Source organism: Myxine glutinosa, chromosome 4, assembly GCF_964187855.1.
Source record: "Myxine glutinosa chromosome 4, kmMyxGlut1.1, whole genome shotgun sequence".
Taxonomy (NCBI): domain Eukaryota; kingdom Metazoa; phylum Chordata; class Myxini; order Myxiniformes; family Myxinidae; genus Myxine; species Myxine glutinosa.
This window is the reverse complement of record NC_136264.1, coordinates 122768806-122840894: the sequence shown is the minus strand read 5'-3', so window position 1 is coordinate 122840894 and position 72089 is coordinate 122768806. Positions and strand designations below refer to the sequence as shown.

Sequence of the window (72089 nt, the reverse complement as noted above, 5' to 3'; positions counted from 1 at the left end):
ACTTGGACACAGGAGGCGGCCATTTGGACCATCATGCCTGTCTGTGCTCCATCAACACCACATAATTAAATCTGTCAGTTCAGCGACGAGAATTTCACTGGGAGAGGGGGGTAGGAGGATGGTGGGGTAGGCAGGCAACATGGACATCACCAGGCCGGTCAGGTTGGTTTGTGGTTTGTTTGTTTTTATATATATTGGGAAAGAGGTGCATAGTAACCATTAGAGTTGCATATTTTACTAAAAGGAAATATAATAACACTCGATGGAACTTTTTGGGGTTTCAGCGGGTGTCCTAAGGTTGGTAGGAGGTTTCAGGAATTCCTTGCTCCAGAATCCGGAAGTGAACAGATGACGGGTTGCTGGTTTGATATCTCAATACAATCGTGATTTAACATTATATTTTGATATATTAATATTATAGTATTAATTTGTGATTGGAATGATGAATGATGCTGTTTGGAATAAAAAAAATATAGAGAATGTGCTGTCAATGCCTGACGTTTGATTGAAGGTGGCACAGGAATATGGAATTTGTTGGTTAATCGTTTGCCATTACCCGTTTTTTTTTACCCAAATCATTCACGAACTGGCTGTCCATGGCTGAAGTCCAAAAAATGTAATACATTATTTGCTAACTTTTATATCCCCACCCAGGTCATACTATCCTCTTCAACCAAAGTATCAAACAAGCCTGGCTATGCCGTTGTTATGATTGGAATGTAGTTTTTGTGCAGGTATGTATAATGACCAAGACTATTGGTCTTCTTAGGTTAATTTAGCCGAAATAACCTCATTGAGTGGGTCCCGGTGTCTGTCTGTCCGTTAACATTTGACTAAAACATCTCAAAAATTACATGACCGATATGGAAGAATTTGGTACGATAGCACTTTTGGTCTTTTCCATGCACCCATTGCTTCAAGACTAGACAAGTCAAACAATCTAAACTGCAGTTTCTGAGAGCTATCAGAAAGAGGAAGCAACAATGTCGACCATCAATTATGGAGGGGAATAATCATGCCTAGAGTATTGCGATTTATCCAAAGACTCATTATCTGCCACATTTTTTATGTATTAGTGGGTCCGTTGGCCCAAATTTTTATTGGTCCTCATACCTTGTAGCATACCTGCCTGCTGTACTCGGGGATTATTTTGGGTCTTCAGGGACTTTTGGGTCATCTGGGTCTTTTTGGTCTTTGGGGGTCTTCAAATGTCAAAGGGGTCTCAGCAGTTTAAAGGGCTAAAAGGTACGTTACAACAGTACGTAATTAATTAAAAGACACAAAAAACATGCCTCACACACACACTCACATACATGCACTCACTACGCCCACGCATTCAATGAATTTACCCAAGGGGATCAGGAAATGGGTGAATGGTTCACAGAAGGTAACACCTTTCTCATCCCAAAATCTGAAGAGACCCAAATACCCCACAAATACCAGCCAATAACCTGTCTACCAACAACATGCAAACTTTTAACAGGAATCATCACAGAAACAATGTACCACCACCTAACACAACAAGGAGGGCAAGAGGATGTTACGGAGCAATAGACCACTTACTACAAAACAAGGCCATACTCGAAAATTGCAATACGAGAAGAATCAAATTGTCCACAGCATGGATAGACTATAAAAAGCTTTTGACAGTGTCCCACATTCATGGATGATAAAGGGCATGCAAATGTAAAAGATACATCCCCAAATAAATCAAGCTGATTGAGAAAGCCATGGATCTATGGACTACTACACTAATCCTGCAGCACTCAGAAGGGAAGATTGAAATATCAAAAGTAAAGATACGACCCCAGATCTTCCAAGGAGACAGCCTTTCTCCTCTCCTGTTTTTCCTGGCCCTGGACCAACTAAGTAACCTCATTAATGAGCAAGGACACGGACACACCCTAACATCCAATAAAAGAACGCCCAAAGAAACAAGAAATGTGAGGCATCCACTGTATATGGATGATTTAAACCTCTTTGCACTGAACAACGAAAAATTGGCAGAACAAGTGAAATTAATGAAACGGTTCTCTGACGACATCCAAATGGAATTTCGCCTAGATAAGTGTGCGAAGTGCACATTCATGCAAGGTAGACCAACAAAAACGGACAACATAAAATCGCCCTAAATACAACAATACAGGAGCTAGACAACGAAGAATCTTACAAATACCTTGGAGTAGAAGAGGGCCACCAAATTTGTCATGAAAATGTGCAAAACAATACCAAAGAATACCTGTGTATAACGAGGCTGATCCTGAAAACATATCTCACCCAAGAAACAAAATCAAAGCCATAAACCAACTAGATGGTATTCATAGAATACTTACCCTGCGCAGTCAACTTGTTATGAGCCAACTCTTCTGTTTTTGAACATTTTAAAATTTGATCCAATATGGCTGCCAGACCACGTGAGCGATGACATCATAAATTTATATTCTCTCATATAATTGTTGCATAGATCAGACCCAATACATTTCAAACTGATCAGACTAAGCGTTGTCCCTGTCGAATTATGACGTCATAATTATGGCACCAATGATGTCATCATTAACAACACCTATTCCCAATATGGAGTTCTTTACATTGAGCCATGTTCATTTTTTTCCATGCAGCGGTTTTGGAGATATAGAGGTGCAACATTTTTAGGTTTTTCCAAGATGGTGCCTGTACCACATGACCCATGACGTCATCATTATCATTAAAATATTCTACATGAGGAGGCGCTCCTATGGTGAAAATGTCGTGCCCATCAGACCAACAGTTGCTGAGAAAAAAAATTCACAATGATTGGATACGTGTTGTACTTGTCGAATTATGACGTCATAACGAAGGCACAGATGACATCATCATTAACAAATCTTATTCCCCAAGGGGAGTACTTGACAATGAGCCATGTTTCAATTTTTTCCATGGAGTGGTTTTAGAGATATAGAGGTGCAACTTTTTTCGATTTTTTCCAAGATGGCGTCTGTACCACGTAACCCATGACATATTATCATTTAAAAATTCTACAGGAGCCGCACATATTCTGAAAAATTTGTGTCCATCGGTCTAACAGTTGCCGAGGAATTTTGGTTTTATTCATACTGATCAGATCAAGCATTGTACTTGTCGAATTATGACGTCATAATTAAGGCACCGATGACATCACCATCAACATATCTTATTCCCCATGATGAGTACTTGACAATGAGCCATGTTTCAATTTTTTTCCATCGAGCAGTTTTCGAGATATAGAGGTGTAACGTTTTTCCCAGATGGCGCCTGTACCACGTGACCTATGACGTCATAATAATCATAAAAATATTATACCGGAGGAGGCACTCCTATGGTGAACATTTTATGTCAATCGGACCAACTGTTGCCGAGAAAATGAATTTTTAAAATGCAGACATGTATGGCACACGTACGACACAAGTACGTACCTACCTGAATGATTAACCCCGCTTTTCGCTTCGCGAGCGCAGGGTAACTAGCAGTACCAGTGTTCCAGTACAGCTGCGGAATAGTAAACTGGCCACAAGTGGATATCAAAAAAACTAGAAAAACTAAAAACTAGTATAAAAACAAGGAAACTCCTCACGATCCACAAAATATTCTACAAAAATCAGTGCATCCCAAGAATGTACCTACGGAGGAAAGGAGGAGGAGGCAGCCTGATGGAACTCAATCACGAGCACAGAGCAAAGACTAAGATTAGCAGAGTACATGAAAAGCTCAACAGACTACCGAATACAATTTGTGCACAACCACAAGCATGAACACAACAAACCAGAAAAGGTATCTCACTCACCTTGCAAAAAAACTTCCAAAAACAGCCGTGATTGGAAGATGTCATACACCAAACCAAACAAGCAATGAATACAGCCCCAACAATTGCAGAAAAGACAAAAGAAAAATACAAGATTAAATAATAGGTTCTGCAATGTAGAAACAAAAAACATGACTCACCTCCAATCTGGATGTAAAAAAAAAAAACTCATGTCAGAGCAGCTGTACACCCAAAGGCACAACAAGGTATTAGTGGGGGGCCGTGCATGGGTAATTTTTTCTTTTCATTTCAAATTGATGCAAAAGTTTCGTTTTCAGTACCAATTTGAAGGTAAGGGCCTATAGAACAATTTTGGTTTGAGTGTCAAGCACTCAGATCAAAAATGGGGCTTCTGGGGACGTGTGGGGTTCCCGACACCCCACCGGCCTTTGCGAAATATGGAAACTGTTATAACTTTTGATTGGATGATCCGATCTGAACATATGAGGTATGTATGGATTCAGGATCAGGAGTAGCAACTTGTATTTTAAGCATATTGCCCATAGAAGCAATAATTTTGCCGGTATCAGCGCATATCCACAAAAAAGACCAAGAGTCATAGGCCCGGTAAGCTGAAACATGTTTTCAAAAAATTAACTGGACAATTATACTCGGACCCAATGATATAGTGACATTTTTATTTATCTTTTAACTGTGCTACAATATGGTGGTGAGTAACTGCTTAGACAATTGCTTGAATAACTCCTTGATCAATAGTTTTAATAAGAAAGTGGCTAACAAATCGACCATATATACATGTCAGTATTGGAAATTGTTCTGGTCCAGCTACTTCTCGCATTTGCACTTGCACAGACGTGTGCACTTCAACTTTGCCCTCATGCACTTGCACAGAGCGCAGGTACTTGTGCAAGTGCACTTCACATCCAGGTGGAATACATCCTTGGCGAGGGGCAGCGAGGTCCAAATGGGAAGCAGCTTGCCGTCCTCTTCCTTCCACCCATGATTAGTGGGGTTGTTGACAGGCATCATGGACCTTTGGGCTGTTGTCCAGATGCTCGCTTGGAAGACGCTCCTTTTGAGATGTTGATCCAAAGCATCACTCGTTGGGGGAATTCTCTCCACGTCCCTAGTCATCTGTGAGAACACCTTCATTCGGACGAGGTCACCGTCATTGTCCTCGTTTGACTCATTGGAGTGCAGCCTACAGACAAAGTTCGTTGCCACTCCTTTCAGCCTTGGCGATGTTTGGAATGGAGTGTCGACGATAGTTGCAAATTCCTCCATGAGGGATGGCACTTCATGCATCAACTTGCAGCAGTATCGCTTACCTTTAAACTTGAAGGAAGACGTGCTATCTGATCCAGTGAATGCGTGGAAGAGGGCCATAGCCTTGCCCGTTGTCGTGCCCAGGTTTGTGGCGATAGTGTTCAGGGAGATCATTCTGGTTGGCTTTCCCGCTTTGAAGGAGATCCAGATTTCTGCGGCCGGATTCAGAGCCTTGATGTGATGGAAATTACTCAGAAGGATTACGACAACATCTGTGTCTCCAGTATGAACCATCCCAAGTGACGATGTTTGGAGGGTGTGGAGGAGATGTACTAGTGTCAGCTTCCTCATGGTTGCATTGATCCATTGGTGGACTGTTTCCAACATCGTGGACTTGATCACCTGCAGTGATGTAGACATCCTTGTCATCTGGGAACTGTCCTTCTGTTATCTTTTTTGACAGGAATGAGAACAGTTCCTTCTTGTTATCAACGTTCGCCAGAAACTTCTGCCAATTTCCTGGGATTTTGGCAGTACCAGATACGCGTTGTCGGGTGCCTGTTCCTCGATTTTCCCTTGTGCCTCCTTTAATTGTCAGTGTACGATACTGGTCCCAGACAATGTCTACTCTTGTCGATCTTTTCAAGCCGTGGCGAACTCTTGGGCAGAATACCTTGTCGAAATATGAATCAAAGGTGTTTCCTTGGACAGTTGTACCAGGAAGTGAGTGTATCAGTACTCCACCGTCAATAACAATGAAGTCGTAAACATCTGGTGCAACTAGCTCCTCGTCGACAGAAATGGCGCTACTCAAAATGGCTTCCACGATGTAAACCAACAAATCGGAATTGGTACGAGAGTTGAGGGACCCTTCGGATGACAACGCAGGTGAGTATGGGGAAGATCCGTGACGAAAAAAATCCTCCAAATCCACCCCCCCCCCACCCCCCAAAAAAAAATTATATGAGTGCTTGCCACTCGAACCAAAATTGTTCTATAGGCTCTTACCTTCAAATTGGTACTGAAAACGAAACTTTTGCATCAATTTGAAATGACTGAGTGTCCGGGCACCCCACTATATGTCGAGTAATCCACTGGCACATCTGCAGAAATTTTAATATCCTAATTCCACAAAACTCGTGGAAACATGAACGAAAAGCGGTCATTGAAAACAAGGACATAATGCTCACGTATGACCTGATGATCCCCTCCAGTGTGAAAATAGAAGACAAAGCATTTCAACCGTACATAGTACTCAGGAACAAAAAGGAAAATACAGCATTGCTGATTGAGATATCAGTACTTAGCGATTGTGGCCTAAATAATGCAGAAATCGAGAAAATGACCAAATAAGGCCTCAAGAATGAAGTGAAAAGATCCTGGAAGCTGAAGAGCGTCGAAATTGTACCAGTGATCAATTGGGGGCAATGGGAATGATAAAGAAGAACCTCACAAACATCTTAAAAACCATCCCTGGGAACATTACCACAAACGAACTACAGATGGAAGCTCTATGGTGCGCAGTGACGATCCTGAAAATAACCCTTGGAACAAAACTCTAAGAACAAAACTTCACAACTTAGCCAATTAATCGCAATCCTTCACCAAAGCAGGGGTGGATACTTTGAGTCCAGGGAGGACTCCATTCCACATTCGAAAACCCAAATTATGGAGACTAGCAACGGTACCCGCCCTATGGGCGGGGCTTCAATTGGGAGGCCCAAATGAAAAGGCAAAACATCAGAAATTGAAGGCTTTTTAAATTTTAAACGATTTATATAAACATCCGTTGAATCATACCACACGCAAATCATCAAAATCTAAACAGTACATGGCGCCCATTTTGAAAAAAGATTGAATTCTGCAAAACGGAAGCGGCCGCTACACGTCTTTCTCAGTCGCACGTTTATGTGTGAAGAGTGCGCGCCGAATCTGTAACACAGAAGCGGCCGCTACATCTGTTTCTCAGTTTGCACACGCTGCCATGTTACTTCGGAGCTGCACGTTTATATCGGAAGAGTTCGTCAGGATTCGATCTATTCTCTCCTGGTACGTAGAATAAACAGTATTTGTAGAATTTAAACAAAAGCCACGTCACTGTTCATATCGGTAAATATTATTCCATCGTGTTTGGAAAATTGGAAAACTTGGAAAATTGGGAAAAATTTGGAAAAACAATATAACCTATTTTACTCCAAGGGGTCCCAGGAATACCCACCCAAAATATCGTTTCCATCGGTTCAGCCGTTTTTGCGGTACCGTACCTTCGAACGGACAGACGGACGTTTGGTGAATTATTGTGAGATAACAACCAACGACACACATACATACACATACACACACACACATACACACACACACACACATATATATATATATACACACACACACACACACATACACACACACACACACACACACACACACACACACACACACACACACACACACACACACACACACATACACACATACACACACACACACACACACACACACACATATATATATTGTTACAGTACGCGGTTAAAGATGGTATGTTTGCCGAGCGGAGGCTCCGCGACCGAACAGTGCTTCCCTGACTAAAACCCGATTCACCCCAAACTTTGGCCGTATCGCGCCGCAGCTCCTCAATATGGAAACCTCTAAAGCGACCGAACGAGAATGAAGAAGAAGAAGAAGTACGGAGGAATAACAGGATTTATTAAGTATTTTCACAAGCCAAAGCAACGAGAGCAGTCGGTTATATACAGAAAATGGAAGGAGCAGACACACAGTGAAATCATTAGCTTACCTATTCAAGCTTAATTAATAAACCCCAGGACAACATTAAAGACAGACGGACGATCACACTTACACGGGGAAATGCAGGCAGGAAGGAATGGCTTGGAGATGGGTGGCTTTAGAGGCAAGGAAGGTTCAGCGGGTGCTGGGCACGGTCAGGCCAGAAGGCACCCCGTCAAGAAGCCGAGCTTTGGTCCCAAACTGCGCGGGCGAAGTTCCTTTCTCCGTACTGCCTCGTGCGCTCCTTGCGTTGCCCCGGTCCGTTTCTCCTGCAGCGCGGCACGTTTCACGGCGGCTCGGTCACACCTGCTCGTCTCCAGCGCATCTCCTGGACCCAGAACTCATCCCTCCTCTCAGCTCACCTCAACTCCTTTTGGGAGCATCCAGCAGCGGGTTATATAGGCCCCGCCCTTCACCCTTTTCGAACCTTCCCCAAACGTTCTCTCTCCGCCCTCTCAAGCCAAACCCCTCGTTCTGGGTTGGATGAGCGGGGCCGACTTACTCCTCCCATCTATGACGAGGTGGAGACCCGCCTTTCTTCTTCGGCGTTACCTCGTGCGTAATGGAGTCAACTGCTGCAAAGTGGACGGCAGATGGAAATGCAGCAAAGTGCCTAAAGAGGAACTTGCAGCAAAGTGGCGAACCTGGCACTTGGAAGCTGCCATGGGGCGTCAGAGGGCCTACTCTTATTTAATTCGGTGCAATGAAGAGTCAAATTAGTGGGAAACACATCCTTAGCCTACACAGAGAATAAGGGACTAACTATTTAAAAGGATATATCGTGTCCTGTGTGTAGGTTTATGGAATTAACTAAGAGGACGAGCTGCGACCATTCTTTACATTACGAGGGTGTTACACACAACAAAACCATACTTTTCACATTCGTTACACTTTCTCAAAATTGTTACACTTCTCAAATCCGTTACAATATATATATACATATATATATATATATATACACACACACACACACACACTCACACACACTCACACATACAACTCATCCATCCAATTATAGCCGGCGAAGCCGGTGTTGTCAATAAACGCGTACGTATTATGTCGAAAACCAGATTATGCTGTATCCCTTGGCTTGAGAATTCTGAAGCGCAATGGAGGCCGCCATCTTGCGGATGCGGAAGTATGCATAACAAATTGAAAAACGTTCAATAGGAGTTTCTTTCACCCGTCGTTGTTTGATTCACAATTTTAGGCACCTCTAATTTGTAATTAAAATACTTTAAGACCAACCTCGGCCCGCACGGGCCTGGTTTATATCTTCAACGAAAATCGTCACCAAACACCGGAACCAATGACATTCGAGCATTTGAAAAAATATTTCTAAAACCAAATCACGCAATGGAGGCCGCCATCGACCGGATGCGGAAGTTTGCATAAAACAATTGCGAAAAAGTTCAATAGGAGTTTGTGTCACCCGTCGTTGTTTGATTCACAATCTAATGCACCTCTAATTTGTAATTAAAATACGTTAAGACCAACCTCGTTATCTTCAACGAAAATCGTCACCAAACACCGGAACCAATGAGATTCGAGCATTTGAAAAATATTTTTTTAAAGCTTATTACGCATTTCGGACGCTGAAAACGGCGTCAAATATTCTAAAATTGACGAAGAATGCTTTTTTAGAAATCTGACGGCCGTAGGGGATAGTTTTTCACGGCCGGAAATATCCGAAGTTGAGACGGAATTCACCGAATTAATCAAGAAGTAAATTTTATCAATTTTAATCTCATCCAGAATGCAAATGGTACCTACTACACCTACTACACCGACGGTACCTACTACACCTACCTACTACCAACTACCTAACCTACTGATGCCATAGTGATGGGTAAAATAGTGGCAAGAGGCTTTGGCTTCGCCGGCTCATTGCGGCTTTGCAGTCGGGTACTAGTAATAGATATTCACGGTACTTATCCCACCGAATCTGTGTCAAGGTAAGAATATCTTGACATCGTCGCAATTCACCCCATTCATAGAAGACGCCATTGCTGGATAAATATAGTACTTGTTGTGACAATACTGGCTGATGATTGGCTCAGTATAAATACTACTACGCCGTGCGACCAACTCACTGCACCGCGAGCGGTTACACTATAATAAAATAGTGCTGATTATTAACGGAAATTACTTAGTGTTGGACGAAATTCACGATTCGAACTTTTTATATTGATGAGAAAATAAGTTTATGAAATTTATTCAAGCGAAGATAAGTTGCACTCTTTCAATGGAATGAAAGTGAACGGAATGTCAGACCTGCTTATGGCTGAAGAGTAAGAGCATCCTGAGGAATTTTCCGGTTTATCACTCTTGACCAGGCAAAAGGGCGCTTAACTCAGCAAGGTAAATTGCAAGATACGTATTACTATTAATATTAGCCAATAATGTTAATGTTCTTTATTAGTTTACCATCACCGTCTTCACATACTGAAGGTTTTGTTTGATCAGTGAATGAGGGAACTTTGATCTCCGTAAATCATAACATTTTTTTTCGTGCCCTGCTCAGTTTACCATGTTTGATTCAGGTCCATCAATAACTCAGGATCGATTTTCACCAAGTTAAAAATAATTCAATTATTGTTATCATTATTCATAAAATATTATTCAGGGTTCGTACGTCCAGGACTGTGTTCGTACGTCTGGGACTGTGTTCATACATCTGGGACTGTGTTCGTACGTCTGGGACTGTGTTCGTACATTGTTTTGGATTTTCATACACAACGTTTGTGCGTTGTGTTCTTGTTCTTGCTACTGAACCTCCTATCGCTGGCACATGGTCGAACTCTCGGTACCTTGAAATGTAATAATTAATTTATTCACAATCGACTCAGGTCTACAGACCCACTTGTAATTCCACAAAATAGTTACTTACTTTTTTGCAATGTCTGAAGATTATAATATTTCAATAATATCATTACGGAAGACTATCTCGCCATCTCTCCCTCTCTTTCTGTGTGTTTGGCAATATCAGTGAAAATCACAGGTTATTCGAGTTCATGATGACAATGATATCAAGTGTCATTCTGAAAGATGCAGTTGCTTACAGTAAGTTGTAATTAATATACACTTACATATGAAATCAAATACATCTGGCACCATTCATCACGTATCAATGTATGGCAATCCGATGGCACACAGGTACTTGGTGAAGGAACACACAGGTACTTGGTGAAGGAACACACTGCTACTTGATAAAGGAACACACTGCTACTTGGTGAAGGAACACACAAGTACATGATTGATTAGCACACAGGTACTTGGTGAAGGAACACAATTCACAAAGGTACTTGTTTGATGAGCACACCGGTACGATCGAAAAATGTGCAGGCACAGAGTCATGAGCATCCAAGAGTGCACAGGATATTCGTGCTTCGCTACTGCAATACCTGTAGGCCTACGTTACAGAGATTACCTGTTGGTAAAGTTTTACACCGCTGAAGCCGCTTCCTGGACAAATTAAGCTGATGCTCGGTCGGTTGTTACTTGTACGTTGTACGAACAATTATCACACAAGTTGCATCGTTTATAATTCAAAGTGAAACATATTAATGAATCGTGGTACGGTAATCCCAATGACTGCACGCTTAGTTTAATTCGATGTCATCCTTTTGATGAAAACGTCTAAAGCACTTTTCGGCTGCCAGGGTGGCATGACCCATATAGCCAGAGATACCACACTTCCCGGTGAGCAGTCTATTTGAGGTTAGATTCCCAACCCGTCTTTTCAACTGTCGGGCTGGTGTTTCACAGGCAGGGCGTTGCGTCACAATGGGCGAATTAAGCCGGCTGTCCCGTCTGCTGACATAACCTGGCACGGAAGTTGACGACCCCCGACGATGTTCTCAATGAAGGGTAGGTGATCGATATGTGTTGCTCACACAAATGGCGACACGGCTGCCCTAACCTATAGAGGGCACTGCATCAGTGGCACAGCGGCGTCCTACATGATGGACACGCTTGGAGGGGGGGGAAGCCACAAATAATGAATGCAAAACAGTTTTCATACATTTGGTAGTTTATTTGTTCGATGAGCAATCACAGATTATGTCATGAGCATTACATGTGAAGTCGTACATTTTAAGGAAAATGGGGGTTGTTGGTTCGAGTTTTGACGTGAGAAGTTTATGAACAAGAGCAAAACTTCATCCAAAAGAAAACCAAAGTTTTTATCATCAATCACAACCAGCCCGAAGGAAACGTTTGTCAAATTCCCAAGAGTATGTGTCACCATCAAGTTTCACTCTTTTCTAGACAAATAGACAATTTTGCTTCCTCTTATTTTGTAGGCAAAATCTACAAACAACTTGTCGCTTGAAACTTTTCCCGAGTCGTCCAGCTCCAGGTCTTGTTGGGCTTGTTCAAAATGCACCGTCTGAGTTCATAAAGTCTGTCAATCACGTGTGTCGTGCCACGTGATTCGCCTACATGATAGAGTCTCTACACCTGGTTATTTTAATGTTCCCAATTATTGCCACATTCTTGTGCAATCGGCCGGGGAACCGTTTTTTATTCGAGTCTTTCACGAACCGGCTGGCAAGGCTTGCCGGTTCACTGAAAGTGGCAAGAATTTGGAATTTGTTCAAAGTGCCGGCGATACCTCAACTACCTCTTCGTGAAAACGCTGTGATCTGTGACGTCCACCAATGACCAGCACTGGCAGATTGTTCCTCCCGCTTAACATCCATGTGAGACACCAGGGTGGAAGTTTATGGCTGGGCTGACATTGGAACCCAGGCTGGACAGTTCAAACATTCATTCATGAGTAGGTTGTAAAAATGGCCGAGTTTACACATCGATGGGTTTGGATCATTATTAAGTTGCAATATACGGGCGGGTTCATTTTGGCGCGTTTCCACTGTGTATCCCCAGCAGAACAACTAGGACATTTAGAAACTAGAACAGCACTCAGTAGAGAGCGTACCTCCGCCTGTTTGGCCATATCACTCAATGGTGAAGAATCACTTAAAAATTATACTATCTGGATCTGGATCTTCAACAAAATTGAATCGATTCTTCCTTGTCACACACACAACCTGTCCAACAAGTTTCGTCCAAATCCGTCCATAACTTTTTGAGATATCCTGCTATGTATCGTTTTTGGCCCTATCTCCCATTGGTGAAGAATCACTTAAAAAGTTAAATAATTATTATATCCGAATCCATATGCAGATCTTCACCAAAATCTAATCTATTTGTCCTTGTCACACACCCAGCCGGTCCACCAAGTTTCGTCTAAATCCGTCCATAACTTTTTGAGATATCCTGCTACGTATCGTTTTTGACCCAATCGCCCAATGCAGAAGAATCACTGAAAAAAAAAAATAATTCTCATATCCGAATCCATATTCAGATCACCAAAATCGAATCTATTTGTCCTTGTCCCACACCCAGCCGGTCCACCAAGTTTCGTCTAAATCCGTCCATAACTTTTTGAGATATCCTGCTATGTATCGTTTTTGACCCAATCGCCCAATGCAGAAGAATCACTGAAAAAAAAAAATAATTCTCATATCCGAATCCATATTCAGATCACCAAAATCGAATCTATTTGTCCTTGTCCCACACCCAGCCGGTCCACCAAGTTTCGTCTAAATCCGTCCATAACCTTTTGAGATATCCCACTATGTATCGTTTTTGACCCGATCTCCCAATGGTGAAGAATCACATAAAAAAATTCTAGTAGCCGGATCCGAATCTTCACCAAAATCTAATAATTTCGTTGTTGTCACATACGCTACATCTCTGCCAAATTTCATCCCAATCCGTCCACAACTTTTTGAGATATCTTGTTCACAGACAAACGGAAAGACAAACACACAGGGGTGAAAACATAACCTCCATCCACCTTTGGTGGCGGAGGTAACAATCGGTAAATAAAAATCAACACCCAATAAAAGATTCGAATCTGCGTTGTCATCAGCTGCATGTTTGTATGGAAACTCCAAACAAGCTAAGATGACCTTTTTGAAATAGGAACGTCACGGAACACACAGCTCTTGTCCAGAATAAACCTCGCAGTTTGCCTCCCAGCATTTACAGGTGAAATCATCTCGCATTCTCACGGAATCTTCTTTCAACAAGCAACCGACCACCTTTGGTTTCTCTCCGACCACGTTGGAGGGTGTAACGGTAAAAGATTTCGGAAGGTGCAGGTAGGTACGTGAAGTATGGGCCTTGCGCACGCACCGCCCTTTCCCACCGCACAGAATCTTGCTGCACAGCAATGCAGAGGTCGTAAGATTGGCCAGGTACGGTTGCAGAACATTGTCCATGTAGTCCCTCATAGCAATACAAGAGCTCTGTGGAAGAATCAAGAACAATTATAAATTTACTTAGATATGGTGGAGTTACAAGTATAATCTCAATCGAAATTGCACAGTAAGGAGCGGTAATCGAAACTTTATAAACTTTCAAGGAAGAAAACGACATAACTTAGGTGAGGAACAAACGTGAAGCAAAGAAAAACAGAAAACATCATGAGATGAGACCGTGGAAGAAATCAAATACTGTATTTGTGTAATTTGTTTGTCATTTGAGAGCAGAAAAATGGGGTTTGTCAGTCCCTTGTTAGTCCGCTACTTGGAGGGGACTATAGGTTTGCTCCCCATCCGTCTGTTCCTCCCACCTGTGGTTGTCTGCACTTTCACCCCCATACCCTTTATCATATTCAACTGAAACTTGGTCCATGGCGTTATCATAAGTTGCAGAACAAGTTTGAATTTCGGGGCTTTTCAACAATTTTTCACAGAGTTGTGCCCTTTTTTAACTTAGAAAATATCTCATATTACACATGGTGTTTCCACACGACAGTACATATTATATATGTTACATATTACATATTATACAATGTTTTCCAGACTTTTTCCCTTACCCCTTAACATATTGAACTGAAACTTGATAGAACATGTATTGCAAAGCAATTTCCCCTCTTGTTTTCATATTACCCAATCTTACTTCGAAGAAAAAAAAATTCTTTCTCTTTTCTTGAAATTCAATGTATTTTTAATGTTTATATCCATAGGAATAGCAAGTGTGTGTCCATTCTCAGGAGAGCCAGAAAATAAAACCTGGCCAACCTCAAGGCTGAACTCTCAAACCTGGGTCCTTCCTGAAAGACCTGGTGGCACCTTGTTAAGTCTGTGTCTGGAGTATACTCCCCTCCATCCCTTCCCTCACTTCAAACGGCACCACAGCCAGTTCTGCCAATGAGAAGGCCGAATGCCTCGATTCTGTGTTTGCTTCCAAATATTGTGTCCCCAACGCCTCGCTCCTTGTATACCCAACTACCCAGTAGTACGCAACTGCTCCTGGATTCTGCGTCTTTTAAATTGGGAGTCCTGTCTAACGGCATTAGTTGGTGGACATAAAGGATCCCACGGTGTCCTTTGTGGAGAGTACGTGAGCTATCGCCGGCATCCTGAACAAATTACAAATTCCTGCGTGGCACAACCCGCTCCTGGCAGTGATGCATCCAGCAGCCACAGGCTGCATACAGAATGAATGAATGATCCCCCATCCATACCCATCACCTTTTTTACCCTCATTAACCCTCCCCAAATCCAAACGCACCTTTTCCTTGTTTTCAGGTTATCAGGTTCCCCCATCACCCACTTCCACACCCACCTCTTCAAAAAAATTGCTCCATTTCTGGTTCTTCCACAGTTTTCCCTTCCACTTCTGTAATTGAGAACTTGTGCCTATGTCCAGGCTATCCAGCTTGTTCACCCCGTGCCCTCTTCCCCACACCTTGCTCTTGTTTTTCAACTTTCTTCCTCAAGCCCTCATTCTATTTTGTCCCACTGCCCCACTGTCGGTGTGTGTTCCCCATCCTCTCCCCAAAAATAATTCCACTGTTCTTTGCATCCTGTTGTCCCGATATGTTCTGTGTTCTAGCTCATCCACAAGCCTCGAGTCTATATATAAAATTGAACGTTGCGACCGTTCACAAGTGACATGTGAACAACCTGGGAATGTGAATTTATAGTACTGGTGCTGCTGAACCAGACACCAACCACATACTGAAATAGCAAGACATGTAACCTCATGTCAAGGAGTGTCCAAGAGGATCAGAACACTCGCTACACGAAGCTTCGGAAGGTATTTGGGATTTAGCCAGGGTTCCGGTATAAACTCGCCTACATCTTCACAAAATACTTCATGGGACCTTTAACGTCCACCATCAACCAGTACTGGCTGATGGGTTCACCAGCTTGACATCATTCCGAATGCCAGAACATTGACACCTCGCCATGGATGCGGAACACCAGGATGACAGTTTATAGCTGGGCCGACATTCGAACCCAGGTTAGACAGCCCAGAAACAAGTACACATCTCTCTGGGGTCTAGCTTATCCTGCCAACCTGTGAATGACAAGACTATTCAATTAAATTACCTTTTTAACTGTTATGTCACTGCTGGTCCAGAAGATGCATCCATCTATTCCGAGAGCCACAGGTTCTCCCACCATCGCGATGAGGTCTGACTGCATGGAAAATGGGAGAAAGAAAGAGGAAATGATCCTGTTGTCAACATGAAATACCAAAAGTGGACACAAAAGTGTACCAAAACACCAAAAGTGGTGTTTAAATTTGCCAAATTCATGTTTGTAAAATATTAGATCTTACCTTATTCTAATGCCTTTCTTTAATAGAGTTTGAAGCTCACATAATAGCTGCATAAGGTGCTTGTATGACATCATAACAACATATCAGCAGGATTAGAAAACAGCAAAAGCTCATGCAGGCAAACAAGGTTAGCGATGTAATGGACAAATCTGCAGTTGGGGTGTTTAAGGTGAGCGAGAATAGTGAAGCTCTTAGATGGGTATGAAAGGGTTAATATTGAGCATGTGATCTCTGCAGCACCAAAATGGTGCGTTATAGACTGGGAGCAGGATGACTAAGATTATTCAAAGACATCTTGGACACCAGGTTGCAAGGAGCGCTTTGCTTTGGATGCATTCTCTGATAGGCTCAAAGGCCTGAATTGGCAACGGTTCTCATTAAACGTGATGCTAAGGGAGCTTTCAATACAAAAGAGAAACTGCTGCCTGCTCATAAAAAAAAAAAATAGAACAAACTCATCGGTGGCAACAACGCCACCACATTGCTTGGAATTTTATAACTGGCACCTAACCACCTCTCTGGGATTTTATCAAGGATATGTTGTTTTATCATCATTTCCCTCAAAAACATTGCATTTGATCGCTTTGGTCGCCTTCTTATTTGTTTCATTTTATTGCTTTTTTCACTGACAGTGCTATGCCCAAAAATCCGTCAACGGAATGCCATCAAATTGCATAGGCCTTACTGAGACTGTCTCAATCCTCACGTGACGCACAAATGCCAAAATTCCTGAACCCACTGAATGCCCATTCCAGCAATGTCTATCTAACCAGATCTGCCATTGTCGGAACAATATGGACTGACAGGATTCTCATTGGCTAAAAAAACCCCCAAAAACATGCAACTGTGTGTTCATCATCGTGTCATGTCAGGTCTACTGGAGCTGTCATTATCATGTCGAAAGACTTGTCGTAAGCATGCTTGAAAATGATGCAATAGCAAACTCAAGTCGGCCATCTTGTTCCCAGTCTACACTCAGGTTAAGACCATGGCAAGCAGCACCTGGAGTCAGAAAAATAAAGAAAAAGATCAAACACATTCCGTAAGAATCGTTAATCACTTAACATTGGACAGTTGGTTTGGACATTGGACATCACGTAACATTGAATAGATACATCAACAAATTGCTGAGGAGGTTTGTCCAGCCCAATCAAAATCGACTCGCATGAGATTGCTCAAGTTGAACCGAAACGTTTCTTATCATTACCATGCAAAAGAAACTTGGTTTTAAAAACATTTATCAGCAGAAATACTGTATCATACCAGTCAGAAATATTGGATTAAACATCTATGTCTTTTTTATGGAATTCTCATGACAATCATAACTCGAAAGCATCAACAAATGCAAAACCCGTCTACATCAGCTTTGTACCCAAATTAAACTTACCAAAGAAAAACAACTAAAAGAGGCAAAATGTATTAATTAGAATTCTTCATATTCTCATAATGAAGGTTTGTTGAAATCTTGATGACAAAAGCTCTATTTGTAGATCATCTCGTGCTGCGCGGCTGACGAGCTAATAAGGCCTACTATTTGTACTCACCTGACATGGCTTCTTGACATTTTGACCCAATTATTAATTAATCTTCTCAATATTCTCATGATAATGCTTTGTAGAAGATTTGATGATAAAAGCTCAAAAAAAAAAGTTATGGCCTGGACAGACACCGACACACACATGATTGCAAAATCCCGTCCACAGTGCAATAACGTACGAAATGAAACCAGTGATTTTTTCAGGTTCCACTGAACCTAAATTTTGACTGACATTCATCACTGCACATCACATGCATCTCACCTTTGTCAGAAACACATCAGTTGCGGTGTAGACTGGCATGACGTATGGGAATATGTACTTCATCTTATTGGTCAATGGTGGTGAGGCAACCCGTATGCTTTCGTCCAAGCGATAACGGACATAAGGAACGGTTTTGGGACTGTCTTTCAGCATTAACTCCACATAGATCGAGGGAAACAATGCATCGGATGCCTGCCACATCCAGCGGAGCATGTCGTTTCGTGAAGGCTCGATTTTTGGACAACGGCCTGTGTATGGGTAATCTTTCCTTTTGTACTCATAGTTGTAGCAATTGGGGAACAAGTAGAAACCCCAAAGGCATTTGGGTTTCAGTTTTTGCCCGAGCTTCAATGTCCGGAGCATAAAATTTTTCGCAGCATTCTCATATTGATTCTCAGCTGTCTTCCTGATTTTCCAGATGGGAAAAATATAAGTGAGGTTCTCCTGTACAAACTTCTCCGAAAATTGTTTGTAAACAGATAGTGAGCCCCAGTTACGTCGCCACAGCGGACGCCATGCTTCCCAGTCAATGATGCAGAGCCTTGAAGAATCTGAAGGAATGAGTTTCTGAATGTCTTTTTCAGCTTTCTTCAAGTGAGTCCGCAGGTCACCGAGCTGTGGAACACCCCCATGATGGGTCTTCCCGTTGGCATCAATGTGTGGATAGGTACCCAGTTGACTTTCGTAGAAGAGCATAATATCTTGATTTTTCAGATGTCCAGATGGAAAGCCCACATAATCGAAGATGCTCACATCCACTTTGATGTTAAAAGAAATGTCGCAGAGGTGAGACGGTGCATTCCAGGCAGTGATCAGTAGTTTGCCAGGGATAAATGGTGGTTCGATGGTCTGTGTTGAGGTCAAAGAAAGGGATGAAATGAAGGCTGTGACCAACAGCAAGAGTTCCATCATCAATGAAAGACCCAAGTCGAGATTAACAAACAAAAATATTCTTCTGAGAAAAGAATTGTCTTCGGCTGAGCAACAGTGAACCTTTTATATAAAGCTTGTCTTTTTTGAGGTTACAATGTAACTCAAATATTGCAGCTACCCGCAACTCGGTCAATGCCGATTAGACTGAAATGCGATTATTCATCCACATTCTCAGGTGATAAAGTACATTGTTTAAAATATCCAGATTGAGGCTTTTTTCCTAACTCTTCAAACATACTTTTGATATTTGTATCGATTTGTGATTTTTTATTTATTTTTTAATACATGGTCTAGGCTCGTGGAAGAGCTAGGACAGAACAGATCAGGAGACAACATAACAAAGGGAATAGCAGGAAAAATAGGGAACACATAACGCAGGGCAGAGGGAGAAGGTAGATGGAGATGGACAAACAAGGGATGCAGGTAAAGATGAGGGTTAGGGGAGAACACAAGAGGCGGACAAGATGGATACGTAAGCAAAGTTTTTCGGAGTTGGGGTGGTTTAATGGGTGGAGAAAAAATCATGGCTTTCAATGGGGGATGACTTGAGATGCTGGTAAACAGCTGTGTTGAAAACCGGGAGGGATTAAGAAGATTGAAGAGAGAGAGGGAAAGGTGGTTCCACAAGTGGTTAAAAAAAGAGGAATAAATGAGTGGAGGTGAGCAGTGGTTCTAGGTTTAGGAATTGAGCTGCCTATTACAGCAATATTATAGGAAAACTTTTGAAATAGGATGGGAAGATTATAAAAAGCAAAGATTTCTTCCCAATACATTCTTCCTTTATTCACAACAATCAGGATATATTATCGTGAGACTACCACTCACTTTGAACTCATTCAAACTGTGGTCTCCTTGTGTCCCACTGTGGTCCCATTGCCCCCCCTTTGTCTCCTTTATCTCCCACGGCCTACGATCTTGTATACAAAATCCTACCCCACCAGCAGAAACTCCACTAGTCTATTTTACATCATCTGTTGCTAATGGCAATTGATAATTTTCTCAATCACTTGAACACATTTCTTGAAACTAGTACAGCACTTGGTAGAGAGCATACCTCTACCAGGCTGAACAGTTTATGTTTTGTATTCCACTTATAGGCCGGATCTGGATTCGGACCTGAACCAAAATCAAACCAGCTTGTTCTTGTCGCCGATCCCAACTCATCCACCAAGTTTATTCATAAATCATCCATAACTTTTTAAAGTATCATGATATATATCACTTTTGGCCCGATCTTTCAATGGTGAAGAATCAATTAAAATTAAATAATTATCGTATCCGAATTCATATTCAGATCTTCACCAAAATCGAATCAATTCATCCCTGTCACACACCCTCATACAACCCTCATACATGAGAACACCTCCATCAAGTTTTGTCCAAATCCGTCCACAACCTTTTGAGATATTCTGCTATATATAGTTTTTGGCCTTATCCCCAATGGTGAAGAATCACTTAAAAAATTCAACTAGCCGGATCCGAATCCGGATCTTCACCAAAATCGAATCATTTAGTCCTTGTCATATACGCTATATCTTTGCCAAATTTAGTCTGAAATCATCCACAACTTTTTGAGATATCTTGTTCACAGACAGACAAAAAAGACAGGGGTGAAAACATAACCTCCACCCACCTTTGGTGGAGATAATAATATCCTACATTACCAAAACAGTTAACACACTAATCAAAATGGGCTTGTGAATTGCAAAACTTAAAAAATACTTTTCAAAATGCAATAATGCTATCAAATGTCATAATACACATGTCAAAATCAAATATTCGCATCAAAATACAACTTTTTTTTCCAGTAGACTTAGCCACAGATGACCCGGACTTGTACAGTCACTGAAAACTTGTACATGAAATCATAGTTTGCTATAATTACAACGCAAACAAACGTTTTGAACAAAAAAGGGGTTGTACAGATATTCAACATCCAGCCTCTGATTTCTGTTGGGCCACGTGTTCTCATCAACATCACAAGGAGAATGGTTTCTCTGACCACACATGTCGAAAAAAAGCACCTTGCATGGTGGAGTGACCTTGGACATGCATCTCCAGTGATATATTGACATGCCTCCTCAATGGCCTGCAGAAGTGTTCCCTGCTCATGGGGATTATGATCATTCACTTTCCAGCAACAAGTGGGAAAAAACTCCTCCGTGGGGTTCAGTAAGGGAGAGTAGGAAGGGAGGAACACCATTGGGAAGCATGCATGAGCTTCAAACCATCCTAGGATACGCGCAGAGTGGTGGAAGCTGACATTCTCCCATACAATGACAACGTTTGTCAACTCTGGCTTGGGGGAATGTGATTTTCATATATTGAATCGAGGAACACTACCAGCCGTGCTGTGTTATATGGGCCGATGGTGGCATTACGGGAGATTACACCATTTCTAGGCATGGCAGCACACACATGGTTATAATTCCTCAATGCTGACCTGGGACATCAACTGTGAAATGATGACCAATGAGATTTTGGCCACGTCTCCTTTTTTTGCTCAAATTGAAACCAGCCTCATCCACAAATGCAGCCTTCTGTCGTTCTGTGAAGAGTCGTCCTCTGCCACCAGAAGGAGGTTTTCTTGCAATTCTAAATATGGATGGAATGTTGACAGATGGGAATACAATATGCAATTGAATGAATGGCAAAACTACACCTACAAATATAGCTTACAGTACAACACATTACAGAGTACAGACAGTTACAGAGGTGTACACTTTGCAAAGGTTACTTACCTATTCTCATTCCTGAAGATATGAATGACTGAAGCAACTGTACATCTGGTGAGATTGCATGGGTTGCACCCACTGATCAGCTTCTCTCATGGTCAGCCCATGTTTGATTACATGATCAACGATGGTTGCTCATATTTTATTTGATTGATTGTGTTCGTCTTCTTCCCCCTTTCCTTTCCTCTTCGAGCTCCAGCTTGCCTTTCCTCTCTTACCTGCTCCATTTCTCTCCCACAACTCAGAGCTCACCTGTGGCTGTGGCCCCTTTTATTCATTCATTCATTCAAAGTCTGATAGATGATTGAAAAATTAAGCAATTTCCATTTGCACATGTGAAGTATCAATGAAAGCAATATTGGAATGTATTGCTTTCAGTTGCAAACATGTGAATGCAATGTGAAAACCAGGAAACTCTCACATGAATGTTGTGTAGAGGTTTGTAACCTCCACCTAAACGTAGAGGTTTGTGTTCAGTGTTTTTAGTTTTGCAATCTTTGTGAAACCAAGTATAACTAGAACGGCACTCTTCGACCTCACAACGTCGACTGATATGCCCCCGCCCACATTATTACATCATTATAATACTTGTACCAAGTTTGATTTAAATCCATTCAGCTGTTCCCAAGTTATCACATTTTACCTGACATGACCTCTGACCTTTGACCTATTGACCCCAAAAATTTATCAGTTCATGTTTGCATCATTCTACATACCGGTGCGAAGTTTTAATTTAAATCCCTTCAGATGTTCACAAGTTAGCACATTTTTTCCTGACATGACCTCTGACCTCTGACCTCTTGACCCCAAAATTTAAACAGTTAATCTTTACATCATTATACACATGTGTACCAAGTTTGAATTAGATCACTTCAGCCATTCTCAAGTTAAACACCTATTACAAACTTTAACCTTTGACCTTTGAACTTTGCCCACAAATTCTAATCAGTTCATCTTTACATCACTATACATACCTGTACCAAGTTTGAATTAGATCACTTCAGCCATTCTCAAGTTATAGACCTATTACAGACTTTGACCTTTCACCTTTGACCTATTGACCCCAAAATCTAATCAGTTCATCTTTACATCATTCCACATAAGTGTACCAAATTTGGTCAGAATCCCATCACTGGTTCGCAAGTTATCGCGGTAACAGGATTTTTACCTAACATGACTTCTGACCTTTGGCCTTTGACCCCGTGACCCCAAAATCGAATCAATTAATCTTTACCTCATTATACATATCTGTACCAAGTTTGACCAACGTGTTTTTGATCCCTTCAGCCGTTCTCAAGTTATCGCGGTAACGAAAACCTATCACGGACGGACGGACAGATGGACGGACAACCTGAAAACATAATACCTCCAGCGACTTCGTCGACAGAGGCATAAAAACACTAATGGTGTGAAATTACTGGTTTAGTGTCTTTGATCACAATTTCATTCACATTGATTTAGCAATCTAGAAAAACTGTAATATGTGCATTAAAATTGAAAACAAAGAAATTCAAATTGTCAAATAATTGGAAAGCGTAGAATTCATTATGAAAATGGCAAATTTAATGAAAATAAGCCGTATTGTTTGGCAAGAGACTTATCCTATGAAGATGTGGATTTGGAGATCTCACCTGTTAGGGTTACCATGACAACCACCATCATCATGACACCACCAACATCATGCCAACCTGTGGGCAAAGTGAGAGTTGTCATCATCTGCATTAAGTTGAACTATGGTCAACAACCCAGAACCAGACATTTCAGGAAGTGGGCACACCACTAACAGAGATATATTTCTGACAAATGCCCAAATATCAAAGATTCCCTTCCTGGCAATCACTCAAGATGTTTCCCTCCAGAGATATCCCATTATCATCTCGAGTCAGAGTAAGTCGTGACAAAGCTGGCAGTATGCCCGCACAAGGTATTCATCGGTCTCGTATCGTTAAAAGTCTACTCAAAGACAAACTACTACTTCCTGTTCCATAAAACTATACTTGCTCCCTGCCCAATGCAGACGTCTTGCAAAACACAAGGAATGTATCTCACGTAACATTCCTTGCGCTGAGTAAGCAAGTCGTTATACAGAAACAACCTCGCATTCTGTTCCTCGTTGTATCGAAAATGTACTCGCCATGTCGACCAAGGTAAAAAAATAAAATAAAATAAAAGAGACAAAAATGGTGAGATATTTAACATTGTAGACGTCAGCAACCTGAAACTTTGTAGATCGTTCTGTTCTGCGTTAGCATTGAACATTCTGTTTATGAAATCTCAATTTACTGTTGTCGCTTACAGGAACAAAATTGTTCATTTTGGAGCAGCAATATGATCAAATGTGGTATGTATGATGGACTGACTATTAATTAGACTTTTCCATCACTTTTCATTTGTATTCAGGTAGTTTAAAATGGTCTTACACATTTGTTGGATCTCTGCAAATGACAGTTAATATTTGACATTTCGTAATGAATAATCGTTCATTATTTGACACATCTACAGACTTGGCATTTAATATGGAATATTTTTTTGTGGGGGTGAACTTACTTTTCAAGATGTCGTAGAACCAAAAGTTCATTGGAATTGTGTTGAAATTATTCTAGATTTTGTTAATGTGACCTTAAAAAGAAACAAAAACCACATTTGACATTTCGAAACAAATAAATTGATGCTTGAAAGTGATGTAAACTGATATCGAACTCAATTCATGGACAGTACTGTGTTAAACTTCTGTACGTTTTCCAGAAGTATCTCTTTATTTTGCACATTAGCCAAAAATTTTCATTTAACAAAAACAAAAGTTAAATTACGACTGGGATTACGGACAGTAAAATTACAGTTCAGTACTTCGTGTAACCCCCACGAGCATTCAGGAGAGCACGTACACGTTGAGGTATGCTGTTCACGAGATTTGCCAAGGTTTGGACAGGAATCGCTTGCCATGCAGTGACAATAGCCTGCTGCAATTCACGCACAGAGGTCGGCTGCTGGTCCAAGTGGTCGATTTGACGCGTTAATTCTGCCCACAAGTTCTCTATCGGATTCATATCTGGGGACATGGCAGGCCACTTCATATGCTCTACACCACGGTCAGCAAGAAAGTGTTGGATCATGCGAGCACGATGAGGCCGTGCATTGTCATCTTGGAAGAAAAGTTTCCTCGAAAGGCTGCACGAGCAAATGGAAGCAATGTTTCTTCCAGAATGGCCCTGTACTTGAACTGGTTCAGGTTTCCATTCAGAACAACCAGGTCAGTTTTGCCCCCTGCATGAAAAGCAGCCCAAACGGTCACCCCACCACCTCCAGCATGGACTCTTGGCACTATACAATCTTTGTTGTAGGCTTCATGCACTTGTCTGCGCACTCGGACGCGGCCATCTTGACGATAGACCAGAAATCTAGACTCGTCACTGAAGATCACGTGATTCCAGTGTCCTGGCTGCCATTGACGGTGCTCTCTGGCCCACTGCAATCGGCGCTGGTGGTGTTGTCTGGTCAGGCGTGGCTTTCTCAGGGGACGCCTGGCACGATAGCCTGCTTGAACCAGTCATTGGTTGACTAGCCTTCTGGATACAGGCACATTTGTCAGTTGCTGCCACTCAGCCCTAAGCCGATTAGCTGACTTGGTACGGCCATTGCGGACTAACCGGTGCAGCTGGCGATCATCCCTCCTTGTGGTTCTGCGGGGACGTCCTGGCCTCGGTATTGGAGTAGGGACACCCCTCTGAGCATTTCGTTTCAGGATCTTTGACACCTGACCTTGAGTGATGCCATACTGCCGAGCAATAGCACGCTGTTTCATGCCGTAATTTCGTAAAGCCACCACTCCATGACAAACAGTATTGTCGAGTTGACGGACCATCTCCAGAGGAAGCGGCAATAACTTTTGGAGACGTGCAGCAGTTGTTTTCCACTAATACAGAACGCAACAACCCTTGTATACCCGACTGTGAAGCCAATCATCAAATGCACCTGTCCGTACATTTTGCCACGCCACCTGTGATATAATCCTGTTGTTGACTTCTTGCTGCGACAGACAATCAGTGACATGGTTCTTTTAACAAATAAATCACCAAAGTGTAAAAGAAACTCACCAGATTGATATACTGAGTTAAGAAAGTAAACCCAAGTCAAGAAAAAAAAAAAATTCCATATTAAATGCCAAGTCTGTATATATAAGATTTACGGAACCGTCACCAAACATGCACTTTGTGACGTTTCATCCTTATACTTTCAACAAGTGAATCCTCTTGGATTGCGCTGAGGTTCGGGCATGGAATTTCTAGGAGGAAGTATAATTTGTATGCAATGAAAGTACATGTAATATGGGATCGAGTAAGATTTGACATATCCACTTTTGTTATTCCCGATTCCTCATTATTTCAGAGTACATAGGCATAATGAAGAATATGACAATAAAAATCAGTATACAGAATTATTTTATTTAATTAATGCATTTAAATGTGAACCACATTTTATCCATAGCAAGTCATATGAGATCAATCTCAGGCCTGTCCCCATGTAATGGGTGAGTTTTCATATACACATGTAGGTGAAAACATTTTCCAAAATTATTCAAATACATATGTGATACCCAGTCCCGGATTAAGAAATTAAGCATGCCACTCAACCACATAACAGAGCATTAAGCCTTCAAGTGAAAAACCTACCGGCGAATAAAATGCGACAGTGATATGACTAAAAATGTAGGAAAAAACCTCAAAGGGACCCCTTGCGCCTCCCAAGCGAGCCAGAGCTTTTAACAAAAAGCTCTCTTAATGCAATGAGTGGTTGAACACCAATATTCATGTACAAGTTTTGTGGTTGGATCACTGTAGATATTGAGACATTCATGAAGGTAATCAATAGGATACAGCAATGTCAAGGTCAAGTGCTTTAATTTGACATTTGCCTCTCTGTCTTTTGTATCCAGAGTCCAACTACTTCATTTGCACTGTCCAGCAGGAGCACTAGATTAATAACTAGACAGATGGACACATCGGTTTCTCTGAAGGCAGGCAGGCTGTGTACAATGTGTCCGGGATGGCGATCTCCTGTGTGTTTGGCATTCCAGCGGTTGCCGTTGAGGGCAGGCAGGCTGTGTAGGGGCGGTACGACTGGATCAAATTGTTCAATCCACAGAAAGGCCATCTTATTCAGCCTATGGACAACATAATGAACAGATTTAACACAAAAGAAAATAAAATAATCCTGCATATTAACTGCTGTTCCAGTGTGGACAAATGTGACAACTCATTAGGAATATCAATGAGATTCACCTGATTCATACAGCACTGTGATGGCATACGTTTGCGTTTCAGTGCTCTGTTACAGGTAACACACATCCATTGATTTTCATTCAAGCCATTGTCTGCAGACTTAATATGAGAAAAGAAGGTATCTAACATGCCTCTCATGTTTGTAGTCAAACTGAATTCACCAGACACGGAATCCAGCCTAACAGGCTCTTTTTCCTGTGAGGCGAGTTTCTGTCGCTTATTCTGGATATAGTCTTTATCCTTTTGTTGTCTCTGTTTCTCTCTATATTTTGCAACTCTTTGCCTACCTAATTGTCTGACTCTCTCTTGTTTCTGTTCTTGACGTTCCCATTCTCTGTTCTCTTCCTCTGTTGTTTTCTGCCCCTGTTTTGCAGCGCATTCTCTGTCCTGTTCCTGTCTCTGTTTATGTCTATGTTCCGCACGTCGTTGCCTATTGTATTCTCTGAGTTTCTCTTTTTTCTCATCTGGAGTTTTGCAACCTTTGGCATGTTCCTGAACTTCCTCTCTCTTTTGCTGCCTATATCGCGCATTGCTTTGCCTCTTTGATTCCCTGCGTTTATCTTTTTGTGAATTCTGGTCTGGGACCAAAATAGTTGTATTGTTACAACTGACACTAGAAGGAAGTGCATTGCATGGTATGACAAGCGTCGGAACCAATTCAAACATTGCATCTTGCCTACCCAATCCTAATGAAATGGCCAAATTTTGAATGTTGTGTACCAATTCTCCAACAGTGTGACAGGATAACATAAATGATGTCCCATGAGCACCGCTCAAACCCACACTGGTGCGACTGTGTGAATCAAAGAAATGGAACGCGTTATTTTGGCTGGAAATAGCCATGGTGTATCCACAATCATGTTTCCCAATACTGGCTACAGTGAACAGAGCATTAGGTGACTGTTGCATTGCAGAAATAATAGCATCTGTCAATGCATAGATACTGTTGTCATGACTAGTAGCTTGAGAAAACACTTGGCCAAAAAATGGTTCCATGAAAACTGTTTGATACACAACACCTGAGAATGTTACCATACTTGGCAACTCTTTGATCAGCAAATAGATTTTCTGCTTTTCTGCAGATCTCCACTGATACATGTCATCACCAGCCATCAAGATTTGATCCAGATCGTCACTGGACCAAGTACTGTATGGCTTACATGTCGACCATATGATAGACATGAGCGCATTGCAAGTACACTGTCTACCAGCAGTAGTAGGAAATAAGTCAGTGTTTCCCTGACAAAAAGAACCTCGCAGAATCCTAGACACATTTCTTATTAAATACGCCATCTCTAATTGACATAAACCATAAATGGGAAAAACTTTCTACCAATATTGCATAAAATACTTATCCGGTCTGATTTCATCAGCAAGCCGCCATGTTGTTTTCATCAGCAAGCCGCCATGTTGTTGGTTGAACACCACTAAAAGAATATACCATACATTTCAATAATATAACAAAATATTTTTTTGGCAGTTACTTAAAACATTAAACCCCAACAATCCACACCACCAGGTGTGTGCTAACAGTCATGTTTCAGGAAATTGTATATCCACAGCTCCACATGCATTGCAAACAAACAGTCAGATATGTTAAGCAAGGCAGGGGGAAAGGTGTTGAGTACATTAATTGGAAGCCACTCCAGGCAGGTGGTGTTAAGCCTGCCCAGCTGTTAATTCTGCCCAGGTTGTGCAATGGGTGTGAGAAGTGATGAGCACATATTGAATACATTGTGGCCCACAATGTGAAGGCAAATTGTGCATTTAAATGAAAGTTTAGTACCATCAAAATGTTGAAAAACAGCCAAAATTGCAATCTTTTAGCCCATATATCTATAGGTCAAAGTGACCTAAAGTGACCTAGTTTTCTGCATGCAATTTGAGGCATCCCATACCAATAACCAGCAACCGGCTGCGGGACACAGCACTGGACAGACCGCAATCAAGCGCCATTACCAGCACCAAGCGCAAATCAAACTTCTTCTTCCTCTTCACGCAATTACAGTTCCACGTTTTTCAACACGTTTCTGTTTCGTTACTCCTAAAATCAACTTTTAAAAAAGCGTTACCGGATTAACACCTTAATGTTTGTTTATAATTGCAGATCGTTCAAAGGGAGATGACTGGGACTTGGAGAGCATCAGCCGAGCTAACTTTCATTGTGATACACCATAAACTTCGCTCTACTTTCATAGACGACCTGGACTTTTCTTTTTTGTTTTATATACATATATATATGGGTATACAAAGTCGAGGCTCGTGTAAGAGCTAACACATAAAACGCAAAAGCATAAACAGAAACACACATGAAACATAATAATAACGTCACGTCGTGCGACCTCCCTAAAACAAAGTAATTCTTACCTGATTGTCTGACTCTATCTTGTCCCCGAACGTCCCTGGCTTAATACTCGGCAGGCCGGCAGAAGCACTTGTGGACCAACAACTCTCTCCCTGCACGTCCGGCAGAACTGCACGTTCTCGGCAGGCTAGTATAGCTCACGTAGTTAGCGCAGGCCGGCAGAAGCACATGTTGACCAACTTCATGGCGAGCAGGAACAGAACCTTGGGCCGAATCTCGCGCTTCACCAGTGCGCGTGCGCGAATTTACGTCACGTCGGCAGCGAGAAGGGGTTCCCCAACACGAACCAATCAGGAACTGCCACGTCACACTTATATGATCTCAGAATTCCTGTGACAGGAATTCGCGTTACACTGGCTGGAAGTCATTCGCTAGAGGCGCTTCCTCAGCGCTAAAAAGTTTCAAATGAAATTGAAGGGTAAATTGAGCTGATGGCTCATCAGATGATTTGATTACATCAGATCTCATCTTATAAATATTTTTGTGCATTTGTATGTTATTCTTTCATGGCCGAACTGTAAAACCAAATTTCACGTTATTTCACAGCCGAATTAATATTAGAGACCCCAAAGTTTGGGTGTAGTTACTTCAGAATCTGGGCATGGTTTAAGTGACCACATGTTGGCCTTGATGTCCCCTTTGAGGCCACCAAAAGCCGCTATAAAGTGTATATTGGAATGTGGGCCAGGTAGAGCTGCCGTCGACGCGCAGGCAAAAGGTAACCATCATGAGCCCAATAATTCCATTTAATAGATTTTCAATGTCCAACACGTCCCGAAACCACCGCCGGGGAGTGGGAGTGCCTATCCTCCTACAAACTCCAGCCCTCCTCCCACTCTCTTCCCTCACGGGCAGCACCAGGTAGCCTCTGCTAGTAAGCTAGAAAACGAAGTTGATAATATCACTTACCAGTGATGTAGAACTCGAGTCCACTTTTTGGAGGACTCAGAATCTTCAGGACTTGGACTCTGAATGTCAACAACTCGGACTCGGCTTGAGTCTGGCAAAATTTAGTGTACCGTAAAACTTTAATGGTACAGTAGGAAAAAAAAGTGTACAGTAAAACTTTTATGGTACAGTAGAAATAAAAAGTGTACAGTAAAACTTTTATGGTACAGTAGAAATAAAAAGTGTACCGTAAAACTTTTATGGTACAGTAGAAATAAAAAGCGCACAGTAAAACTTTTATTGTACAGTAGAAATAAAAAGTGTACAGTAATACTTTTATGGTACAGTAGAAATAAAAAGTGTACAGTAAAACTTTTATGGTGCAGTAGAAATAAAAAGTGCACAGTAAAACTTTTATTATACAGTAGAAAAAAAAAGTGTAGGCAGACCGTAAAACTTTTATGGTACAGTAGAAATAAAAAGTGTACCTACAGTAAAACTTTTATTGTATTGCAGCAAGAACCCGCAAATACACTAACCGGGTCTAATTTGTTTCCACCAAAACGCTCGTGCTGTGCAACCGTGAAGCAGGTGATTATATTGAAGGAGCAGGGGCTCCCACGTCGATCGGAAGAATGGACGCGACAAAAAGCTAGAATTCATCCGAGTTGCTTTAATGAAATCAAACACTCAGGCACTCTGAAAACCCGTTTATCGGTCAGCAATATATATCTATTCTCCCAGGGGGTTTGCCCAGGCCCGGCGCCAGGGGGCGTGGCCCAGCGTCCTGGCTGCGGCCTGGCAAGTTGAGGGCGAGCCTGCCCGGGCATGCCCGGGCATGCCCGGGCGTCCCGACCGAGGCCTGGCAAGTTGAGCGCGGGCCTGCCCGGGCGTCCTGGACGAGCCCGGCATGGTGATCGCTCCGCGTCCTTGATAGGTGCAAGGCGATTGTGAAAACCCAGCGGCAGCCGCTACACACGTCCCCCCAGAATCGACTTGCACCGGCAGGGTCAATTTGAGGGGGGTCCTGATGACCCGGCCGAAGCGACCCCTGGCGGGTCGTGGGAGGGGGTCCGGTGAGGTGGTGGGCGGTCGAGTGGGGGGCACCGTGGACGGGGGGCGGCCTCGCCGCGGCGGAAGGGCCACCCGTGGTGGGTGGTCGACGTCCACGTGCGCCGGCTTGAGGCGGTCCACTGCAATCCGGTCCGACCTGCCGCCGATGTCGATGACGAACGACTTGTCGTCCCGTCGCAGCACCCGGAAGGGCCCGTCGTACGGCGGCTGGAGTGGCCACCGATGTGCGTCGTGACGCACAAAAACATACTCCGCTGTGCGGAGTGCTGGGGGGACGTAGGACTGGGGGTCACCGTGGTGGGATGTTGGCACGGGGGCAAACCGTCGGGCGGCCTCCTGGAGGTCCGAGCGCTGGTGAGCTGCGGGCCAGGGACTGGTAGCGTCGGGCACGAATTCGCCCGGGACGCGTAGCACCTGGCCATAGACAAGCTCGGCGGTGGATGCCTGGAGGTCCTCCTTTGGGGCCGTGCGAAGGCCCAAAAGGACCCACGGCAGCCGGTCGGCCCAACCGCCGTCTTGAAGGCCGGCCATGAGCGCGGCCTTCATGGAGCGGTGGAATCGCTCGCACAACCCGTTTGCTTGGGGGTGGTAGGCCGTAGTACGGTGGAGCTTGACCCCCAGGTTGCGGGCGACCGCGCCCCACAGCTCGGAGGTGAACTGTGGTCCGCGGTCTGACGAGATGTCCGCCGGTGCGCCGAAGCGGGCGACCCAGGTGGCGATGAAAGCCTGCGCCACGTCGGCGGTGGTGGTGGAGACGAGGGGAACGGCCTCCGGCCACCTGGTGGTCCTGTCCACCATGGTGAGCAGGTGTGTGAACCCCCGTGACGGGGGGAGGGGGCCCACCAGATCCACGTTGACGTGGTCGAAACGTCGTTCGGGCACGGTGAAAGGTGCCAGCGGGGCCTGGGTGTGTCGGTGGACCTTGGCCCGTTGGCAGGCCGTGCAGGTGCTGGTCCAATCGCGGACGTCCCGACGAAGGCCGTGCCAGACGAAACGCGCCGACACCAGCTTCTGGGAAGCTTTCCGGCCCGGGTGGGAAAGGCCGTGGAGGGAGGCGAAGATGCGGCGTTGCCAGGTGACGGGCACGATGGGGCGAGGCTGGCCTTGGGAGACGTCGCAGAGCAGGACAGTGTCCGCGCAGGGGATGTCGGCCAGGCGGAGGCCCGTGTCCACCGCCCGGAGGGCTTGCACCGTGGTGTCGGTGGTTTGGTCCGCCGCCATAAGCGCAAAATCCACGCCCAGGTGGACCGCGTTCGCGCTGGCCCGGGAAAGACAGTCGGCCACGGCGTTGTTTTTGCCGGCGACGTGCCGGATGTCCGTGGTAAACTCCGACACGGCGGAGAGGTGGCGCTGTTGGCGGGCCGACCATGGCTCCGTGACCTTGGCCATGGCGTAAACCAACGGCTTGTGGTCGACGAACGCCGTGAAAGGTCGGCCCTCCAGGAGGTGGCGGAAATGGCGGACGGCCAGGTGTAGACCGAGGAGTTCCCGGTCAAACGTGCTGTATTTGAGCTCGTTCGGCCGGAGCTGCCGGCTGAAAAAAGCGAGTGGCTGCCAAACCCCGTTCACCCATTGCTCATGTACGGCGCCCACCGCGTAGTCGGAGGCATCCGTGGTGAGGGCGATGGGAGCGTTGAGCACCGGGTGAGCGAGCAGTGTTGCGTCGGCGAGGGCCCGCTTTGAGCGTTGGAAGGCCGCATCCATTGCTGCGGACCAGGCGATGTCGTGCTTGGCCGGCTTGCCCCGGAGGGCTTCGTAGAGGGGCCGCATGAGTTGAGCAGCGCGGGGCACGAAGCGGTGATAAAAATTCACCATTCCCAGGAATTCCTGCAGGGCCTTTATGGTGCGGGGACGCGGGAACGTGGTGATGGCCTCGACCTTGGTTGGCAGCGGCACGGCCCCGTTCTTGGTGATGTGGTGGCCCAAAAAATCAATGGCCGTCGTGCCGAAGTGGCATTTGGCCGGGTTGACGATGAGGCCGTGCTCGCTGAGGCGCCCGAACAGTGTTCGGAGGTGGAGGAGGTGCTCGGCCCGGGACGTGCTGGCGACGAGGATGTCGTCCAGGTAAACGAAAAGGAACGGCAGGTCACGCAGCACGCCGTCCATCAAGCGCTGGAACGCCTGAGCCGCGTTCTTGAGACCAAACGGCATCCGCAAGAATTCGAATAAGCCGAACGGCGTGATGACTGCCGTTTTAGGGACGTCGGCCGCCCTGACAGGTACCTGGTGATATCCCCGTATGAGATCAATTTTCGAAAAAATGACCCGTCCCGCCAGACGGGCGGAAAAGTCTTGGATATGCGGGATCGGGTACCTGTCGGGGGTGGTAGCGTCATTGAGACGGCGGTAGTCGCCACACGGGCGCCATCCACCCCCCGGCTTTGGCACGATGTGCAGTGGCGAGGCCCACGCGCTATCGGAGCGCCGCACGATGCCGAGGTGCTCCAACGCGTCAAATTCGGCCTTCGCTACGGCGAGCTTGGCTGGGTCGAGGTGGCGGGCCCTGGCGTAGACCGGCGGGCCCGTGGTTGGTATGTGGTGCTCGATCCCATGCCGTACTGCGACGGCCGAAAACGTCGGCCGCGTGAGGGCCGGGAACTCCGTGAGCAGGCGAGCAAACTCGTTCGCCGCCGGGACGGTGCATGCCAGCTCGGTCGGCGCGGAGCTGCTCAATGTGCATACCAGGGAGCTGAAGGTTTCAGCGTTGATTAAACGACGCCGTTGGACGTCCACCAGCAGTCCGTGTGCGCAGAGGAAGTCGGCGCCTAGCAGAGCCATGGGCACGTTGGCGGTTACAAACGTCCAAGCAAAGCGTTGGCCGCCGAAGCAGAGGGTGACGTTGCGCGGGCCGAAGGTGCGGATAGTCGATCCGTTGGCCGCAACCAAGGAGGGGCCGCAAACCGCGGATTGCCTGTCCTGGTCAGAGGCGGGTATGACGCTCAGTTGGGTGCCGGTGTCGCACAGGAAGCGCCGTCCGGACGCTTTATCCGTGATGAACAGTAAGTTGCCCGTGTGGCCGGCGCTCATGGCTGGTAATGAACGCCGGCCCGGCCGTTTCCCGGCCTGCCGAAGGTGCACGGGGGTCGGCATGTCCGGGCCTTCTGTCCGAACCTGGCATGATAGTAACACCACGCTTGGTCAGGTGTAGGCCTCGGTCGTCGTGCTGGAGGTGGTCGGCTCGGTAGAGCGGCCGCCAATTGCGTCGGCAGTTCGGCCGTCGACCGTGCCGGGTGCTCGGGCGCCATGGGTGTTGCGTCGGACGGCGGTGGGTCCCATGTCGCCGCTGCGATGCGCTGTCCTGCGGCGGAGATCTTGTCGGCTTCTCTGGCAAGGGCCCGGGGATCTGTGATCGTCGTGCTTGCCAGGGCGAGGCGTACCGGGTTAGGCAGCTGACGGAGGAACAGCTCCCGGAACAGGAATGCCGGAGAGTGCTCGCCGAGCAGTGAAAGCATGTAGTCCATTCGCTCGGAAGGGCGCGTGTCGCCGAGCTCAGGCAGTTCGAGCAGGCGCCGTGCGCGTTCCGCCGATGGGAGGGCGAAAGCATCGAGGAGCAGCTTCTTAATCGCGCCGTATTTGTCAGCGGCTGGCGGGCTTTCGAGGAGGCTCAGGGCGCGGGCCGCGGTAGCCGACCCGAGCGCAGCTACCACATGGTGGAAGCGGGTGTCGTCGGCCGTGACGCCTCGCAGGGCGAACAGGGACTCCGCCTGCGCGAACCAAACCGCCGCGTGAGCCTCCCAGAAGGTAGGCAGTTTAAGGGCGACTGCCGTGTCCATGTCGATAGGTCACCAATGAAGGAGCAGGGGCTCCCACGTCGATCGGAAGAATGGACGCGACAAAAAGCTAGAATTCATCCGAGTTGCTTTAATGAAATCAAACACTCAGGCACTCTGAAAACCCGTTTATCGGTCAGCAATATATATCTATTCTCCCAGGGGGTTTGCCCAGGCCCGGCGCCAGGGGGCGTGGCCCAGCGTCCTGGCTGCGGCCTGGCAAGTTGAGGGCGAGCCTGCCCGGGCGTCCTGGACGAGCCCGGCATGGTGATCGCTCCGCGTCCTTGATAGGTGCAAGGCGATTGTGAAAACCCAGCGGCAGCCGCTACAATATGAGATTAAACAGACAGGATTAAACAATCCTGCAAGGGAAAATGAAAATAACCTTGACCGATGTTTAAGATTTTCAGAGATAACGCGAACGTCGTACTTTCGTGTAATGGCGTGCGATCCAAAAAACATAAGAATGATGTTTTGGAATGTAAAAAGAAACTGGGAACGAGTCATCTATTTATACACTGCCTTAAGCGATATTTCTTCAAATATGTCGAAGAAAATGTTTCATAAACAAATAAAAAATGTTTTAAAAATGTTTAATAAACAAATAAAATATGTTTAATAAACAAATAAAATAAGATTTTTTAAATGTTAAATAGACAAATAAAATGTTTAATAAACAAATAAAAATGTTCCATAAACAAATAAAAAATGTTTTAAAAATATTTCATAAACAAATAAAAAATGTTTAATAAACAAATATAATAAAGCGCGGCGTTACGCGCGCTGCTTGTGAGCAAGGAGGAAGCGGACAAGCGGTAACATATAAACGTCTTTATTGTAAGACTACACTGTAACACTGAAATGCTCCGGGCTGGTCGCCCGGTGTATATCATGAGGCCACGCCTACCCCTCGGGCGTGGCCACCGCCCACTTGGTGCGTGGAATGATGTCACCACGCCAGTGGACTTTTGTGTCCGCCACACGCGCCCCCCCAGAATTCCCGCGCACCTGGAGGGCCAGTTTGCGGGGCAGACGAATGACCCGGCCGAAGCGCCCCCTGGCGATCGGCGGCGTCCGGGGTGCAGGGATGCCAGGTGGGATGCCCCTGGCTGCCCCTGGGATGGGTGCAGGACCGGGGGGCGGCGTGGCGGCGGGGCTGGGCGGTGCCGGGGGTCCGCCCGCAGGAGGGCGGCCCCGACGTGGGGGTCGAGCCACTGGCGGTGGATGGTCCACATCGAGGTGGGCCGGCTTGAGGCGGTCTACCGAAACGCGGTCAGGAGTACCGCCGATGTCCAGGGTGAAGTGCTTCGCCCCGGTCTCCAGCACGCGGAAAGGCCCGTCGTACGGGGGCCGCAGTGGTGTCCGATGGGCATCGTGGCGGACGAAGACGTACTCCGCTGTGCGAAGCTCCGGGGCGACGTGCGTCGGTGGGTGCCCGTGGCATGCCGTTGGCACCGGGGCGAACCTCTGGGCGGTCTCTTGCAGAGCAGAGCGCTGCTGTGCCGCGGACCATGGTGCTGTGGAGTCGGGGAGGAACTCGCCCGGCACCCGCAGCGGTTGCCCGAAGACCAACTCCGCCGCGGATGCGCGCAGGTCCTCCTTGGGCGCCGTCCGGAGGCCCAGCAGGACCCAGGGGAGCCTGTCGACCCAGCCGCCGTCGCGGAGGGTGGCCCGGAGCGCGGCCTTCAATGCGCGGTGAAATCGCTCACACAGGCCGTTAGCCTGGGGGTGGTAGGCCGTGGTTCGGTGCAGCCGGACCCCGAGCCCCTGCGCAACCGCCCCCCAGAGCTCCGAGGTGAACTGGGGGCCGCGGTCGGATGAGATGTCTGAGGGGGCGCCGAACCGGGCGACCCAGGTGGCGATGAAAGCCTGCGCGACATCGGCCGCCGTTGTCGACGCCAAGGGCACGGCCTCCGGCCACCGGGTGGTGCGGTCCACCATGGTGAGGACATAGGTGAAACCCCGCGAGGGGGGCAGAGGTCCCACCAGGTCCACGTGGACGTGGTCAAACCGGCGTTCCGGCACCGTGAACGGGGCCAACGGGGCCTGGGTGTGCCGGTGCACCTTGGCGCGCTGGCACGCGAGGCACGTCCTGGCCCAGCCGCGGACGGCCTTCCGGAGGCCATGCCAGATGAACTTGTCGGCGATCAGCCTTTGGGAGGCCCTCGCGCCCGGGTGGGACAGGCCGTGGATGGCGTCAAACACCTGGCGCTGCCAGCCCGCGGGCACGATGGGGCGAGGACGCCCGAGGGAGACGTCGCACAAGAGGGCCACGCCCGCGCCGTCGAACGGCACCTCGGTGACGCGGAGGCCCGTGACGGCGGTCCGCAAGGCCTGGACGTCGGGGTCAGCGGCCTGGTCCGCTGCCATCCGGGCATAGTCGATGCCGAGGTGGACTGCGTGGGCGACGGCCCGGGAAAGGCAATCCGCCACCGGGTTGTCCTTCCCCGCGACGTGCTGGATGTCCGTCATGTACTCGGACACGGCCGAGAGGTGACGCTGCTGCCGGGCCGACCACGGCTCGGTGACCTTGCCCATCGCGAAGATCAGCGGCTTGTGGTCGACGAAGGCAGTGAACGCCCGGCCCTCGAGCAGATGGCGGAAGTGCCTGACCGCCAAGTGAAGTCCGAGCAACTCGCGGTCGAAGGTACTGTAACGGCGTTCAGGCGGGCGAAGCTGCCGGCTAAAGAACGCCAGCGGTTGCCAAGCTCCACGCACCCATTGCTCGTGCACCGCGCCCACCGCGTAGTCCGAGGCATCGGTGGTGAGGGCGATCGGTGCATCGGGCGCCGGGTGCGCGAGCATGGTGGCGTTAGCCAAGGCGAGCTTCGCGCCCGTGAACGCCGTGTCCATCTGCTTGGTCCAGGTAACGTCGCCTTTGCCCGGCTTACCTCGGAGAGCTTCGTGCAGGGGGCGCAGGAGCTGGGCGATACGGGGCAGGAACCGATGGTAAAAGTTCACCATGCCCAGGAACTCCTGCAGCCCTCTGATCGTGCGGGGGCGCGGAAACCCCTTCACCGCCTCCACCTTGGCCGGCAGGGGGACGGCTCCGTGCCTGGTGACACGGTGCCCCAGAAAATCGATTGTGGCGGCGCCGAACCGGCACTTTGCGGGGTTCACAATCAGGCCATGCTGGGCCAGGCGTTCGAAGAGCGTGCGGAGGTGGCGTAGGTGCTCTTCGCGGGACGCGCTGGCGACGAGGATGTCGTCCAGGTAGACGTAGACAAAATCCAAGTCGCGCAGGACGCTGTCCATCAGTCGCTGGAACGCCTGAGCCGCATTCTTCAGACCGAAGGGCATGCGCAGGAACTCGAAGAGTCCGAATGGCGTGATGACCGCCGTCTTCGGGACGTCCTCCGGCCTGACGGGGACCTGATGGTAGCCGCGTATGAGGTCCACCTTCGAGAAGAAGGACCTGCCCGCCAAACGGGCGGAAAAGTCCTGAATGTGGGGGACGGGGTAGCGGTCGGGAGTCGTGGCGTCATTGAGACGGCGATAGTCCCCGCACGGTCGCCATCCCCCGCCGGGCTTCGGCACGATGTGCAGCGGCGACGCCCAAGCGCTCTCTGAGCGCCGAACGATGCCGAGTCGCTCCAGGGTAGCTAACGCCGCTTTTGCCACCGCCAGCTTCGTCGGCTCGAGGCGGCGTGCCCGGGCGTAGACCGGTGGCCCGACGGTGGGGATGTGATGGGCCACCCCGTGCTTGACGGCCCCCGCCAAGAAGGTGGGCCGCGTGAGGGCCGGGAAGCCGGCAAGGAGGCGGGTGAATGCGTCCGCTGCCGGAAGCGTACAGACCAACGTGGCCGGAACCGAATCGTTCGGCAAGCCGCTTGGCAAGCCGCTCGTTGAGCTGGGCAACGCACAAGCGAGCGAGCTGAACGTCTCGGCCTGGACAAGCCGTCTGCGCTTGACGTCGACCAGGAGCCCATTAGCGCACAGGAAGTCCACGCCAAGCAGTGCCATGGGCACGTCGGCGGTGACGAACGTCCATCGGAAAACCTGCCCTCCAAACCGCAGAGAGAGGCAGCGTTTTCCGTACGTACGGATGGGCGTCCCGTTCGCGGCAAGCAGCGCGGGGCCCCCACCCGTGGCGTGCTTGTCTGACGTGCCGGCGGGAATGACACTCACCTGCGCTCCCGTGTCGCACAGGTAACGGCGCCCGGAGAAGGTGTCCGTTATGAACAGCAGGCTGCTCGAACGGCCGGCGCTCATCGCCACTATTGAGCGCCGGCCCGGGCGTTTCCCGACCCGTTGAAGGAGCACGGCGGATGACACCGCCGAGCTTCGTGGCCGAACTTGGCGTGGAACCAGCACCAGGTGGTGGAGCTGGAGGAGCGCGGCTGGCTCCGCCCGGCCGGTGGAGTTGGCGGGTTTCCCCGCGGTGGCGGTTTTCGCCGCGGCGGTGGGCGGGGCGTGGCGGCGTTCACGAGGTGCATATCAGCAAGTGGGCGGTGTTCCTCTTGCCGTAACAATCACGTCGGGGTCACCAGTAAAGCGCGGCGTTACGCGCGCTGCTTGTGAGCAAGGAGGAAGCGGACAAGCGGTAACATATAAACGTCTTTATTGTAAGACTACACTGTAACACTGAAATGCTCCGGGCTGGTCGCCCGGTGTATATCATGAGGCCACGCCTACCCCTCGGGCGTGGCCACTGCCCACTTGGTGCGTGGAATGATGTCACCACGCCAGTGGGCTTTTGTGTCCGCCACAATAAAATGTTTTTTTTAATGTTTAATAAACAAATAAAAAATGTTTAACAAACAAATAAAAGATGTTTAAAAATGCTTAATAAACAAATAAAAATGTTTAATAAACAAATAAAAAATGTTTAATAAACAAATAAAAAATGTTTAATAAGCAAATAAAAAAGTTTTTAAAATGTTTAATAAACAAATAAAAAATGTTTAAGAAACAAATTAAAAAAGTTTTTAAATGTTTAATAAACAAATAAAAAAGTTTTTTAAATGTTTAATAAACAAATAAAAATGTTTAATAAACAAATAAAAAATGTTTAATAAATTTAAAAAATGTTTTTTAAATGTTTAATAAAATAAAAAATGTTTATTAAACAAATAAAAAATGTTTAATAAACAGATAGAAAATGTTTTTTTCATGTTTAATAAACAAATAATGTTTAATAAACAAACAAAAAAAAAATTATGTTTAAAAAACATTAAAATGCTCAAAAAATGTTAAATATGCTTTACATCGTTGTACTTATAAACACGAAAAAGATGTTAGTTCATTATTAGAATGAAAAGAATCACTTCATTGAAATTGTTTAGTTATAGATGATATGATAAAAATTTAAACATATTTATGAAAACTTGAAAAGTAGCACAATTCTCTAACTTTCAGGCAATATTTTAAGAAAGTCTAGCAGACTTAAATTACTGTTTTTGAATGATTTATGTCTACAATTAGAATTATGTTTATGTGATGCTGTTTTTGAATTTCATAACTTTGACACTTGATAAGAAATGGAAATTTTTACCACCATATTTTCTGGACAAGATTTGTGTGATATCAGAAACTTTTCAGTCCGAACCGAAGTAGCAAACTACAGCCCAAGGTCCAAAATATGGAATAAAATCTTGAGGCAAGTAAACATGACACTGTTAGTCGGTTTTGATCGGTAATCTTTTTCATTTACATAATACATAAGCACAAATAAGTTCTTTTTTGCCATTTTCCAATACATATTCAGCACAAGACTCGGATTTGGACTCGAAATGTCAAGTACTCGGACTCTGGACTGCTGGACTCGGACAACTTGGACTCGGATGAGGTGGACTCGACTGAAACCCTGTCAGTTACCAAACTCTAGCGTTGTGGTTAGAGTCCATTCTGAATCTAGGAGGTCGGCGGTTCGATTCAAACCCCGGCCGAATCTTACCCCAGACTTTAAACATGCCACTGCATGTGCTGATTCGATCTTTGCTTCACACTCAACATTTAGAGGTTGGCATCCCATGGGGATGTAGAATTCCCCTTAACATGGCCCACTGACTATGAAGATAACAGCAACACCACGAGTGCTCCAAGGAGTCCAAGAAGTCACTTCAACCCAAAGTCAATGGCTGTGTCTATATTATATTAAAAAGTCCTGTGTTTTCTGGTATAGCTGTCACCTTTATGAGTGACTACGCATTTTACCCGTCGTTTTGCCCATGGATTTAATCAAAAGATAGCATGTTGTACATTCCAAACATTCTGCTCTATTCATTCTATCATTTGCCTGAAGTCATCTGCCACCTGCTTGGAAGTCAGCTTACATAATCTTCATCAACCATACTTGCTGCTTATAAATGGCGAGAGCAAAACTCACTCGTGCTTCGTTGCAAAGCTCTGTGTTGGATGTTTTTCTTTGAACTTTGAACTTTTGCTTAAAATTAGTGAAATTAAATATTGTATTCTGAAAATTTCGAATTATTCTCACTGTAATGCATATTGTTGTGTTTTTAAAACTTTTCTTGTACTGTATAAGATGATTTGTAATACCAGCTACCACCAGGTGGTGCTATATGATACACATTTACATAGAGAAAATTGGGGTCTTCCTCCACCCTGAATCTTCTCTCCCAGATATGATACCCTGCCAGAAACCATGCTTGGGGTAACCTTAGGCAACGTGCAAAATTTGGTTGGATTTGGTTCAGTATTTTTTTTTTTCAAAGCATATATAAACAAATATATAATATACAATTTCACTTTTATAGCATAGATTTGTGTGAATGACAGCTCTTCCACTACAGTCCATGGGCCAGAACAGATATCGGTACACCTGAGGTAGGTGTCAATTTGTCAAAAAGATGATCAAAACACCTTCAGGGTGTCAATTTTTTTGAACGGTCCATAGGAGTACATTAAAGCATGATAACCTTTCCCACTGAGCAGCTTAACCAATGTTCATGAAACCTCATATTCTTAGCCAAGAAGGCAAAATTTGGCCAAGAAGCAAGAATTTTTGGCTTGAGCTTGATGCCAGGAGCTGTCAGTAGGTACTACCTGACATCTGAATACAGAAGTGCATACCTGAGGCAGCTGAGGGACATGATAGGCCAGGGCTGTTCGAAACGGCTCAGTCATCCAGATCTGCAAATGCCTAGGACCAAGAAGGACAAGCCTGATGTCAAAGCATTCGTAAAGCTGATGGAGAAAAGCTGGGTCGATCCACTGAGCCCAGGCCAAACAGAGTTGATCAGCTGGTCTACAGGGGCTGTGGTCCCACCAGATGTAGCCAGTGACGTTCTCAAGGCTCATGTCGCAGGAGAGGAAGCATTAAGCATACCAGAACTTCACAAGAAAGATCGCTTGGAGAATGAACCACCAACCACAAAATTTTATGACAAAATGTAGAAACATAATTTGAAAACTTACTCCCACATCAAGAGAAAACATGCAGACAAAGCACAAGGAAAGCAGGTGGTCCTGGAGGCAGATAGAAACCTATTTGGACACATGATAATTGTTCTCCAGAGCAGACAACTACACATCAGAGATGTTCTAGCACACCCACTGGGGCCACTGCCATGAGCACTCTAGAATGGGCGATGGATCTCTGCGCAAAACAAACAAATCTGCACTTGCCAGAGAGCTGTAGAAAAACGTATCATAGGCAGAAGCTATTCCAGAGCTATCAGCACGTACCATCGATGGAATGAGCCTCGTCCAGAAACTGAAAGGGGATAGTAAGACATTTGCACAGGTAGCAGATTCTCTTCTATCCTTAGCTTTACACGAGGGTGCTCGCAGTCACTGGATTGATGTTGTGTTCGATGTCTACTGGGAAACAACCATCAAAAAGCTGAAAGATGCAGCAGAGGTTCCACCAGTGGCACAAGGTGGGAGAACATTGCACTAGGTCACAACATCCTGCAATGAAGAAAATTCTTGATCAACCCTGAGAACAAGACGAGTCTCATCAAATTATTAGTTGATCAGTTGAAGCAGCCTGCCAACAAAGCGAAGCTCCAGGACAAGTCCCTGTATGTCACCTGTGGAGAGGTCTGCTACCTGCTCGTCAAGGATCACTGGGATGAGATCTAAGCACTGAAGGCAACGCAAGAGGAAGCTGACATGTGCCTGCTTCTGCTTACCGATCATGCCTCCGAGGAACGGATACAGATCCATAGTCATCACTTCTGAAGACACAGATGTAATGATACTGTGTCTTGGCTTCAGCAAGAAGATGTCCTGCTCTCTGTACCAGAAATGGGGAACTCAAAAGCATACTCGATGCATAGACATTGGCAAGCTTACAAGCTCTCTGGTAAATGACATCTGTCGGGCTCTCATTGGACTGCATACTTTTCACTGGTGGTGACATGGTCAGTGCATTTGCTGGCCGTGGGAAGCTGAGTGCACTGAAGCATCTGAAAGAAAGAGAGATATGCCAGACCTTCAAGCATATTGGTGAATCCTGGGACGTATCTCCAGAATTATTTGAAAAGTTGGAGGAGTTTGTGTGTCGGGTGTGTGTATGCATCTTCATCCTCCACCCATGATGCCAACGAGCACCACTACAATCTCTTTTGTGCAAAACGAGGAGAGCTGGAATCCAGTCAGCTTCCACCATGCTTCCACTTCCACCATGCGAACTGTCAATCTGCAATTTGTAAGCGGTGCCTTGTGAGTCAACCAGCTGTGCCAGACCCCAAGGGACATGGCTGGACCACAGATGGATGCGAGGATCTCCAGCAATGGATGCTGTGTTGCAGCTGATGTCCTGCAAGTGTGTGCACACCTGCAAACATCCAGACTGCACATGCCTGGCTAATCAACGAAAGTGCATGTACATGTGCAAGCTGCAGACATGCACCGACCAGAGAACTGAGGATGAGGAAGAAGTCCAGGTGGAATTGGACGAATCTGATGATGATGATGCTAAAGAGAATGGACATGAAATGCGGACATTCAGAACATTGAGCCTTGTATGCATGGAGCTCATCGATAATCCAATATTTGAGATTAAAGAAAACGATAATGGAGGACATTACAGCCAGAAGAGCATACCCCATCACCAAAAACATAGATGGACAATTGAGATGTTACAAACAAGAATTCGTGGTTGAAGTAAACGACCAAACATGCAAATCCTCCTCAAATTTCAAGTCAATCAGATGAAAATTGATGATGTTTAAAATATGACCTATGTTTAACTTTTGACCTTTAGACCTAAAAAAAAAAATTGGTGGTTGAATTAAGTGACCCGATAGGCAAATCCTCTTCAAATGTCGTCAATCGGATGGAAATTGATGATTTTAGAAATTTGACAGTTGTTGACCTTTGGCATTTGTTGATCTTTTGACCCCAAAATCAATAGGCTTCATTCTTATGACCAACTATACCAGATGGTGAAGTTTCGTGAAGACCAGAGTAAAAATGCGACCTGTAGGCGATTGACATACAGACAGATAGATAGAATAACAGACCAAACCAACCAATACACTTGTGAACCTTCGATTTTACAAGTAGCCAACAGACAGGGTTGAAAACATAACCACAGGTCACCTATGTATCGTATTTGGCACCAATGGTGAAGAATCACTAAAAAAATTATAGTATCTGGATCCTCACCAAAATCTAATAATTTCGTCCTTGTCACACACAAAACCTGTCCACCAAATCTCATCTGAATCCATTTTTGAGACAGACAATCAGACAAACAAACAGACAGGGTTGAAAAAAACAACCTCCATCCACCTTCGGTGGCGAAAGTAATCCAAAAGGTATAGTATTTACACTGTACAGGAATTTAGAGAGACCTCATTTGGAATATTGTGTTCAATTTTGGTCAACGCATCTGAGGAAGGACGTATAGCGGCCATAGAGAGGATATAACGTAGAACAACTACAATGATTCTGGGCCTAGCTAGACTAAGCTATGAGGGGTGGCTGAAGGAGACACGAGTTTTTATATTAAAAAAGGAGGTGATTGCAAAGGGATCAGGTAGAGGTGTTTAAAATAATGATGGGTATCGTCAAATTAAGTGCAGAAGAGTTTATCAGGAGAACAGATAGTGGTAGTACCAGGCGTCACAGTGCCAGAGTAAAGAAGATATGTGCTAGAATTGTAGTAAGGCTGGGATCTTAAACTCTGTGAGCAGTAAATGCATGGATGCGTCTCCCTGAGAAGGTAGTAGCAGCAGAAGCAGTAGATAGACTTAGGTTTGAGTTATAGACAGTGCCTTCAGAAAGTATTCACACCCCTTGACTGTTTTCACATTTTGTTGTGTTACAGCCTGAATTTTAAAATTGATTAAATCGAGAGTTTTTGTCACTGATCTACACATAATACCTAATAATGTCAAAGTGGAATTAGTATAATTTTTTTTTTTTTTTTACAAAGTAATTAAAAATGAAAAGCTTGAGTATTCAAAGTCTTGAGCGAATAGGTATTCAACCCCTTTGCTATGACACTCCGAATTGAGGTCAGGTGCATCAAATTTCCTTTGATCATTTTGAAATCTCTACAACTTGATTGGATTCCACCTGTAGCCAACTCAATTGATTGGACATGATTTTGAAAGAAACACACCTTTCTATTCCTCCGACCCTCTGACCGACCAAACTGAGCAACCAAGCAGGACAATGACGACAAGCATACAGCCAAATAAACTCTGGAATGGCTTCAGAACAAGAACGTTAAAGTCCTTGAGTGGCCCAGCCAAAGCCCAGACTTGAACCTCATTGAGAATTTGTAGAAATACTTGAAGATTGCTGTTCACCGACGCTCCCCGTCCAACTTGACAGAGCTTGAGCAAATCTTCAAGGAAGAATGGGAGAAACTCCTCAATTCCAGACGTGTAAAGCTGATACAGATATAGCCATGAATACTTGAATCTGCAATCGCTGCCAAAGGCGCTTCTACGAAATATTGACTCAGGTGGTTGAATACTTGTGTAAATTAGATATTTCTGTATTTCATTTTTAATTATTTTGTAAAAGTTTCTTTTAAAAATTCCACTTTGACATTATGCGTATTATGTATAGATCAGTGACAAACAATCTCAAATTAATCCATTTTAAATTCAGGCTGTAACACAACAAAACGTGAAAAAGTCAAGGGGTGTGAATACTTTCTGAAGGCACTGTAGGTATTTCATAGCAGTGGGTATAAGGGCATTGCAGACATGTATATTGACAGGATTGCACAAGCTTGATCGGCATAATGGCCTCCTCCTGCATTGAGGTTCCTTGTAACTTCGTGAACATACACAAGTAGGGGTTGAGGCTGGCAGCATCGCCTTGAGGTATGTGTACTCGACTTTGTTGGAACCTCGACCCAGTTCTAAATTGTCACCTTCATGTTTCACAGGCAAGGCGAGGCATCAATATGTGTGCCGTCCATCGGAAGGAAGTGAAGTTGGAGGACCCGTCTGCCAGCACTGGTCGTCGGGGGACGTTAAAGATCCCATGGTGTCCTTCACGAAGAATGAGTGAGCTATCGCCAGCACCTGGCCAAAATTCCAAAGTACCTGCACTCTCAGTCAAGCATCCTGCATCGGAATGGAGATCCGGCCAGGATTGTAACCCCAAAGAAGAAACTGATTTGCCCAAACCTTTATAGTCGTAAGACTTGCTTAACTTCATGATGACATTAAGATCCAATAAACCGTCTGTACCGCTCTCGTGTATGCTCTGTGAAACAAAAGGCCTGAGAGTACAATTTTCACAATTGAAATCAGGTTTATTTCATTTTTCCTAATCCGTACACATACATTTGTGCAGACTGTACAACAGAGCCATTTGCACCACAAGTGTTGGCAAGGTGGAGAAAAACTACAATCAGAGGAAAGTTATTGGAGATGAGTCTCTCTGAGCATTATGAGACACCATTTAATTAAATCCAGGTCTGATGAGTCTCAGAGGTACTGATTGAATCAGTTGTTCACACGAGCTTTCTCAATTCCAGGCACAGATCACACAGGGCAAGCATCCACTAACAAGGTGCAACACTACCTCCAACAAATCTTTATTCACTATCAACAGTGGAGAGGGAACACCAGGTAGAGAGGGCAAGGGAAAGTGAAGCTATATAGATTTTGATATGGTGAAAAGGCAAGTTGTATAGGTTCTGACAGCTCTAAAGACCTGCTAAAGACTTGATATCATCTCAACTGTATGACAATCACCCTCACAGGTCTCTCGCTACATGCCGACGCAGACGCGCTCACACACGCACGCATACACACATGCTGCTTAATATATAATGCTATGTGACATTATCCCTGAAGAACTTCAAAATCAAATTATTATAGATTAACAATCAGCACTGCTGCGACAGAAAAACTATTAACGACTCTTTCTCTGAACTCTTTAACGTTTCCTCATTATACAAACCAAGCCAGGAGAGCAAGTACAGTGGCTACGTGTGCCTTCTAGTCCCAAGCCAAGCTATATGAGCTACTGCAGCCATTTGGATATCCAAAGTTTGTCCTTTTCAGTTCATTTCAAGGAAAGGTCGGTCTGTCCCACCTTTGTTAACTTTATAATTGTGTCTCATTAGAAAAGCGTCTGCATGTTCCGCTTTTTAAAAACCTCATCGACACCGAAAAGCATATTCTGACGGTGGCGGCAGTGCTAGCCCATGTAACTCTTCGATGTGTCAACACATAAACTCTCAGGCCTGTAATCCAGGTAGAGGGCCTCTTTTTCTCGCTCTCCATCAGATTCCCATATTGCGATGAGTGGTGGATATAGATCATTGAGAGGAATAGATGATGAGGAAGATGCAATAGATGTGAGACCATAAGCTTTAAATGATTGGTTGTATAGTGAACGGTGAAGGTATCGAGCTGCACAAGCCGTGAGTAGAGCTAGTCCAGCAGCAATCAGCAACCCAGCCAGCAGAGTGGCCAAAATCATGCCAGCTCGCCTCCCAAATCCATGTTTAGTCACCAGTTGGAGCGCTTTGGTTGTTGTGTTAACGCACGACCTCTCCATCTGGCGACGTGGGGCTGCTACGGTGAGGCACACCTCATACAGTGTGCCTGGATTAAGGTGTGTAAGATTATACTCACGTACAGCAACTGGCACATGTGCCGTGTAAGAACCATGGCCACTTTGAACATGCACAGTTGCCATTGACCAACGGCGCACCGTGCCTTGCCCAGTATCCCGGCCACCCAATGCCCATGAGATTAGTATAAAGTGATCTGCAGCATGTGTTACACTTAGCTGCAGTGATGGAATGCTGCCAGCTGAGGCATTCACCTGCAGTGCAACGCTCCGTGTGTCCACACCAGCCACATTGCGTGCAACACAGGTATACAACCCAGCATCGCCGACAGCTGCTGCGTTCAAACGAAGTGTTCCATCGCTGTCGACCCTAGCCCTAGAGGACATGGAACCTACTACCAATCTTTGGCCACCAGGAGTCACCCAGTGGAGTGTTGGCTCCGGGTCGCCGACAGCTCTGCAATGCAAAGAGATTCGAGTACCTGACAATACTTCAAGGCGTCTTGGTAATGCAAGAGGTGCAATCATTGGTGGGCATGGTGAACCAAGAGCTGGAATGGTAGCTTCACGGATTCTCAGACCTTCAAGAGCAGGTGGTGAGGCACAAAGGGTCTCCTGTGGCTCTAAAAGATGAGGGAATGTTGAAGAGTTGGCCAACCAGCTGTTGGCACAGTCACAACGAAGTGGGTTGCCTCGCAAAGCCAATTCACGTAGACCTGGCAAAGACTTTGGAGATGCTGGTGCAAGAGCAGGCAGTGCAGCATCTGAAAACAGCATAATCTCGAGGTGAGGTACTGCTCGAAATGCATGGCGATCTACATAGCATAGTCGTGAGTTCCCTGTGGCCTCCAACCTGCGGAGCTCTGGCAAGCTATCGAATGCAAATGCGTCGACAAGTGCAAGGTGTGGCATCCCACTAAGAGCTATATCACGTAAATGAGGCATGCCACGGAAATCACCAGGTGCAAGGCGGGTTACGGGATTCTGATTGAGATCCAGAAACTTTAGGGTGGAAACTTGGTGTAGTGCAACACGTGGCACTCTTTTAAAGCGATTCCTATGAAGAGAGAGACTCTCCAGACTGTCAAGACCAAAAAACATTTCATCTGGAAGCTCTGTAAGGTGTGTGCCAGCCAATACTAAACTACGAAGTGCTGGGAGTGTGCGGAAAGTTCGTGCCTCTACTGAAGCCACCGGGTTGTCCCCAAGAGTCAATACCTCGAGTTTTGGTGTCTCAGCGAACCAGTAGGCATTGATAGAACGCAAACGATTCGCATTGAGGTGCAGTCGTAGCAGAGAATGAAGGCCAGAAAAGGCCAGGGGTGCCACTGCCTTAATGAGGTTATGGTTTAGGTAGAGCTCTTGCAAAGAAGACAACTCACGGAGTGTTCCACCCGGAAGCAACACCAATCCATTTTCCTCAAGGTGAAGTGTCACCAAGTGGCTGAGGCCTGCCAAACCTGAGTCCGGCAGTGAGGTGAGGCGGTTTTGTGAGAGGTCAAGGTCAGTAAGGTTCGGGGTGCGTTCAACAAAGGGGTTTGCTCGCATCATGGCGTTACCTTGCAGCAACAAAACCTCTGTGTCTGGCAGAATCCCTGGAGGTACCACTGGCAGCTGCTGTCCATTGCAATCAACAGTTCTGGCCTGCCGGTGTGTGGAGCGTGGAGTGAACCAAGGCCTTATCTCGCAAACGCAGAGCACAGGACAGAGGGACACTGATGGTGTTGTTGCGATCATACTTCTCTTCTTTGCCGACAACACTGTGGCTTCTGTTGTTGTCAATGCATTTGTCAGCGATGCTGTTTCTACTTTTCTTTCTACCACTGCTGATTCAATCATACCCACTGATACCAGTGATTTTGATGCTGATGGTGTTGCAGATTCTGCCAAGAATTTTGTTTTTCTTGTTGGCAACTGATTTGTCTTTTCTAATACCACTGACAATGTTGCCAATGTTGCAGCAAATCTTGATGTCTCTACCGAAGATGAAGTTCTTATTGTTGCAACGGCTGGCGATGCACCTGTCATTGCGGTGGATAATTCCGTCATCGTCGTTGTTGATGTTGTCGTTGAAAGTGTTAAATTTGCAGTTGCAACTGTTGTTGTTGCTGTGATTGTTGATGCTGTTGAAGCAGTGAAGAAGAAAATGAGGAGACAAAGGATCTTCAAGGAGGACATTCTATTGTAACTTCCCTGTAGAACAACATGAAGAGAATAACAATGAATGAGGATATTTTTCACTTTTTATTACTTTAATCTTTTTTAAAACACACACATATATATATATATATATATATATATATATATATATATATATATGTGTGTGTGTGTGTGTGTATTTTTTTTTTTTTTTTTTTTTTTTTTTTTACAAGATCGAGGCTCGTGTAAGAGCTAACATTAATCACAAAGAACCATAAATGGACACATAAAACATGTAATAAAAGGTGTTGGAGTAAATATGGGGAGAGAGAGGGAAGCACACTAGTACAACAGTAGAGAACAGGGACATCGGGAGATCTGTGGGAGGGAGAGGGCAGGGGAAGGGGAGGGGGTGGGAGAGGTATGAAACAACTTATTTTGGCTGACTAGCTGACCTTCATGGCTCACCTTCAGGCCGTTTCGGACAAATTAGTCCAGGTTTCTTCATAAAGCAGTATCCTTTTCGTAATAATAATGATCATAGTAATAACATAAATAAAAATGATACAGTAAATATAATTGTAACACTGCAATCCCTTAAATATATATGTCCCTTTTATATATATATTTGTTTTTCTTTTTTTTAAACATGTGTAGAAAGAAAATAAAAACAAAGCTTAAAATTGACAATCCTAACACATTCAACTGCTGCCCTCTTTGTGTGGAGAGATGTCTCTCCCTCCCCGACTGCACCCTTTCAACAATAGTAAGTACAGTCCCCGTGTACATAGGTCTGACATTTTTCATCACCCGTACCTCGATCCCGTATTACCCGCAAGCAATCATTGAGCAACCAATGACAATAAGTTTGAATATCTGAAGATGTGTTTGATAATCTGTTCGTCGGTTTTTGTTGAAATGAATCTTTTAAATGCAGCACGTAACGTGGACAGCTACTGTATGTATAAACGATATACATAATATAAATGTATGTATGTATAAATTGTATGTATAAACTATATGTATAAATATGTATAAACTGTATGTATAAACTGTATGTATAAACTATAATATAAATATGTATGTATGAACTATATATATTTAAAAAAATATATATATATATATCTACATGTACGTATGTATGTATGTATATATAGATATAGATGTCTTTTATATATATATATATTTTATACGTACAGTAGTTTATACACGTACAGTAGATGTCTATACGTACAAGTAGCTGTCTATACGTTAATACGTACAAGACAAGAATGTGGGTTGGGAGCAAGAATAGCAAAAAGAGAGAGACAGACACAGACACAGACACAGATACAGACACAGATACAGTTCTGATGCACCGACTGTTCCCTGGATACAGTGCCAGGGTATTGTCAACGATTGGGGACAACGAACAATCTTTTCGCGACTGTCGTGTATGTCAGTACATTTAATCCATCCTTATTGTATCGCCTTGTTAATACTCTTACCGTGCTGCCTCTTGCGATGCTTTTCGGTGCTTCCACTGGCCCGTCTCGCCCCATTGGTTCGCCCACTCTTCCCGCACCAGCTGCTGCAGTAGAAAGAGCTCCCCCTTCACTCCCTCAAACTCTTCGTTCTCGATCCGTCCGATTCCTTTATCGCTGCCCTTTCCTTTCCTCGCATCCCTCATCTCTCTTTCCTCTTCTCCTTCCTTTCCTCCTTCCACCCTCTCTTTACCTGCTGTCTCGCTCTCACCGTTTCACTCATTCTCTACATTTACCCCCCTCCCGACTTCTGTCCCTACCTCCCCACCTCCACCCAAACCATCTCACCCGCTGCCGATAACGATAAATGTAAAACACACAAAAGAAAATAAAACTAGAACGGGCACTCGGTAGAGCGCATACCTTCGCCGCAGCTACTGTTCTGTACTTGGCATGGGAGTGTAGGGAACAGAACATTGAACAGTTTGGTGCTGATTTCATGCAAATCGGATAAGAATTGACCGAGTTATGACAAAAAACGCACATTTTGCAAGGTCGTGACCCCCCTGACCTTTGACCCCCAACCGCTAACAAGGGTAATGTCTTCACTGGGTCATGTCGTATATCACAAGATCGGGCATTGAATTCTGAACATTTTGGCATTAGTTGCATGCCAATTGGATAAAAATTGACCGCGCTATGGTAAAAATACGATTTTGACCTTTTCGTGACCTTGACCTTGACCTTTGACCCGATTGCTCCCAAAATCTAATCAAATGTGTCCCGTATAATAACCAATCATCCCACCAAATTTCATGCAATTCGGTTGAATACTTTTTGAGTTATGCGAATAACATACACACACACACACACACAGACATACAAATAAATACACAGCGATCAAAACATAACCTTCCGCTTTTGCGAAGGTAATAAAGAGAAATTACATTCACATAATATAACACAATAACAAGATGCCTTGAAACACTTTTCCACATAACTTTCATAAAATAGTCAATTATGAAAATTATCAGACAATAACAGCAAGAACCAGAATAGACCAGAAAATCACAATACACAATCACATTTAATCAAAATCATCCGTCCACAACTTTTTGAGATATCCCACTATGTATAGTTTTTGGCCCGATCTCCCAATGGTGAAGAATCACTTTAAAAATTCTACGAGCCGGATCCGGATCTTCACCAATATCGAATCGATTCTTCCTTGTCACACACAAGTTTCGTCCAAATCCGTCCATAACCAAAGTGTGTGTGTATGTGGGTGTGGGGGGAGAGGGGGTGTGTGTGGTGTGTGGTGTGTGTGTGGGGGGGGGGGGTGGAAAGTGTGTGTGTGTGTGTGTGGGGGGGGGGGTGGAAAGTGTGTATGTGTGTGTGTGTGGTATATGTGTGATGGAAAGTGTGCGTGGTGTGTGTGTGTGTGTGTGTGGGGGGGGGGGGGGTGGAAAGTGTGTATGTGTGTGTGTGTGGTATATGTGTGATGGAAAGTGTGCGTGGTGTGTGTGTGTGTGTGGGGGGGGGGGGGGGTGGAAAGTGTGTATGTGTGTGTGTGTGGTATATGTGTGATGGAAAGTGTGCGTGGTGTGTGTGTGTGTGGGGAGGGGGGGGTGGTGTGTATGTGTGTGTGTGTGTGGTGGAAAGTGTGTGGGTGTGTGTGGTGGAAAGTTTGTGTGTGTGTTTGTGTGTGGTGTGTGTGTGTGGTGGACTGTGTGTGTGTGTGTGTGGTGAACTATGGGTGTGTGTGTGTGTGTGGTTGAAAGCGTGTGTAAGTCTGTGTGTATGTGGAAGCTCTGTAAGGTGTACCAGCCATGAGAATGTGTGTGACAAGACAATGTGTGTTTGTATGTGTGCGTGTGTGTGCTTGTATGTGTGTATGTATGTGTGTGTGTGTGTGTGTGTGTTTTGAAGGTTTTAGGTTAATATGTACAATTTATTGTAAAACATGTAAAAACAAGGAGAAAAAATAACATAAAATGTCATTGTTCCCGTGGTTTTAGCAATTTTGCTGTACGAGTTAAAGCCTGCCAGTCGGCCATCTTTGGTCGGATTACAAAATAAAATCTGCATCTGCAAACTCTCATGCATTGTCTTTGCGCCAGTTCATTTGGAGTTCCATGAATCCATTTTAGTTGGATTTCTTGAAATCCATGAATCCGTTCTCAAGCTACAACATGACAAAACAAACAGACAGGCAAACAGACAGACAGGCAAACAGACAGACAGGCAAACAGACAGACAGGCAAAGAGACAGACAGACACCACTCCTTTTATCATTTATCTCCCGAAGAAAACAACCGAACACCCACATTATCCTTACCGAGAGCAGCCTGGCACTACACTGACTGCTCACACGTTTCCACCACGTCTCCCCTCTGCAGATGCCACCACCCACAAATTATATTCTACGTCACACTGTTGAAGACTGCCCCTTGCATCGCGTGTTCTCTATTTCCATTATTTAATTTAAAAAATATTTCCCACACCGGGAATCGAACCCGGGCCACCTGGGTGAAAACCAGGAATCCTAACCACTAGACCATATGGGATTACTGGTATGCACGTCACCATGAGTGAAACTTCCAGATCAGCGTTAAAAAAAAAACTATTAAAAAAACAAGAAGGAACGGACACTCAACTCGACTTTCTCGACCCTGGGTTGGAATCCCGACTCAGCTCTAAACTGCCATCCTGGTGTTTCACAGGAAGGGTCCTTGGTTCATCAATGTGTGTGTCGTTCCTCGGATGTTAAACTGGATATCCCATCTGCGGGTATGAGTTGATGGATGTCAAAGACCCCACGGTGTCCTTTGTGAAGAGGAGGCGAGCTATCGCCGGCATCCTGAACAAATAACAAATTCCGACAGGGGGCACTGCATCAGCGTCGTAGCCTTGCCCCAAGCCAATGATGCTACCCCGAAACCTTGTGCTGCACACGAACTAAGAATATTTATGAGGACAACAGTGGACAATGATGAATCTCCACAAACCTATTTGGTGCATGGGATTTCGAACTTGGGTTCCTCCCATTCTCAGAGCCAAGGGTTCTGATAGAAACACCAACAGAACAACTCACAAAAATGTTCGAGTTAATTTAATGATTCCAAACGGGGAAAATAATTCATTGCCATGAACGGTGAAAACGAATTCATGAAACTGGTTTTTACCTCCGACCCCCCAAAGGTGGACGCAGGTATGGGCGAGCGGGGCAGCTTGAACAGATTGGTCAACATTTGGCTCAATACTTGAAATGCCGAAGTCAAAACTTCCATTGTGGGCCACAAATACGTTTTCATTTTAAGCTAAATCATGCCAAAGGCAACATTAGTCAGCATTTTTCCATCACGGCCAGTTTTGATGTTAAAAATCAAAAAAGGATCCGAAGTGCTTCAAGGTGCCCCGTGTGCGGGGTACCTTGAACCACGCAAGGGGCAGGTTGAACAATGCCCTGGGATCACCAATTAGGTAAAAAAAAAAAAAAGGCAACAATTTAAGATAAGGAAGAATTGGTTAGATTTTGGTGAAGATCGGAATTCGAAAATTTATTTTGTGATTCTTCACCATTGAGACACGGGACAAAAAACGATATGCTGCTCAGTATGATATTTCAAAAAGTTGTGGAGGACTGAAAACAAAACTTGGTGGTGAGGTGGTGAGGTGACAATAACAAGACGATTCGATATTCGTTCAGATCCAAATCCGTATCCGAATCCAGATCTGACCTAGCAGTGGGACACAAATCGCAAACTCTTCTGGAAACAGAATGAGGTTTCCTCTCTACCGAGTGGGGTTGTTGCTCCATGTCCGGAGACGAGTTTCACGAAAACTCGAGAAATAAAAAGAGACAAAGAGAAACATCTCAGTCCAGGGTGCGTTTAGCTCGACTCAAAACCTCCAAGAGTCCCAAGAAAGGGTAGAGGTCACCAGATGTGGTCGTGATCCTGGGTCCAGGGTGGATTCAGCTCCACTCTAAAATCTCCACAACAGGAACGTTGTTGGGTTCGGACCGCATTCTTTATCAGCCTTCGATCTTTTTCAGACTAATTTACAAATGGTCACGTGAGTTTAACATAAAATCTAATTTATATAATGAACATTTAAATTACATCAGATGTGGTGATAATCACGAATCGTTTCTCCCAACTTGCTGGCTCGACGACAGAAGACGCCATTTGTATTTTTACCTCCTTCATCCCAACCTCGTTTGGCATCCCGTTCGGACAACTTGATGGGAAAGTGACTGTTAAATGTCTGAAATGGATTTCAGTTGTTTGTCCGTTGCAATTTTGTCCTCATTTCTAATCTGGAAACTTGTCTCATTGTGATTTTACTTTCAGTTATCCCATATGGTCTAGTGGTTAGGATTCCTGGTTTTCACCCAGGTGGCCCGGGTTCGATTCCCGGTGTGGGAAAGTTTCTTTTTTATATAAACTAGGGCGTGCCCGCACGTACGTGCTTGCCCGTACGTGCTTGCCCGTACGTGCGTGCAAAAAAACATGCGTGCAAACAACAACAACAAAAAAAAACTTTGAAACCACGTGGCAGTAACGACCACAGAACCCCCCACTCTATTTACATGAAATGGTTTGGTCCATTCGCAAAGCCAAAGCGAACGGCTTGCGAGTACGGTGACCATACCTTGGGAACCACTTGTCCGATTAATTTCAAACCTTGAAAAGGCACATCCTCGGGTCCCCAGCAATATACCTGGCAAGTTTCAAGTATATCGGACCGGTAGTTGTCGAGAAACAGCGGTCGCATACAGACAGACACACACACACACACACACACACACAGAGATTGCTGGAATTATATAGAGACTAGGGCATGCCCGTACTATATATATGCCAGTACTATATATCTATCTAAAATTATATCCCCCCCCCCTCTATTTACATGAAATGGTTTGGTTCATTCGCAACGCCAAAGCGAACGGCGAACGGCTTGCGAGTACAGTGACAATCCCCCCCCTCTATTTACATGAATGGTTTGGTCCATTCGCAACGACCACAGAACCCCCCCCTCATGCAATGGTTTGGTCCAAAGCGAACGGCTTCCGGAGTTTGGTAAAGCAATCGCCATCGCGTGCACAAACGCGCAGGAAAGCGAATGAATCGCAAATTCGTTTTTATTAGTGATACGAATTGAATTGGGAGAAATTGGGAGATGAATGAATTGGGAGAAATAATGCGCATAAGAAATCGAATTACGTACCGTAATGGCGGTCAGCTCGTAACGCGCTCAGCTCCGCTCGTCTCACATCGGCCACGCCTACGCAACAAAGCGTTCTGTGATTGGATGCCGGAAAGCGTGCTGCCGGACAGTCGTCACTGTCCGGAAGTTCGCAAATCGCAGTTAGGATGAATCGTTTTAATTTAATCGCAGTTTGAATTCGTTTTAAAACATAGTTTAACGGCAACATAGTTTTCCAACGTGAAATAAATGAATACGCTGTCAAATGTGCCGTCCGAGGCAGAGTCTGATCGCCACGTTCGGCACACGTGATAGCTCGCTGCTCTCTGATTGGTTGAAGCGTTTTTTGGACATATCTCGGTAAGTAATTGTCCGATTAATATGAAACCTTGAAAAGGCACATCCTCGGGTCCCCAGCAATATACCTGGCAAGTTTCAAGTATATCGGACCCGTGGTTGTCGAGAAACAGCGGTCACAGACACACAGACACACAGACACACAGACACACAGACACACAGACACACAGACACACAGACAGACACACAGAGATTGCTGGAATTATAGATAGATAATGGAAATAGAGAACACGTGATTGAAGGGGTGGTCTTTGAAAGTGTAACGTTGGAATACAATTTGGGAGTGGACATTGATAGCACAGTAAGTGCCGGGTAAGCAGACAGCGCAGTGCCGGGCTGCCATAGTAAGGCTCATGGGGTTTTTGGTTGTATTCGTCTTTTTCGGTTTTCGGATAAATTATAAATCAAAACAGGTGCTTTTAATACTGCGCAGGAATTTTGTGAGGCCTCATGTAGATTACGGTAGATCTATGCTTGGGTCCGCTCGCCTGTGGGTTACGTGATGAGCATAGAATGTCTCAAGAACGTCAGGTTTCCTTCCTTTGAGTTTAGTGTTAAACAGTCGAAGCGACTGTTTAAAAAGGTAATCACACGTATTTGGGGTTTATCACTTTTTTTTTTTACTTCTCGTCGGAGTGCTTCACGAAATCCCAAGATGGGGTTTTTATTATTTATTCACGTCAACACGGCGTTTGTCCAAGGAAGAAATATCCGTTGGGGAGGGGGGATATTATAAGTATTCATATTGTTTTGTAATAACATTATTACAATATTATGCAATTACAAATAATGTTGTTGTTACTTTTGTTGTTAGAAGCGGCCTTACCTTGGAAAATGGCATGATTAGCTATTTTAGCGCTCATATGCACCTTTACACAGGTTTTGCCTGACCGGGACAACCCCCTTGAAGAGGGGGGGGGGGGGTTAAGACGCCAAAACCTCCGTCGTGTGACCCTTAGTCCTCCTGTCAAGTTTTGTTGAGATTGGACAAGTAACGATTGAATGTATCGTGGTCAGACAGACACCAAATTGAGTATTTTATTTTTCGTATGATTGGAAGGAAGGCGATTCCGAGGGGATTTGATGGAGATGGTGGAGATAATGAAGGGTATAGACAGAAAAAGTGTAGAAGGGTTTTTCAGCAGAATAGACAGGGACAGAACCAGGGACCACAACTTTAGAGTGAAGAAGAGGAGAGTTGGAAGAGTCGGACGGCAAGGGGTCTTTCACTCACATAGTACTTAATGCATCAAAACAGCGCTTTAAGTCACAATGACTGTAAGAAAATTTGCTCTGGACAAGAGTGAGTTGTTCGTCCTCATGTGCGGGATCCTTGGTCATCCAGACGATGCCCAGGTCGTTCTCCTTCAACACTCCATGTCTCCATCCATGGCCTGATGGACTTGGAGCATGCATATACTCCTCAATAACGTTCTTGTGGATTGCACTTTGATCATTTGATCTGAGGCCACAAAAAATGCTGCCACAGAGCATCGCTCGTCGGAAGCAGAGAGTGATTCTCATTTCCTCCAACACAAAAAGTCTCATCAAAAGAGAAACATTTTTTCCGTAAAATTCACAAACAAACTGCTTGAACAACGGGCGCAGATGTTCAGGAAGATCGAAGTTCTGGACAGGTTCACTGAATGTGTTGCGGTGACATGATGATGCCTGAACAGTATTTTGGGGCTTCTTCTTCTTTCGTTAGGCCAATGAGGGATGTGCATAAATCTTCGCCGAGGCAACCGAAGATCGACCTCAAATCCACTGTCCTAACGGTTTCCCCACGACCGTTGTAGAAATGAGCCCTTCCAGATATTTTGTGCACGTTAGACAGGACTATGATGGTGATGTTTATACCAGAACTGTGCACCTGGATGATGTAAGAGAGATAAGCATCGGCTGTATCACCACAAATACAACACGAAACCCGACCAACCGAATTATTTCGAGCTGCCTGGCTCTGCCCTGTAAACTCACCCCCAGATGTATCACCACCCCAAAATTATTTTATTACGTCACAAAATGTATTACGTCACAACACGAAACCCGACCAACCGAATTATTTCGAGCTTCGAATATACTTTGAATATAATTTGTGGTTGGTGACAGACGCAGAAGGGGGATGTGGTGTGTAAGGTATCTCGACAGACTACGATCGATTGTAGCACACGTTTATTGACTCCCCCGATGCAGGCCCGATTCACCACTGCGCCATCCGAGCTGGGCCGTAACTTCCGGAAAAACGGAAATAAACCCGCGGTCACGGTGTCGGGATGCAACGGTGAATATTTGCAGCTTCATACATGACATCCTCCCCTATAAGTCCAAAACTACCAAGAGCAATACGTGCTAGACTTCCAAAATTGACATTTCAAAAGCAACATTTCCAAAACATGTGAAAATATGTGTGCAAACGATTATGAGAATAATGACAACACGTGAAAATAGAACATGTGTCACCGTGAAAATAGAACGTGTGTCACCGTGAAAATAGAACGTGTGTCACCGTGAAAATATAACGTGTGTCATCGTGAAAATAGAACATGTGTCAACGTGAAAATAGAACGTGTGTCACCGTGAAATATAACGTGTATCATCGTGAAAATAGAACATGTGTCAACGTGAAAATAGAACATGTGTCAATGTGAAAATAGAACATGTGTCAACGTGAAAATAGAACATGTGTCAACGTGAATATAGAACATGTGTCAACGTGAAAATAGAACATGTGTCAAAGTGAAAATAGAACATGTGTCAACGTGAAAATAGAACATGTGTCAACGTGAATATAGAACATGTGTCAACGTGAAAATAGAGCATGTGTCAACGTGAAAATAGAACATGTGTCAACGTGAAAATAGAACATGTGTCAACGTGAAAATAGAACATGTGTCAACGTGAAAATAGAACATGTGTCAACGTGAAAATAGAACATGTTCAAAGATTCAACCGGTCAGGTGCTTTTCTCTCACACTTTGAGCATCGTGGTGTACCAGTGGATACAGAGTCCGAGGTGATTCCTTTGGGTCGCGGTGTACCAGTGGATACAGAGTCCGAGGTGATTCCTTTGGGTCGCGGTGTACCAGTGGATACAGAGTCCGAGATGTTTCCTTTGGGTCGCGGTGTACCAGTGGATACAGAGTCCGAGATGATTCCTTTGGGTCGCGGTGTACCAGTGGGTACAGAGTCCGAGATGATTCCTTTGGGTCGTGGTGTACCAGTGGATACAGAGTCCGAGATGATTCCTTTGGGTCGCGGTGTACCAGTGGATACAGAGTCCGAGGTGATCCCTTTGGGTCGCGGTGTACCAGTGGATACAGAGTCCGAGGTGATCCCTTTGGGTGGCGGTGTACCAGTGGGTACAGAGTCCGAGGTGATCCCTTTGGGTCGCGGTGTACCAGTGGATACAGAGTCCGAGGTGATTCCTTTGGGTCGCGGTGTACCAGTGGATACAGAGTCCGAGGTGATCCCTTTGGGTGGCGGTGTACCAGTGGGTACAGAGTCCGAGGTGATTCCTTTGGTCTCCACGAAGGGTGCAGCGTTCGCAGAGGTTTTCGGGGCATCCGAGCCGGCTGGAGCGGCCACGACGATCTCCGGCAGTGGTGGGTCGAACTGTTGTTCCGACTGTGACCATGCTGCAGGCTCTATCGACTGACAGTGACGGTAGGTTATGTGGTCCTGATGTCGACGAATTTCACGGCCGTCCTGCAGGCGAATCACGCAGAACAGTGGACCTGGCTTCTCGATGATGTCCCCCGGTAGCCACATCGCACCTGCACCAAAATTTCGGGCAAACACTGGATCTCCAATGTTGATACAGCGACTGTTGGACGACTTATCGTGCACCAACTTTTGATTAAGCTGGCTCTGATAAACATTTAATGATATGTCTGGTTTGAGATTGTGAAGTGTCGATCTCAAGTGTCGTTTCATCAATAACTCAGACGGAGCTGCACCGGTTGTTGATTGTGGCGTGATGCGGTATTTGAACAGGATACGAGAAAGCTTTGTTTCCAGGTTTCCCTCCTGAAGTTTCTGCAATCCGCATTTGATGATTCCCACGGATCGTTCGGCCAAGCCATTTGAAGCCTGGTGATGTGGGCTGACAAACTTATGTTTGATGCCGTTCCGACGTGTGAACTCGGCAAACTCGGAACTGGAAAAACACGGACTGTCATCACTCACGATCATCCTGGGCAGACCATGAGTGGCGAAACAGCGTCTGAGTCTTTCGATAACAATGGCTGACGTAGTACCACGCGTCACATAGGCATCAATCCATTTTGTGTGCGCATCCGTAATTATTAGAATCATGCTGCCGTTAATAGGCCCGGCATAATCGAGATGTAGGCGATGCCACGGTTCGCTGGGCCATTCCCAGGGATGCAGTGGCACTTTCGCAGGTGTATTCCAGGTGCTCTGGCAGGGGTAACAATGTCGATCATGATGTTCGATATCAGCATCAAGATTCGGCCACTACACATAGTTTCTGGCGAGTGACTTCATCTTCACAATCCCGGGGTGACAGTCATGGATATCATCCATGACCCTGGAAAGCAGATTTTCCGGGATCACGACACGACATCCCCAGAGTAGGCAACCATTTTCCACGCTGAGTTCGTTTTTACGTGCTTTAAAAGCCGCAAAAGCTGGGTCTCCCTCAGGTAGCAAATGCCATCCAAGCTGTACAGCCTGGACAGTTCTGGACAGAACGGGGTCTCGTCGAGTACGAGTGCGGATCTGGCCGGAATCGACAACACAATCTTCCAGATGATCCATCATTGCGATAAATGGATCCTGGTGTCGGCGAATCATCAACGGATTCTGGAAGGGGTAACCGACTCATGGCATCTGCATTTGTGATAGACGAACCGGGCTTATAACATATGGTGTAGTCATAAGCAGCGAGAAACAGGGACCAGCAGATGATCCTGAGCGGTAGTGTGTCAGATGTCGCCTTAGTTGGACCAAACAGACTGATCAGCGGCTTGTGATCAGCGCGAATCGTGAAATGATGTCCAAGAACTGGCGAAATTTGCTGACGCCGAAAACGATTCCCAATCCTTCCTTGTCAAGTTGGGAATAGTTCTTCTCTGCCGGGGACAACGTTCTGGATGCAAATGCAACAGGTCTGTCCATACCATCAGGCATCACGTGTGAAAATACACTCCCCACTCCATACCGACAGGCATCGCATGTCAGCACAAGATCCTTCTCTGGATCAAAATGAACGAGAACATTGGACGATTTGAGCAGATCCTTAGAGGTCTGGAATGCTGATTGTTCAGTGGACCCCCAGCTCCAGGAAGCTCCTTTCCTCAAAAGCTGATAAAGGGGGCCCAAAACGTCGGTCACATTCGGGATATAACGACCATAGAACTGAAGCAAACCGAGGTATGACTTCAATTCGGTTACGTCTCGTGGAGCCGGAGCATCCTTGATAGCTCGGACTTTCTCATCTGTCGGGTGTAGACCCTCGGCATCAATCGTATGACCCAGGTACATGACTGATGGCACCATAAACTTGCACTTGTCTCGACGCAAACGTAGGCCGGAGTCCGAAATCTTCTTCAGAACTCTATCCAAATTTTGTAGATGTTCCGTGTCCGTACGACCAGTAACCAGAATATCATCCTGGTAACAAACGACGTTGCGTTCGGCAGCAAACAAACTGTCCATGACACGCTGATAAATTCCAGGTGCAGATTTCACTCCAAAACTGAGTCGGTGGTGCCTGTACAACCCATGATGTGTGTTGATGGTAAGATACTGTTTTGAATTCTCGTCCAAGCGGAGCTGTAGAGAGGCGGATTTGAGATCGAGTTTCGTCAAAGTCTTGCCTCCCGTGAGACGAGCACAGAGGGCTTCGATCCTCGGGATTGGATATTTATCCAATGAAGAACACTTGTTCACGGTCATTTTATAATCTCCACATATGCGGATGGACTGGTCCGATTTTATGACCGGAACGATGGGCGCCGCCCATTCGGCATACTGGATTTGCTCGATGATGCCCAGATTTTCAATATGATCCAGTTCCTTGTCAATCTGCTCTCGCAGGGCGAAAGGGACTGGGCGAGCTCTGCAAAATATAGGATTGGCATCCCGGTCAACACTGAGTTTAGCCGTATGTCCTTTCAAGGTTCCAAGCTCATCCTTGAAGACATCCAGGCATGTATCCAGCACATTTTTGAGTGTGTATGCTGCGGTAGGAAAAACGTTGGCTGCCCGGAGTTGATGAATGCTTTTCCACTTCAGTCGAATATTATGCTCAACCAGTTGCTGCCGAGTAAGGAAGGGCCCTTTCCAGGAATGACGATCAGGGGTAGGTGAAACTCACGGTTATCGTAGCCCACCGTGACGTCACATGTACCGCAGGGAACAATCTTCTCACCTGTATAGGTGGAGAGTCAATAGGTAGTAGGTTTCAGATGGGGTCGGTCAGCATCACTCCACAGGTTTGTGAAAACAGCATGACTGATGAGCGAGACGGCCGCACCAGTATCGACCTCCATTTGCAATGGTCGATTGTTGACGACAAGAGTGGCAAGAAGGGGGTCCCGCTTATGGTGAGAATCAATATGAAACAGGTCATACGATTCTGAATTGTTAGAAACAGAGCTCACCTGGTCAAGCTCAGGTTCCTCCGAACCGATAAACTGATTAATCTTCTTGTCAGCAGCTTTCTCTTTTCCCGATTTGCGAGTGATGCAAGGTGGAGCAATATGGCCAGTTTTCGAACAGAAATGGCAGGTGGCATCTTTGAACCGACACGTCTGCGGAGGGTGCTTTCAGTTGCACCGAAAATATTTGTTGTGTGTTTGAGACTGCACTGGCTTCTGACGAGGAGCCTTGTTCCAACGTTTTGGCTGATCATGATCCAACCGATTCACAAGGCTGGTACCAGTCGAGCGAGTGGCACCGATGCTTGTGGCATTGCGTTCAGCACTTTCCATGGAAATGGTGGTGTCTCTGGCATTTTGGAACGTCAGTCTTCTCTCAGCAAGCAGGCGTCTACGAGTGCGGTCATCGGACATGCCAACCACCAGCAAATCACGGAGCATGTCATCAATCGTGTCCCCAAACTCACACAGATGTGACAGTTTTTTGAGGTGTGCAATGAAGTCTGTGATCAACTGACCTTGATGCTGTCTGCATATGTAAAAATTAAACCGACTCAGGATGACTGAAGGAGATGGATTACAATGTTCCTTCAAAGCGGCCTTGAGCTCTGCATACGTGAGCTACTGGATTGTCCGAGGACGAATCAGGTTTTTAACGAGTGAACGTCTCACCACCGCAAACGGACAGGAAGACGGCCTTCATCCGGGCTTCGGTCGCGATGCCGTTCGCCTCGAAGTAAAAAGACAACCGCTCAGAATACGTGTCAAAATCTCCCTCATGAGCGTCGAATTCATCGATATGGCCGAATGAAGTCATGGTCTCGATGTTTATCCTCGTCGCCATGTAAGGTATCTCGACAGACTACGATCGATTGTAGCACACGTTTATTGACTCTCCCGATACAGGCCCGATTCACCACAGCACCATACGAGCTGGGGCGTAACTTCCGGAAAAAACGGAAATAAACCCGCGGTCACGGTGTAGGGATACAACGGTGAATATTTGCAGCTTCATACATGACATGGTGGGAAGGTGTGAGCAGACACTGCCATCATAAATTATAAAAGGAGCAGTGTCTGCCTGTCTGTTTGCCCGTCTGCCTGTCTCTTTGTTTGTTTGTCGTGTTATAACGACTACAGATTAACCGATGTCAAGAAATCCAATATGGTGGATTCAGGGAACTTCCGGGAAGGTTTGTGTTGCCAAACATAGGTACATGGATGGGTACAAGGGTTTTTACGGCGCAGCCCATTGGGCAATGCCGTCTGGAACTGCATTTGTCTGTCCTCACACTCTCTCTCACACTGGAACAAACTCACACTCTCTTCAATCCTTCTCCTCCTTCTAGGTCTTAAAAACAGCTGTTCACCACCATCGCTTGTCTTCCCCCATCCAAAACCTTGATATTTGCTACCCCCGTTAAAACACGCCAAGTCCACCTCTTTCAATTCCCAACTTCTTTCTTGAAATTCCTAGTAGTGTTCATTTGCTTTATACCATGTACCCCTCCCTCCTCACCAGCCCTCCCCCTTCCACAGATCTACCGATATCCCTGGTCTCTCCTGTTGTTGTGCTTGTGTGCTTCCCTCAAATTCGCCTCAAAACCTCCACAAGGAGTCTCAAGAAGGGGTAGTGGTCACTTGAAGTGATCGTGATCCTCGGTCCAGGATAGATTGAGCTCGACTCAACACCAACACAAGGAGTTCCAAGAAGGAGTAGTGGCCACCAGACGTGGTCGTGATCCTCGTTCCAGGGTACGTTCAGCTCGACTCAAAAATCTCCACAAGGTGTCCCATGAAGGTGTGATTGTCTTTAGACGTGGTCGTTATTCTCAGTCCAGGGTGGGTTCAGCTCGACTCAAAACCTACACAAGGAGTCCAAAGAAGGGGAAGTGGTCACCAGACGTGGTCGTGATCCTGGGTCCAGGATGGATTCAGCTCGACTCAAAACCTCCTCAAGTAGTCCCAGGAAGGGGTTGTGGTCACCAGACGTGGTTGTGATCCTCGGTCCAGGGTGGATTCAGCTCGACTCAAAAATCTCCACAAGGTGTCCTAAGAAGGGGTGATTGTCACCAGACGTGGTCGTGATCGTGGGTCCAGGGTGGATTCAGCTCAACTCAAAACCTACACAAGGAGTCCGAAGAAGGGGAAGTGGTCACCAGACGAGGTCGTGATCCTCGGTCCAGGATAGATTCAGCTCGACTCAACACCAACACAAGGAGTTCCAAGAAGGAGTAGTGGCCACCAGACGTGGTCGTGATCCTCGTTCCAGGGTACGTTCAGCTCGACTCAAAAATCTCCACAAGGTGTCCCATGAAGGTGTGATTGTCTTTAGACGTGGTCGTGATTCTCAGTCCAGGATGGGTTCAGCTCGACTCAAAACCTACACAAGGAGTCCGAAGAAGGGGAAGTGGTCACCAGACGTGGTCGTGATCCTGGGTCCAGGATGGATTCAGCTCGACTCAAAACCTCCTCAAATAGTCCCAGGAAGGGGTTGAGGTCGCCAGACGTGTTTGTGATCCTCGGTCCAGGGTGGATTCGGCTCGACTCAAAACCTCTTCAAGAAATCCCAAGAAGGGGTAGTAGTCACCAGACGTGGTCGTGATCCTCGGTCCAGGGTACATTCAGCTCCACTCAAAAATCTCACAAGGTGTCCCAAGAAGGGGTGATTGTCTTCAGACATGGTCGTGATTCTCAGGCCAGGCTGGATTCAGCTCGACTCAAAACCTCCGCAAGGAGTTTCAAGAGAGGGTAGTGGTCACCAGACGTGGTCGTGATCCTCAGTCCAGGGTGGATTCAGCTTGTTTCAAAACCTCCACAAGTTGTCTCAAGAAAGGGTGGTGGTCTCCAGACGTGGTCGTGGATCCTCGGTCCAGGGTGGATTCAGCTCATCTCAAAACCTCTTCAAGTAGTCCCAGGAAAAGTTTGTGGTCGCCAGACGTGGTTGTGATCCTCGGTCCAGGGTGGATTCAGCTCGACTCAAAACCTCCTCAAGGTGTCCCAAGTTGGGGGTGATTGTCTTCAGACGTGGTCGTGATCCTCATTCCAGGGTACATTCAGTTCGACTCAAAAATCTCCACAACATGAACGTTGTTGAGTTCGGACGCATTCTTTATCAGCCTTCGATCTTTTTCCGACTACTTTACAAATGGTCACGTGAGTTTAAATCAATACAAATTCACATTTAGAACATTGAAATTACATCAGATGAAGTAATTAAAACGAATCATTTCTCACAACTTGCTGGCTCGACGACAGAAGACGCCATTTGTATTTTTACCTCCTTCATCCCAACCTCGTTTGGAATCCCGTTCGGACATCTTGATCGGAAAGTGACTTATAAATGTCTGAAAAGGAATTCAGTTGTTTGTCCGGTATACTTTGCTCTCATTTCTAATCTGGAAGTTTGACTCATGGTGATTTTGCGATCAGTTTTCGCATATGGTCTAGTGGTTCGGATTCCTGGTTTTCACCCAGATGGCCTGGGTTGGATTCCCGGTGTGGAAAGTTTCTTTTTTAAAATAATGGAAATGGAGAACACGTGATTAAGGGGCGATCTGAGAAAGTGTGACTTTGAATATAATTTGTGGGTGGAGAAAAACGCAAAAGGGGGACGTGGTGGGAAAGTGTGAGCAGACACTGCCATCATAAATTTAAAAAGGAGCAGTGTCTGCCTGTCTGTTTGTCCGTCTGTCTGTCTCTTAGTTTGTTTGTCGTGTTATAACTTGACTACAGATTAACCGATTTCAATAAATCCAATATGGTGGATTCAGGGAACGTCCAGGAAGGTTTGTGTTGCCAAACATAGGTGCACTAGCGGGTTCACCCGTGGGAATCCCACGGGCATGGATGTGTGTGACATTTCGACATATTGAGTTAGATGCTGCTTCTTCATTTTTACCATACTAGGACGTGCCCGTACGTGGGTGCCCGTTCCTTGCCAAAAAAAAAAAAAAAAATGTCTTCGCCCATGCATGCATGGGCGTGCCCATGGGCCCATGGGCGTGCCCGTAAGTGCGTGATGTGACCGTACAATGAATGTATCGTCCCGACGCCGCAGCTCGGATGGCGCTTCAGTTAATCGGGCCTGTATCGGCAGAGTTATTATAAACGTGTACTACAATCGATCGTACCTTACAACAATCAACACAGATTGCAACGTCAAATAAATGAATACGCTCTCAAATGTGCCGTCCGAGGCAGCGTCTGCTCGCCACGTTCAGCATCAGTACGTCGTCACTATGACTATCCGTAAGTCCGGAAGTGACGTCCTCATTTGACTGTCCGGAAGGTCGCATATCGCAGTTACGATGAATCGCAAATTAGTTTTAATTAGTTTTAAAACATAGTTTAACGCCAACATAGCGCCAACATAGTTTGCCAACGTGAAATAAATGAATACGCTCTCAAATGTGCCGTCCGAGGCAGAGTCTGTTCGCCACGTTCGGCACACGTGATAGCTCGCTGCTCTCTGATTGGTTGAATCGTTTTTTGGACATAGCTCGGTAACTACTTCTCCGATTAATATGAAACCTTGAAAAGGCACATCCTCAGGTCCCCAGCAATATATCTGGCAAGTTTCAATTAGATCGGACCCGTGGTTGTCGAGAAACAGCGGTCACAGACAAACACACACACACACAGACACACACACAGAGATTACTGGAATTATAGATAGATAGATAGATGGTTACTGGCAAGTCATCAGATCCAGAAATGGTGTGATGAACACAATTTATTTATTTCACATAATATGTGACCCCTCACTCCTCTCCACCTGACACTCTCCTGTCTCCACCTGACACTCTCCTCTCTCCACCTAGCACTCCTCTCCTCTCCAATCCCTCACATTCCTCTCCTTTCCAATCCCTCACCTCTCCAATCCATCACATTCCTCTCCTCTCCAATCCCTCACACGCCTCTCCAATCGTGCCTCACACGCCTCTCCAATCGCGCCTCACACTCCTCTCCAATTGCACCTCACTCCTCTCCAATCGCGCCTCACACTCCTCTCCAATCGTGCCTCTCACTCCCCTCCAATCACTCCTCTCCAATCGCGCCTCACACTCCTCTCCAATCGTGCCTCACACTCCTCTCCAATCGCGCCTCACACTCCTCTCCAATCGTGCCTCACACTCCTCTCCAATTGTGCCTCACACTCATCTCCAATCGTGCCTCACACACCTCTCCAATCGCGCCTCACACTCCTCTCCAATCGTGCCTCACACTCCTCTCCAATCGCGCCTCACACTCCTCTCCAATCGCACCTCACACTCCCCTCCAATCACTCCTCACTCTCCTCTCCAATCGCTCCTCACTCGCCTCTCCAATCGTGCCTCACTCGCCTCTCCAATCGCTCCTCACTCGCCTCTCCAATCGGCTTTGCCCGTCTCGTTTCTCTCGTTTTTCTCCCGTCTCGTTATTTTTCTTGCTCCAAATCGGCCCGTCAGAATCGGAAATCGGCCCGTCTTGCTTTCTTGCTTGCACGTAAATAAATTGTGTTCATTACACCATTTCTGGATCTGATGACTTGCCAGTAACCATTTTGTAAAAATGAATGTGCAGCATCTAACTCAATATGTCGAAATGTCACACACATCCATGCCCGTGGGATTCCCACGGGTGACCCCGCAAGTTTGCATTGACGTTCGTCGATGGACTCGTTCGCCCGTCTCATTCGCTTTCTTGCTACATCCTGTTCAAGTCTGCGTTCTTCATCGATCGTCTCATTCATTTTGGAAATATAAGTTTCCACGCAGCGCATGAATTGTCACGATCCTCAAGAGGAATTTGTCTCGTAATCATCAAATGATAAATGGCAAGTAAATTATATTGTGGAAAATTAAAGATTTCAAATAAACCTATTTAAAGTGCATGCGCACATAACTAATTTTTAAAAACGAAGAAATATCTCTCGGTAATTTCCTGAAACATATTTTACTTCCGGCTAATAATGTTGAATGAAATAAAAACGAAGAAATATATGTCGGCATCATTGTTGACGTTTTTGTGACGACTGTCATCAAACGAAAAAGTAATATATCTTAACGGAAAAGCAAAAGCGAATTTTTAATATATATCGACACGTTGCCATCGGTGTCATGTTGGGCGGTGTATGATACACCATGACGCGATTTAAAAAAATATATCTCTGCATTTTCGGCGTGTGTGGAATGTTCTCAATTATTGCTGACACCGAGTCTAAAACCATCGATAAAAATGAAATCATATGGTGAGTTAGATTGGAGATAAAGGCGTGAGAGAGACTCAATGGCCTTGAAGTTACAGGCGTTTGAGAATTCATTTCGTTCTATAAACGGCAACTTTCATTGGATTTTCTTCCCGTTTTTTTTCAACCCAGTCTAAAACTATGTTAGCAACTGTGAAAAATGAAATGATATATCGAATTTGATTTGAAATAAAACTGGGAGAGAGAGCAAGACACCACGGGCCTACAAAACAGGCCTCAAAGCTATGCGAGTTAATAAAATGGTGGATATTTTTTGTTTATAATTATATGAAGCCACTCCCAGAATGGGTGGAGCTACTCTGCAAACCGAGTAAGCCACACCCCGGACAGACGCCCAACAGACAGACAGACAGACAGACAGACAGAATCATCTACGGCTATTATTATATATTGTTACAGACGCAGTTTTAGATGTTATATTGACCGAGCGGTGGTGTATTACCGCGTCCGAACAGTTACTCCCCGATTAGAACCCGATTCCACCCGACGTTGACCAGATCGCCCCACAGATATTCAATCGGGAAACCTCTAAAGCGACCGAAAGAGAAGGAAAAGAGAAAAAGACAGAGTACGGAGGAAGAACAGATTTATTATACACACACAAGCAAAAAGGAAGAGCGACCAAAATTATTTACAAGCAATGGATGGAAAAAGCAGTCACACAGTGCATCGTTAGCTTATTCTACTCAATTTACTTAATCCCAAGACAACGAGTAGGACAGGACGTTCACACTTACACAGGGGATATTGCAGGCAGGTAGGGCTTGAGGTGGATTGCTTGAGAGGGAGGCAAGGTCGGAGGCAGCAGCTCTCAATTCCTCGCGGTTTTTGGCGGGAAAACCCTCCGTCGCGTATCCGCTGCTGTAGATTTGGAGAGACGCGCTGGTTCGGCACACCTGCTCCTCTTCTTGTGGTGGAGCCGTCTCCCTCCTTTCAGCGCGTCTCTCCAAAGCTGGTTTCCTTGCCGAGTACCTCTCCTCTTTGGCTTGGAGCGTTTCGCATCTCACCGCTCCTCTTGGTGCCGCCTCTTTGCTCATCTCCCAGGTCATCTCCTGAAGCAGTCCCTTACAGTCGCTTTTATAACTCGCGGCGGAATCAAGTCGCCGGCTGCGAGGGCACGCCTACCGGTTCGCTCACCGCGGTGCTGATTGGCCATGCGACCCTCTGGCTCACTCCTCCCCTCGATGACGAGGTGGAGACATGCCTTTCTTCTCCGAGATTAGCACATGGGCAATGGCGGCTTGCGGGATTGAACACAACTCCCACCCTTTTGAAAGGAACTTTGGAGAGCGGAGATGTTTGGGGAAATTGCAAGGGCCTACTCTTATTTTGTTTGATACAATGCAAAGTCAATCTAGTGGGAAACACAGATTTAGCCTACATGGAATAAGGAAATACACTATTTAAAAAGATATATCGTGACCTATGTGTAAGTTTCATGGAATTAACTAGGAGGACGGCTGCGACCATTATTTACATTAACAGGGTGTTACCATACTTTTGTAACGTTCACATTGTAACGTTTTCACATTCGTTACACTTCCTCCAAAATTGTTACACTTCTCAAAAAAAACCGTTACACTTCTCAAATTCGTTACACACTTCTCAAAACCGTTACACTGCACCCTCCTTTCTTCAGGCCCGTACTCGGGCCTACTAAACTTTAACTTAGTGTGACACGTAGGTGTAATTCCCTCTACAATTAACCTGACCCTGAGTGTGACAATCTTAAAACACAAATAAGTATGTCCCCCTATTGCATTGCA

At 45.7% G+C, this 72089-nt stretch overlaps 2 protein-coding genes and 2 non-coding genes across 10 annotated transcripts; 1 reads left to right on the top strand and 3 right to left on the bottom strand.

Annotated features, from left to right (window-relative positions):
- Window positions 1-11847: 11847 nt before the first annotated feature.
- On the bottom strand, window positions 11848-29860 carry LOC137418218 (hyaluronidase-3-like). 7 transcript variants are annotated; one of them, XM_078776375.1, is made up of 6 exons: window positions 29585-29860; window positions 28569-28644; window positions 23570-23626; window positions 21647-21798; window positions 16240-16329; window positions 11848-14145 (listed from the first exon to the last, which is right to left on the bottom strand). In XM_078776375.1, exons 4-6 carry the CDS (start codon window positions 21653-21655, stop codon window positions 13825-13827), a joined length of 420 nt encoding a protein of 139 aa, XP_078632501.1. In that variant the 5' UTR covers window positions 21656-21798; window positions 23570-23626; window positions 28569-28644; window positions 29585-29860; the 3' UTR covers window positions 11848-13824. The 7 variants fall into 7 exon arrangements, 6 of the variants coding, with proteins under 6 accessions (XP_078632501.1, XP_078632502.1, XP_067960333.1 ...); XM_078776376.1 differs by lacking the exon at window positions 28569-28644 and having other exon boundaries at window positions 29724-29821; XM_068104232.2 differs by lacking the exon at window positions 28569-28644 and having other exon boundaries at window positions 29585-29819.
- Window positions 29861-46989: 17129 nt separating this feature from the next.
- On the bottom strand, window positions 46990-52160 carry LOC137418214 (leucine-rich repeat neuronal protein 1-like). Its single transcript, XM_078776373.1, has 2 exons — window positions 51904-52160; window positions 46990-50470 (listed from the first exon to the last, which is right to left on the bottom strand). Exons 1-2 carry the CDS (start codon window positions 51955-51957, stop codon window positions 47900-47902), a joined length of 2625 nt encoding a protein of 874 aa, XP_078632499.1. The 5' UTR covers window positions 51958-52160; the 3' UTR covers window positions 46990-47899.
- A 2214-nt stretch (window positions 52161-54374) lies between these two features.
- Window positions 54375-54446, bottom strand: TRNAE-UUC (transfer RNA glutamic acid (anticodon UUC)). The gene has a single exon. It is a non-coding gene; the product is annotated as a tRNA-Glu (tRNA).
- Window positions 54447-56237: 1791 nt separating this feature from the next.
- On the top strand, window positions 56238-56309 carry TRNAE-UUC (transfer RNA glutamic acid (anticodon UUC)). Its single transcript has one exon. It is a non-coding gene; the product is annotated as a tRNA-Glu (tRNA).
- The last annotated feature ends 15780 nt before the right edge of the window (window positions 56310-72089 follow it).

Coding starts and splice junctions, on each gene's coding strand:
- LOC137418214 (XM_078776373.1), bottom strand. CDS start 51,957: ATGGGGCGAGACGGGCCAGTGGAAGCACCGAAAAGCATCGCAAGAGGC. Junction 50,471..51,903: donor GCATCGCAAGAGGCAGCACG/GTAAGAGTATTA, acceptor GTTGTTCTACAG/GGAAGTTACAATAGAATGTC.
- LOC137418218 (XM_078776374.1), bottom strand. CDS start 28,510: ATGGCGTATTTAATAAGAAATGTGTCTAGGATTCTGCGAGGTTCTTTT.